The 72089-nt window shown below is 41.6% G+C and overlaps 2 protein-coding genes across 3 annotated transcripts; both read right to left on the minus strand.

Moving 5' to 3' along the window:
• Window positions 1-32311: 32311 nt before the first annotated feature.
• Window positions 32312-36022, minus strand: LOC118391139 (CCR4-NOT transcription complex subunit 8). The gene is made up of 7 exons (XM_035782194.2): window positions 35859-36022; window positions 34886-35081; window positions 34564-34757; window positions 34232-34393; window positions 33935-34079; window positions 33477-33587; window positions 32312-33238 (listed from the first exon to the last, which is right to left on the minus strand). Exons 2-7 carry the CDS (start codon window positions 35000-35002, stop codon window positions 33110-33112), a joined length of 858 nt encoding a protein of 285 aa, XP_035638087.1. The 5' UTR covers window positions 35003-35081; window positions 35859-36022; the 3' UTR covers window positions 32312-33109.
• Window positions 36023-36228: 206 nt separating this feature from the next.
• Window positions 36229-49830, minus strand: fam114a2 (family with sequence similarity 114 member A2). 2 transcript variants are annotated; one of them, XM_035782192.2, is made up of 14 exons: window positions 49691-49830; window positions 48919-49199; window positions 48659-48758; window positions 48412-48513; window positions 47088-47191; window positions 46851-46985; window positions 46589-46747; window positions 46190-46313; window positions 45897-45982; window positions 45508-45603; window positions 45262-45401; window positions 38657-38729; window positions 37175-37228; window positions 36229-37047 (listed from the first exon to the last, which is right to left on the minus strand). In XM_035782192.2, exons 2-14 carry the CDS (start codon window positions 49180-49182, stop codon window positions 36946-36948), a joined length of 1539 nt encoding a protein of 512 aa, XP_035638085.1. In that variant the 5' UTR covers window positions 49183-49199; window positions 49691-49830; the 3' UTR covers window positions 36229-36945. The 2 variants fall into 2 exon arrangements, with proteins under 2 accessions (XP_035638085.1, XP_035638086.1); XM_035782193.2 differs by having other exon boundaries at window positions 49674-49794.
• Window positions 49831-72089: the final 22259 nt, after the last annotated feature.

The raw sequence follows: 72089 nt of genomic DNA on the forward strand, positions 1-72089 counted from the left end.
GCATGGTCAAATAATAATAATCACAGACAGAACAGTTGAAACTGGAGCAGCAGCACGGCCAGGTGGACTGGGGACAGCAAGGAGTCATCATGTCAGATAGTCCTGAGGCATGGTCCTAGGGCTCAGGTCCTCCGAGAGAGAGAAAGAAAGAGAGAAAGAGAGAATTAGAGAGAGCATACTTAAATTCACACAGGACACCGGATAGGACAGGAGAAGTACTCCAGATATAACAAACTGACCCTAGCCCCCTGACACAGAAACTACTGCAGCATAAATACTGAAGGCTGAGACAGGAGGGGTCAGGAGAGACTGTGGCCCCATCCGATGACACCCCTGGACAGGGCCAAACAGGAAGGATATAACCCCACCCACTTTTCCAAAGCACAGCCCCCACACCACTAGAGGGATATCTTCAACCACCAACTTACCATCCTGAGACAAGGCCGAGTATAGCCCACAAAGATCTCCGCCACGGCACAACCCAAGGGGGGGGCGCCAACCCAGACAGGAAGATCACATCAGTGACTCAACCCACTCAAGTGACGCACCCCTCCTAGGGACAGTATGAAAGAGCCCTAGTAAGCCAGTGACTCAGCCCCTGTAATAGGGTTAGAGGCAGAGAATCCCAGTGGAAAGAGGGGAACCGGCCAGGCAGAGACAACAAGGGCGGTTCATTGCTCCAGAGCCTTTCCGTTCACCTTCACACTCCTCGGCCAGACTATACTCAATCATATGACCCACTGAAGAGATGAGTCTTCAGTAAAGACTTAAAGGTTGAGACAGAGTTTGTGTCTCTCACATGGGTAGGCAGACCATTCCATAAAAATGGAGCTATATATAAGAAAGCCCTGCCTCCAGCTGTTTGCTTAGAAATTCTAGGGACAATTAGGAGGCCTGCGTCTTGTGACCGATAGCGTACGTGTAGGTATGTACGGCAGGACCAAATCAGAGAGATAGGTAGGAGCAAGCCCATGTAATGCTTTGTAGGTTAGCAGTAAAACCTTGAAATCAGCCCTTGCCTTGACAGGAAGCCAGTGTAGGGAGGCCAGCCAGCCACGCGGACAGCTGATGAAACTGTTTTGCACAAACAAAAAGTTTCTGCACAAACTGTCAGAAACCGTCTCAGGGAAGCTCATCTGCATGCTAGTCATCCTCACCAGGACCTTGACCTGACTGCAGTTCAGAGTTGGAACCAACTTAAGTGGGCAAATGCTGACCTTCGATGGCCACTGGCATGCTGGAGAAGTGTGCTCTTCACAGATTAATCCCGGTTTCAACTTTACCGGACAGATGGAGGACAGCGTGTTTGGTATCGTGTGGGCGAGTGGTTTGCTGATGTCAACGTTGTGAACAGAGTGCCCCATGGTGGCGGTGGGGTTATGGTATGTGGTGCCATACACTACAGAAAAAGAAACCTAATTGCATTTTATCGATAGCAATTTGAATGCACAGAGATACCGTGACGAGATCCTAAGGCACACTGTCGTGCCATTCATCCGCCACCACCACCTCATGTTTCAGCATGATAATGCGCAGCCCCATGTCGCAAGGATCACAATTCCTGGAAGCTGAAAATGTCCCAGTTCTACCATGGCCTGCATACTCACCAGACATGTCGCCCATTGAGCATGTTTGGGATGCTCTGGATTGCCGTGCATGACAGAATGTTCCAGTTCCCGCCAATATCCAGCAACTTTGCACAGCCATTGTAGCTCAGTTGGTAGAGCATGGCGCTTGTAACGCCAGGGAAGTGGGTTCAATCCCCGGGACCACCCATACGTAGAATGTATGCACACATGACTGTAAGTCGCTTTGGATAAAAGCGTCTGCTAAATGGCATATATTATTATTATTATTATTATTATATTAAGAGTGGGACAACATTCCACAGGCCACAATCAACAGTGAAGGAGATGTGTTGCACTGCATGAGGCAAATGGTGGTCACACCATATACTGACGGGTTTTCTGATCCATGCCCTTAACTTTTCTTTAAGGCATCTGTGACCAACAGATGCATATCTGTATTCTGAGTTATGTGAAATCCATAGATTAGGGCCTAATGAATTTATTTCAATTGACTGATTTCCTTATATGAACTGTAACTTTAATTCAGTAAAATCTTTTAAATTGTTGCATGTTGCATTTATATATTTGTTCAGTGTAATTTAGATCCTATACAGAACCCAAATGAAACATTTATCATTGTATGATCATTTCCATTTGCACAAAACATTTATCTATTGTTTTAGAATGATATATTGTGAGGTAAAGGCAGAAAATAAGCCTGACGGTGCACTTTAGCGCTCTAAGAGTGGTTTGGATCACTCATAGATGTGCATCGGTTTCAAGAGCCATGTTACTAAGGAAGACTCTGGTAAATTCCTCTGCTGCTAAAGATACATCGTAAGATGGTTCAAACAATGATTTTAACACTAAAGGAAGGCTATGGGAAATGTGGCCCAAGGCCCAGTTTACCAAAAGCATCTTAAGGCTAAGTTCATTGTTAGAACCATAAAGATGAACCAAGATGATTTTGGGAAACAGGGCCCTGGTCTTTAAGCATTGTGCGTATCAAACCTATAGCATTTGACACTTTCTATGAAACTTCCCGTGACCTATAGCATATGATACGTTAATTTAAACTCTGCGATGCGCAACGTCCGCATTTCCGGACGTTGAAAATAAGAATTTGTTCTTAACTGACTTGCCTAGTTAAATAAAGGTAAAATAAAATATTAATTAATTAAATATTATACCTTATTATTGATGTAGCATATAGGCTCATCACAAATGGCCAGATCCTGACATAGGCAAAACTAAAAACTGTTATCCATGGGTCATGACCACTGTATAGATCATTGGTCATGACACGTGAATTTCACTAGACTGCGGCTGACTGCCCATGTGGTAATGTTATCTAAGCTCTTAGGCACTGAAGCGTATTGTGATCAGTGGCATATTATAGAGCTTGACCACTATTATGTAGGCTACTGGTTAGTTGTTAATGTAGTAAACGTTGTGGAAGTGACTGTCTCACTGATCTACGCCAATTTGGACTCAGTACTGGTCACATGATTAGATTAGATTCAACTTTATTGTCATTGAGCAAGTACAGTACAACAAAATGCAGTTGGCATCTGACCAGAAGTGCAAATAAAAGAGTACAACAAATTTACAAGTGAAACAATTAAGTACAAAGTATGTTATTAAGTATGATGTATAAATGTACAACGAAAGCAAATGGCAAGTCTAAATGTGCAATGAAGGCAAATTCAAAGTGCAAGGAAGCATGCAACTAAAATGCAGGGATAGCAGCAATGAGGTTACCGTGGTAGACATGTTCATGTACAACTGAATAATGTCCTTAATCAGACTTTGCAAAGCAATGTCAGAGTCCAGTAGTACCGTGAAGAGTGCGAAGACAGTAGTGCAATAAGGTCCCTGAGAGGCTGTACTAAGCAGTGGGCGGGTGGATATGGCTATTGCTGTGTCACAGAGTTCAGCAGGGTTACAGTAGCTGGAAAGAAACGGTTCTTGAGCCTGCTAGTGCAGGAACACATCCCTGAAGTATATACTGTACATCATCCACAACCTCTGGTCATCCTCCTCCATGTTCCTCTCTTTAGTAATGTTTTCCTTTATCCTTCTTCTATCTGGGTCTCTTCTCGTTTTATTGTTAAAATGCATAATATTCAGGGACACAACTTTGGTTTTAGAAATACAGTGTTTATCCAGTCAGATAAAAACTCCAAACAACCTACCCGACTGCTCAGATGTGTCTGCATGGTCCTAAAGCACACTGTTGCATCGTTTTGTATCACATTCCAATGATAAAACTGGGGTGAACAAAAATACAATTTCAGAATGGACATGTCTCCCCTGTCCCCAGTGAAAGTTATACCCCTGATCATATTTATATATAAATATTATCTGATAGGACATATAGAATTAGCTAACCATATGAACAAAAAACAATTATTAATCCAATTAATAAAAATAGTTTGTTAAACAAGCAATCTGATATAGTTTAACCCTTCTCAAGTTTCATACTTTTATCTAAAGAGACTTGGTCAGGTGTGCATACAATTTACAAATGGTTGGTCTGGGGAATCAAACCCACTACCTTGGCATTACAAGCACCATGCTCTACCAACTGAGCTACAATAACTGCTCATGCTGAGAAGTGTGCTTTACAGAATCCATTAAAATGCATCCATCACGCACTGCAAATACCAGGGACAAATTACTTCCCAGGAATGCTTTCCAGACGGCTATGTATCTCAATCTCTCTCTCTTGGGTACAAAAAAATGCATGATTGTGCTGATTGACATCAGTAAGAAGGGTGAGGTAGTGCATCATCTCCGTGGCCATGACGATGAGATCCACTCCCTGGCCTGGGCCCCACTGCCCAATAAAGAGGTGCTTTACAGCATGCCCAACAACAACACCAAGGTTAAAATGTACAGAACGTATTCAGTCAGTGACAAATGGCATGCTGAGAAGACTATCTACAGTATTTGTAGTCATCAGATCTGGTTAACAGAAGACATTTTACCCCTTTGATTGACAAAATTATATTTCAGAAACAACCAATGAGGTAACAGAGGGCACAGAGAAGGGGTGTTATCTTGCATCCTGGAGCAAGGACCGGACAAGGAGAATCTGGAGCACGCTGAAGGGCAAAGGTAAGACAACAACCTAACTGAGTAATCAACCTGCATGAAAGGTTGAAAACATAATTGAGGATAGTACCATTATTCATTATAAATATGATTAAGTCGGCAACTTGACAATACTTAGTATTTTGAGCAGTCATTTTGTACTAACTTCCCCCTGTGTGTGTAGGGGTGAGCTGATCATGTGCGACCTGCACCTTGTGTACCCCCTGATCTTCTCTCCTGTGGGGCTACCTGGCCCTGGGGGTGGGAGACTGCATGATCTGAGTGTGGAGCAGCCTCTCCATCCAGAACAAGTACGACACCAAGACCTTCTGGCAGGGCTTCAAGTACAAAGTTACAGCGGTAAGAGACTCTTAGGGCATATTGACATCAGTTATTGTCTACTGGTTTATGGTAAACGTGAAGATGGCTAGCGCATCTGTGTAAAATAGTAAATGTAAATCCAGGACAATGAAATTAGTATATGTTACATTTTGTATGGTATGTATTAATTTGTAGATGTCAATCATCTGTACAATATGTTAAGAATTGCAATTCATACAATATCTTATGAATTTTCTAAAAAAAAATCTAAATATGTTACAAATTCCAATTTGTTGTGGCTAATGTTAGTGAGGTGGCTAACGCTAACATTAGCTAGGTGGCTAATGCTAACGTTAGCTAGGTGGCTTACGTTAGCTAGGCTATGGGTTAGGCTTGAGATGTAAACCCTATATACCGTATACCGGGGTATTTAGAAATTGCTTCAGGGATGGTTCTTCAATACCGTTGAAACTATTTATTTAAAAAATGTTTATACATTTTAATACTTGTATTTACTTTTTAAGTAAATACCTGTCATAAACTTGCGCAATACGTTAGGAGATAAAGAAGATTGTCTTCTTCATTTCTCCTGTCACGTTTTTTTTTTTTTTTACAAGTACACAACGATGAGAGACCAGAACCTTGTGAGTCACTCACTGTTGTGCAGCACGCGCCACGTGATCTAGTTATGGTATGGAATTCACAACAAAATGTATACCAGCTAGATATTTAATAACTATTAAGTTAACTGTCTAAAATGTGCTAAATGCTCTGCAGTTGTGCATTTAGTTTGCTAATTTAGTAGCTAGTTAACTATCTAGACAAGTGCTTAGCTTCTTGCAAATTCAAGCTTTGCTTGGTAACAGCAGAGACTTCTGTCCTAGATCAAGAGCTTTGCTGTCTAATATTTTTTTTGTGCGTGCAGCATTTTTTAGTTACTTGCATAAGTTTATGAGCTGGCATTTCTGTCCTACAAATAGTTTAGGTCAGAGACTGTATAAAATGCTTGCAACGCTCGTTAGCATTTACTTAGCATTCGATATGGAATTTTACATGTACTTGTTAGCATTGGTAACCTTCGAATATCAGAGGCTCAGTGGGGTTTGAAAATTTCACCCCTTGTGTTCAGTGCCGGTATTAACAAATATCCTGGGATGTTACAAGGTTGGTATAAAAGTATTACAATCTGGATACCACCCAAGCCTACTAGGGGTTAGGGGTTAAGGTTAGGGTTAGGAATTATGTTAAAGGTGAAGGGTCAGCTAAGTAGCTAAAATGTATTAAGTAGTTGCAAAATGATTTTTGAACACTCAACCTTTGGGTTGCTAAACGATTGCGTTATGCGTTATAGGCCCAACCATCCATCCATCCTTCCCAACCAACCACCCAACTTTAGTTTTAGCCTTTTTTTCCTTAAGAAACCTTCTGTCTTATGTAACCATACCAAACGTAACCAATCATACAAATTTGAGAGGTCCGGATTTTCATTTACTTTACGTTTATTATGGTACGTCTAGTCTATGAGACCAGGCTGCTATATTTATACATCTATTTATACATCTATTTATATCTGAGATATTGTATAGTGGCGGTTTAATCAAATTCAAACTGTTAGTGATTATCGTAATTTCTCACCAAGATAATTACATTTCATATCTGTTATGACATTAATGAATGGTCTTTATTGTGTTGTTCCCAGGCCTCCTCAGGTATCCAGCACTTATCACAAAAAGGCTGTGTACACATTAGCCTGGGAACCCCCAGTCACCCCTCTGTCAATTGGTAAGCTCTTAAGTCTATCTAAGTGTGTGTACTGTATGCTGAGCACTCTCTGACCCAGAAACTTCTGCGAGTGGGCGTTGTGCCAAAGCCATGAGTCAGCAGAAAACATCTCTTGACGCTTTTGTAATATACTCCATAATTGAGTTGAGAAAACGCTTACCTCTCTCCCTGAGCCGTTCATTGGGAAATCAAGATGGTGGAAAGTTAATTTTACCAGCTTCCGGCAGATGACATTTTGATTACCATATCCGTCATTCAGCCTTTTGAAATAGTAAACATAATTGCTGCTGTGTGAAGGATCTGCTGATGGTTTCTAAACCAACAAAGACCATGTTAATTTGTTTAGATACTTTTTGCTGGCGTGGCTCCTCCTCCTGCTGGTGGCCCAGAGTGGCATGTGAACATTGAGATTGAGATGTGACCTCTTGAGGGTTATCGTTGACTGATTAGTGTTGTGTCAGACTTTACCATAATATACGCTGGATGAGTATGATGGTCTGTATGCCTTTGCAAGTGTGTGTGTGTGTGTGTGTGTGTGTGTGTGTGTGTGTGTGTGTGTGTGTGTGTGTGTGTGTGTGTGTGTGTGTGTGTGTGTGCGTGCGTGCGTGCGTGCGTGCGTGCGTGCGTGCGTGCGTGCGTGCGTGCATGAATAAGAGAGACAACAGGGTGCTAAAACAGTGTGTAACAGTCAGTGTGTAATCTCCTAGTGGAGCAGGAGACTGTCTGTCCTACAGCCTGTATAGCTGTGCTGGAGAGGGCCTCATCCTACAAGCATAACCCCTGGAAACTGACAGGAGTGGCGACAGACATTGACAGGGTCACCAACAGCATCATGGTACACCAACAGCATCATGGTGAGATGGAGAGGCTCTCTACATTTATGTATTTATCTATTACTTTTCAGCAGGACCCTCTACATAACTCCCTAAGTATTTTACCCAGTCACTGCATGTGGTGATGTGCAATTGAATATAATGGTGTTAATTTGAATACATTTTGAAGGTCATGTTCTATTTTCTGCAGCACAAGCTGCCACCCCACACAGATCTCAGCTGGAAACCAGATGGTAAAGTTGTGGCCATTCGCAATGAGGACGGGAGTGTCGTCTTCCCTTAAACTGTGTATAGGCCTGGAGAATTAACTGGAGGCAACTGTCATCTAAAATGATTGATGAGTGCCTGTCTAAAAGGAGACTGTAGCTGTACTGACGGTTTTACTGTAAAATGTATTACGAAGTTTAAATGCACTTTGGGAAAAAGTGATTTGAATGTGGTCATTTTATTTATGTATCCATTTAACTAGGTCTCAAAGTGCTTAAAATTATATTGGGGCAACTATAATTCCTGGTTTTGTCTCTCTCAGGTCCATAGAGGTGTACCAGGTCCGACTCTCAAGCTGCTGTGTACCATCCAGCAGCACCATAAGCTCATCAACGTGCTGCGCTGACACCATGACCACAGCTCCCTGCCCATGCTGTAGAACCTCCTGGCCTCTGGATCCAGCAATGCCGTGGTCTAGGTCCACGACCGCCGTCATAGGTGAGGGGAGTTCCCCTGGTGTGTATGCTGGTGCCGAATCATATTTTGAGATCTGAGTGTTTAAATCTCCTGTTGATATGTTGTATGATCTGTGTTAAAGACAAGAGTGCACATCTCAAGGTATGATGCAGAGGGTAAATGGGGTACAGAGGCAGCAGTGAACCGGCAGAGGGAGAGTGGGCAGTAGGGGTGGTAAACAGGAGACTGCCCTATTTGGTAAAAGACCAAGTCTATATTATCTCAAGAACAGCTCAAATAAGCAAAGAGAAACGACAGTCCATCATTACATTAAGACATGAAGGTCAGTCAATGCGGTCAATGAGGGCAATTTCAACAAGTTTCTTCAGTTGCAGTCGCAAAAACCATGAAGTGCTATGATGAAACTGGCTCTCATGAGGACCACCACAGGAAAGGAATACCCAATAAGTTCATTAGAGTTACCAAAGTAGAAATTTCAGCTCAAATCAATGCTTCACAGAGTTCAAGTAACAGACACATCTCAACATCAACTGTTCAGAGGAGACTGCGTGAATCAGGCCATGGTCAAATTACTGAAAAGTAACCACAACTAAAGGACATCAACAATAAGAACAGACCTGCTTGGGCCAAGAACCAAGAGCAATGGACATTAGACCGGTGAAAATCTATCCTATGTTCTGATGAGCCCAAATTTGCGATTTTTGGTTCCAACTGCTGTGTCTTTGTAAGAATTTGTAAGACTCAGAGTAGGTGAACGGAGGACCTCCGCATGTGCTTTGCTGCTGAGACTGTCTGTGATTTATTTAGAATTCAAGGCACACTTAACCAGCATGGCTATCACAGCACTCTGCAGCAATACACCATCCCATCTGGTTTTCCCTTAGTGGGACTATCATTTGTTTTTCAACAGGACAGTGACCCAACACACCTCCAGGCTGTGTAAGGAATATTTGACCAAGAAGGAGAGTGATGGAGTGCTGCATCAGATTACCAGGCCCCCAGAATCACACTACCTCAACCCATTTGAGATTATTTGGAATGAGATAGACTGCAGGGTGACGGAAAAGCAGCAAACAAGTTCTCAGTATATGTTGAAACTCCTTCAAGACTGTTGGAAAAGCATTCCAGGTGAAGCTGGTTGAAAGAATGCCAAGAGTGTCTACTGCTGTCATCAAGGCAAAAGGTAGCTACTTTGAAGAATCTCAAATATAAAATATATTTTGATTTATCACTTTTTAGTTACTTCATGACTCCATATTTGTTAATTCATTGTTTTGATCTCTTCATTATTATTCTACAATCAGAACAGTGTGCAGTAGGATGGTGATTGCGTCGTCTGTGGACATATTGGCGCGGTAAGCAAATTGGAGTGGGTCTAGGTTATCAGGTATGGTGGAGGTGATATGATCCTTGGCTAGTCTCTCAAAGGACTTCATGATGACAGGAGTGCTACGGGGCAATAGTAATTTAGTTCAGTTACCTTAGCTTTCTTGGGAACAGGAACATTGGTGGCCATCTTGAAGCATGTGGGCACGGCAGATGGGGATAGGGATTGATTGAATATGTCCGTAAACACACCAGCCAGCTGGTCTGCGCATGCTCTGAGGACGCAACTAGGGATGCCATCTGGGCCGGCAGCCTTGCGATGGTTAACAGGTTTAAATGTTTTACTCACGTTGGCCACGATGAGGGAGAGCCCACAGGCTTCGGTAGCGGGACATATCAGTGGCACTGTATTGTCCTCAAAGCGAGCAAAGCAGTTGTTTAATTTGTCTGGGATCAAGACGTTGATGTCCGCAACGGGGCTGGTTTTCTTTTTGTAATCCGTGATTGACTGTAGACCCTGCCACATACGTCTCGTGTTTGAGCCGTTGAATATGCGACTCTACTTTGTCTCTATACTGAAGCTTTTCTTGTTTGATTGCCTTGCGGAGGGAATAGCTACATTGTTTGTATTCGTTCATGTTTCCAGTCACCTTGCCATGATTAAAAGCAGTGGTTCGCTCTTTCAGTTTTGCTCGAATGCTGCCATCAATCCATGGTTTCTGGTTGGGGAAGGTTTTAATAGTCACAGTGGGTACAACATCACCGATGCACTTGCAAATAAACTAGCTCACAGAATCAACGCATACGTCAATGTTGTTGTTCTTAGACCTTTAGTTTTACATATCTACCATATACAGTGCATTCAGAAATTTTTCAGACCCCTTGACTTTTTCCACATTTTGTTATGTTACTGCCATATTCTATTGTAGATTCAATTGTTTTCCCCCCCATCAATCTACACACAATGACGAAGCAAAAACAGTATTTTAGACATTTTTGCACATTTCTAAAAATACAAACCTGAAATATCACATTTACATATGTATTCAGACCCTTTACTCAGTACTTTGTTGAAGCACCTTTGGCAGTGATTACAGTCTTGAGTTTTGGGGGTATTGTCACATTGTATACATGATTGGAGACAGGCACAGGAATACGTAATAGGGGGTTTTAATACTCTACCCAAAAATACAACATGCCATGAAAAGCACGAGGACGAAGCCCAAGACAAACACGTATACAAAACACAGGGATGTAAACCCAAACAAAAGAGCGAGGTTAAACCTCTAATAAATACCCATAGTAATAATGCACAGGACGAGACCTGTAAACAATGCACGGGACGAGACCCGTAATAGCGAGTACACAATACAAGCAGCATGAAAGCCGAAACAACAAAGCACAGATACTCACAAGACCAACGGACATGGGAACAATAACCGACCAAACAATGGTGAACAGAGGGCATGTATACATAGAATTACTAATCAAGGGGAACGGGACCATGTGTCCGTAATGAAACAGTTCAGTGACACCTAGATGCCGGTGACGTAGACTCTGGAGCTGGTGTCCAGAATGAGCAACATTACCGGAGGAATCCGTGACAGGTATGACCCTTAAAGCTTGGCACACCTGTATTTGGGGAGTTCCTTCCATTCTTCTCAGCAGATCCTCTCAAGTTCTGTCAGGTTCAATGGGGAGTGTTTCTGCACAGCTATTTTCAGGTCTCTCCAGAGACATTCGATCGGGTTTAAGTCCAGGCTCTGGCTGGGCCACTCAAGGACATTCAGAGACCTATCCCGAAGCCCCTCCTGCGTCCTCTTGGCTGTGTGCTTAGGGTCGTTGTTCTGTTGGAAGGTGAACCTTCACCCCGGTCTGAAGTCCTGAGCGCTCTGGTAAAGGTTTTCATCAAGGATCTCTCTGTACTTTGCTTCATTAATCTTTCCCTAGATCCTGACTAGTCTTCCAGTCCTTACCTCTGAAAAAAAGTCCCCACAGCATGATGCTGCCACCCCCATGCTTCACCATAGGGATGGTGCCAGGTTTCATCCAGACGTGACGCTTGGCATTCAGGCCAAAGGGTTCAATCTTGGTTTCATCAAACCAGAGGATCTGGTTTCTTATGGTCTGAGGCTCTTCAGGTGCCGTTTGTCAAACTCCAAGCGGGATTTCATCCTCCTTTTACTGAGGAGTGGCTTCTGTCTGGCCTCTCTACCACAAAGGCCATATTGGTGGAGTGCTGCAGAAATGGTTGTCCTTCTGGAACTTTCTACCATCTCCACAGAGGAACTCTAGAGATCTGTCAAAGTGATCATCGGGCTCTTGGTCACCTCCCTGACCAAGGCCCTTCTCCCCCTATTGCTAAGTTTGTCCAGGCGGCCAGCTCTAGAAAGAGTCTTGGTGGTTCGAAACTTCTCCCATTTAAGAATGATGGAGGCCACTGTGTTCTTGGGGACCTTCAATGCCCCAGAAATGTTTTAGTACGCTTCCCCAGATCTGTGCCTCGACACAATCCTGTCTCTGGGCTCTACGGACAATTCCTTTCAACCTCATGGCTTGGTTTCTGCTCTGACATCCATTGTCAACTGTGGGACCTTATATGGACAGGTGTGTGCCTTTCCAAATCATGTCCAATCAATTGAATTTACCACATTAAGTTGTAGAAACATCTCAAAAAACATCTCAAGGATGATCAATGGAAACAGGATGCACCTGAGCTCAATTTTGAGTCGCTAAGCAAAGGGTCTGAATATTTATGTAAATAAGGTATCTGTTAAAGTTTTAATACATCTGCACAAAAAAAACTGTTTTCGCTTTGTCCTTATGGGTATTGTGTGTAGATTGATGATGACAAGTTTTTATTTGATCAATTTTAGAACAAGGCTGTAATAAGACTGTATATACTGTAGAAGGCTGTAACATAACAAAATGTGGGAAAAGTCAAGAGGTCTGAATACTTTCTGAATGCACTGCATACACTGTGTATACCATTACTGTCCCATTTGTATATGATATGCAGTGAGAGAAAAAAGTATTTGATCCCCTGCTGATTTTGTACATTTGCCCACTGACAAAGAAATTATCAGTCTATCATTGTAATGGTAGGTTTATTTGAACAGTGAGAGACAGAATAACAACAACAAAATCCAGAAAAATACATGTCAAAAATGTTATAAATTGATTTGCATTTTAATGAGGGAAATAAGTATTTGACCCCTCTGCAAAACATGACTTAGTACTTGGTGGCAAAACCCTTGTTGGCAATCACAGAGGTCAGACGTTACTTGTAGTTGGCCACCAGATTTGTACACATCTCAGGAGGGATTTTGTCCCACTCGTCTTTGCAGATCTTCTCCAAGTCATTAAGGTTTCAAGGCTGACGTTTGGCAACTCGAACCTTCAGCTCCCTCCACAGATTTTCTATGGGATTAAGATCTGGAGACTGGCTAGGCCACTCCAGGACCTTAATGTGCTTCTTCTTGAGCCACTCCTTTGTTGCCATGGCCGTGTGTTTTGGGTCATTGTCATGCTGGAATACCCATCCACGACCCATTTTCAATGCCCTGGCTGAGGGAAGGAGGTTCTCACCCAAGATTTGACGGTACATGGCCCCGTCCATCGTCCCTTTGATGCGGTGAAGTTGTCCTGTCCCCTTAGCAGAAAAACACCCCCAAAGCATAATGTTTCCACCTCCATGTTTGACGGTGGGGATGGTGTTCTTGGGGTCATAGGCAGCATTCCTCCTCCTCCAAACACGGCGAGTTGAGTTGATGCCAAAGAGCTCTCATCTGACCACAACACTTTCACCCAGTTGTCCTCTGAACAATTCAGATGTTCATTGGCAAACTTCGGACGGGCATGTATATGTGCTTTCTTGAGCAGTGGGACCTTGTGGGTGCTGCAGAATTTCAGTCGTTCACGGCGTAGTGTGTTACCAATTGTTTCTTGGTGACTATAGTTCCAGCTGCCTTGAGATCATTGACAACATCCTCCCGTGTAGTTCTGGGCTGATTCCTCACCGTTCTCATGATCATTGCTCCACAAGGTGAGATCTTGCATGGAGCCCCAGGCAGAGGGAGATTGACAGTTCTTTTGTGTTTCTTCCATTTGCGAATAATCGCACCAACTGTTGTCACCTTCTCACCAAGCTGCTTGGCGATGGTCTTGTCGCCCATTCCAGCCTTGTGTAGATCTACAATCTTGTCCCTGACATCCTTCGAGAGCTCTTTGGTCTTGGCCATGGTGGAGAGTTTGGAATCTGATTGATTGATTGCTTCTGTGGACAGGTGTCCCTTTAAGAGTGTGCTCCTAATCTCAGCTCGTTACCTGTATAAAAGACAACTGGGAGCCAGAAATCTTTCTGATTGAGAGGGGGTCAAATACTTATTTCCCTCATTAAAATGCAAATCAATTTATAACATTTTTGACATGCGTTTTTCTGGATGTTTTTGTTGTTATTTTGTCTCTCACTGTTCAAATAGACCTACCATTAAAATTATAGACTGATCATTTCTTTGTCAGTGGGCAAACGTACAAAATCAGCAGGGGATCAAATACTTTTCCCCCCTCACTTTATATGCTGTTTTACATTTTTGGTACGAGTTAACAATTTCTGGTTAATTTCACAGTATTTTAATTTCTAAAATGCTCTTTTTTTCTTGTCTGTTTTCAGAGACTCCCAGAGAATCCCGTTGTGTTGACCGAGGTGTATTGAAGCCTGGCGGTCACACTGCCAAGATGACCGGCCTGGCTGGAGGCCCCATCACGACAGGCGACTGGTCAGGTCTGTCGTGATGGTACAGCACAAGTCAGTCCCAATGCATAAACATTATTGTATATACTGTAGATGGGAATAGGGTTTTGCTGCTACAAATTCCAATCAGCCGCTATTGAATTGCAATGTATTATATTATTATTCTATTCTATTAAAACTACTGTTCTATATGTGATCCTCAGTTGTGGGATGTGCAGAAGAAGGAGGGGATTTGTAACCACAGGGCTCACAGGGGCCGGCAGCTGTGTGTCCAGTGGTCTCCTGTGGACCCAGACCAGGTCTGGACGGGAGCAAATTACTTCACTGTGCAGGAGTGGGCCGTGTCCAAGCAGGAGTTCCCAAGCCCCCCAAAGGTAACAAACGCAGAGCATCCCTGTGGAGTTGACCACTAGTATCTCATCTGTGACAGGTAGCACTGTAGCCATGTCCAGTCCACCATTACATTCAGGCTGTCTCAATCCAGTCATCTTTAATTGCATCTTTAATTTCTTCCGTACAAGTTAAGAATTATCATGTCACACATACTACTCATTTCCTTTCAGTTTCTTCATCCAGTAATTCAATGGACAGACCAGTGGTGGAGAAAGTACACAATGGAGGGAAATCCTTATTAACTGTAAAGAAAGAAATGAAAAAAGTGGAGAAACCAACAAGAACATTATTGTTCATAGAGCCCTGAGTTTTTCCTGACCACTGACCTGACCAGGAAAACCACAGCACCCTATGTCAACTAACACACAGTTATAAGTCCTATTCATTTACTTATCATGACAAGTATAAGTCTGCATGATCAGTCTCCATCCACTGCAACCCCCTTTAGTGTTTGCTGTCTTTTCTTCATGAGGTGTCTCTAAAGAAGAGGAAGCCTCGCTCCTGGACCACCGGCCCAGGGAAGACCTCCAGCAGGACTGTCTCAACCTGGCCACAGTCAGGAACACAGACACACATACCCATTCAAGGGTTTTTCTTTATTTTTACTATTTTCTACATTGTAGAACAATAGTGAAGACATCAAAACCATGAATGACGGTAGGAACAGAAAATCTGTAATTTGGACTCGTTAGACTAAAGGACAGATTTCCACCGGTCTAATGTCCATTGTCCGGGTTTCTTGGCCCAAACAAGTCTCTTCTTATTATTGGTGTCCTTTGGTGGTGGTTTCTGTGCAACAAATCAAATTGTATTGGTCAGATACACATGGTTAGCAGATGTTAATGCGAGTGTAGCGAAATGCTTGCGCTTCTAGTTCTGACTATGCAGTAATATAAGTAATCTAACAAATTCACAAACTACTTAAGACACACAAATACACGCAAATGTAAAGGGATGAATACATATAAATTCAGCAGGCTGAAGAAATTTGCCTTGTCATCTAAAACATTTAAACTTTTACAGATGCACAATCGAGAGCATCCTGTCGGGCTGTATCACAAACTGGTACGGCAATTGCACCACCCTCAACCGCAAGGCCTTCCAGAGGATAGTGCGGTCTGCACAACACCGGGGGCAAAGCTGTCATCAAGGCCAAGGGTGGCTACTTTGAAGAATCTAAAATATAAAATATATTTTGATTTGTTCAACACTTTTTCGGTTACTATATGATTCTATATGTGTTATTTCCTCGTTTTGATGTATTCAATATTATTCTACAATGTAGAAAATAGTAAAAATAAAGAACAAAAAACTTGAATGAGTAGGTATTCTATAGGTGTGTGGAGGCAGGTCACTATGAGTCGGTGGTGTACCCGAGACTGTGGAAAGGTGACATCACAGGTGCTCTGCAGGAGGCCCCTGAGAAAGGAGAGCTGAGTGATCACCTACTCTCTGTTGCATGTATGGGTAAAGAGCACTAATTTAAAGTTGAAATGTTTTCCTATTTTTTCCAGTTTAGAATGCATATTTACAATATTAAGCTCTTCTGATTCAGCAACCAACTAGGCAATTAGTATAATTTGTTAACATTTACCCATCTTCATTAATAAAACTGCATGTCGGTGTAAAATTGCACTGTGTAACGCAGGTAGAGAAAAAGACGGTTCCTCTGAATAGCTGACTTGATGCTAATGGAACACGCTGTGTACTTATCAAATCAAATGTATCACCCTGTTATCTCGCCGTGGACTCCAGCTTCGACGCTGCCAAGGTAATCGCAAAGAAAAACGACCCAGTTTTACTGAAAGACGCCCGCCAGTCTGGCGAAGATCTCTGGTGAAAGTGACCTGTCCCATTCACTCTACCTTAGAGGTGCCAAAGACCTCTACCGTACAAATGGTTATCCGTACTATTTGCATTGTGTGCCACCCCCAACCCCTCTTTTTACGCTGCTGCAACTCTCTGTTTATCATATATGCATAGTCATTTATGTACATACTATCTCAATTGGGCCGACCAACCAGTGCTCCCTCACATTGGCTAACAGAACTATCTGCATTCTGTCCCTCCACCCACCACCCCCTCTTTTACGCTACTGCTACTCTCTGTTCATCATATATGCATAGTCACTTTAACCATATCTACATGTACATACTACCTAAATCAGCCTGACTAACCTGTGTCTGTATGTAGCCTCGCTACTTTTATAGCCTCGCTACTGTATATAGCCTGTCTTTTTACTGTTGTTTTATTTCTTTACTTACCTATTGTTCACCTAATACCTTTTTTGCACTATTGGTTTGAGCCTGTAAGTAAGCATTTCACTGTTTCAAGTTTTACACCTGTTGTATTCGGTGCACGTGACAAATAAACTTTGATTTGATTTGCATAATTATTCTGTTGATGGGATGGAGAGCGATATTGACTGATACTGACCATATAGTCAGCAAATGTACTTTTGTAGACTTTTTGGGAAATATCTACTCTGTTGAAGACAGTGGTGCCTCTTGTGTCTCATCTGAACCAACTGTAATGGCTCTTGTCCTCTTCCAGCTTCTGACACAACTGTCCCTGTACGTGACCCTGGGCATAGTGCGCTGGTTGTTAGGTGACTGGGGGGTGGCACTAGAAGAGCTGTTGCAAGGCGTGGCCAGATGAAGTGAGACGGGCAGCCTGCTATTTCCTCTAGGTCGGTGGTCACCAACCTTTTCTGAGTCAAGATCACATTCGCATTTCATAGACTGACCAGGTGAAAGCTATGATCCCTTATTGTCACTTGTTAAATCCACTTCAATCAGTGTAGATGAAGGGGAGGAAACAGGTTAAAGAATTAATTAAATACATAAAGAATTTTTAAGCCTTGAGATAATTGAGACATGGATTGTGTATGTATGCCATTCAGAGGGTGAATGAGCAAGACAATAGATTTAAAGTGCCTTTGAACTGGGTATGGTACTGTAGTAGGTGCCAGGCATATCTATTTGTGTCAAGAACAGTTTCCGGTGTGTATCAAGAATGGTCCACCACCCAAAGCACATCCAGCAAACTTGACACAACTGTGGAGTCAACACTGGCCAGCAACCCTGTAGAACGCTTTCGACACCTTGTAGAGTTCCTGCCCTGTTCTGACAACAAAAGTGGGTGGTGTAACTCAATATTTCCCAAATTATGTGCTGCCCAAACACCCACACCTGTTCTGTTTTTATTCCTTTAATGTCCTTGTTTTTTGAGGTGGGAGTTGAGCAGGGTCTGTGTTTTGTTTACCTCTGAATCAGAAGACTGACTATACCGGCACACTTTACAGTGACAAAACAAGGGTTATGACACATTTTTTCATCTAATGTTTCACCTCTGCTTATATTTGTAATTGTAATTGTAATTGTAATTGTATTTGTAGTGTACCTTCAATTTAGAAATTTGACTTTTATGATATCAGAGAGGTGCACGCACAGGGGCTGCCTTAAGCGAACTGGTGTTGTTGGGGTATTTACTGCTTTGCTCAAGGGCAGAACAGCAGATTTTTCCACCTTGCCTCCTCTGGGATTCAAACTGGCCCAACTCTCTTAACCACTAGGATACCTGCCACAAATTTTAAATGTTTTAATTTTATCCCTTTTTCATGGTATCCAATTGTTTAGTAGCTACTATCTTGTCTCATCGCTACAACTCCCGTACGGACTCGGGAGAGACGAAGGTTGAAAGTCATGCGTCCTCTGATACACAACCCATCCAACCCGGAAGCCAGCCGCACCAATGAGTCGGAGGAAACACCGTGCATCTGGCAACCTTGGTGCGCCCGGCCCGCCACAGGAGTCTCTGGTGCGCGATGAGACAAGGATTTCCCTACCTGCCAAACCCTCCCTAACCCGGACGACGCTAGGCCAATTGTCTATAGCCCCATGGACCTCCCGCTCGCGGCCGGTTACAACAGAGCCTGGGCGCGAACCCAGAGTCGCTGCAGTACAGCGCCCTTAACGACTGCGCCACCCAGGAGGCCCTACATATAATTTCAACAGACAACAACAAATCTTAATATACAATTGATGTTACAGAATGGTTAGTTATGTACTTATTTTCTTTACTGTAATATAATGCATTGACAACCTGTTTCACCTGTCTTTGTGATTGTCTCCACCCCCCTCCAGGTGTCGGCCACCTTCCCCATTATCCCCAGTGTATTTACACTGTGCCTGCCTGCCGTCTGGTACCGTTGCCCCACCTCTGGTATACTGACCCCTGCCTGCCTTGACCTGTCTATTGCCTGTCCCTGTTGAATTATTAAACCATTTTTTATTCGCCGTTGTATTCATCTGGGTCTTACCTTCATACCTGATAGTACGAACTAGCCATGACTGACCCAGCAGACCCTGGCCAGGTGTGCAACGCCATTTCCTCCCAAGGAGCCTCCATTTGTAGGCACAAGGAATTTGCTTCATGGCTTAGCACCATGACCGGGCGTTGGACATGCTGCTGGAGCAATTCCACTGGTTGCCTGGGGGGAAGCCTGCCACGGTGGTAACCCCACCACCTCTCAGTAACTCAGCGGTCAGCAGCGCCGCTCCGCCAGCCACTCCACCTTCCCGGGAGCCCGGTTTACCTCCCCGGAATGCTTTAATGGAGAGCCGAGCACCTGTCGGGCTTTCCTATCTCAGTGTGCCCTCATGTTCGAGCTTCAGCCCTCCTCCTTCCCGTCGAATCACTCCAAGATAGCCTATATCATCACGCTGATGTCTGGGAGGGCTCTCACCTGGGCTACCGCCGTATGGGAACAACAGCTGTCCATGTGAGTGAGTCTGGAGGGATTCGTGGGAGACGTGAGGAAGGTTTTTGATGCCCTGTTCTCCAGGAGAGAAACTGCCTGGAAGCTAATCCAGCTCCGGCAGGATGCCCCCAGAGTGGCCGACTATGAGGTGGATTTCCGCACGTTGGCAGCAGAGAGTGAATGGAACCAGGATGCACTGCTCGACATGTTCCTGCATGACATCTCGGAGGAGGTTAAGAACGGACTTGTTGCTCAGGAGTTACCCACGGATCTTGACTCCCTCATTGCTTTGAGCATCCGCCTCAATGGGCGATTGCGGGAACGACGGATGGAGAGGAAATTCGATTTAGCTCGCACGTCCAGGGATTCCACCTCACCTCCGAGTCATCCCGGAAGTCCACAACGTTGCCGAGAGCACCCAAAGTCTTCCGACCTTCCTCGAGAGTCACTGAATATGGCTGAGGCACTGTTTCCCGAACCTACCCAACTAGTCACAGCTAGTTTATCGCCAGCGGAACAGCAACACAGGATCAACACAAGGAGCAGTCTGTATTGCGGTACTTTTGGTCATTTTGTGTCCTCTTGCCCAGTAAAAGACCAGGCTCACCGGTAGGAGCGAGTACTCTGGTGGGTCTCATGGAGAACTTTTCTGCTTCCCTTACTCGCACCCCTTTCATGTCATTCTGTTGTGGGGAAGCCAGTCCAAATCTTTTCGGGTCCTCATTGACTCTGGGGCCGATGAGAGTGTTTTGGTTGCCACACTGGAAAAATGTGAGTTCCATCGCTCCACCATTCCCTTTCTGGGCAACATCATCTCTGCTGGGAGAGTCCAGATGGATCCCGAGAAGGTGAGAGCGATGGTGGATTGGCCTCAGCCTATGTCCAGGGTGCAGCTGCAAAGCTTCCTGGGGTTCGTCAACTTTTATCGCCGCTTTATCCGGGGTTACAGCACCCTGGCCTCCTCCCTGTCTGCACTCACCTCTACCAAGGTTCCATTCATGTGGTCCTCTGCATGCTGACAAGGCGTTCCAGGATCTTAAACACCGCTTCACCACTGCTCCTCTCCTGGTTCATCCTGACCCTTCTAGTCGGTTCGTGGTAGAGTCAGTTTGTGATGGATGTTCCACCCCTTCTAGCCAGTGCCTCCATTCCTCCAACGCCATCTTCACCGCGAGAAGCTCCTGATTCCAGTGAAGGAAGAAGGCATAGGGATGCAGCTTAAGGGGCAGAACGTTGGGACAGGACAGCCCCCACTTCGACATCCAAAGCATCAGCATCAGATGATCATCAGCATCAGATGTCGGAGTGGGGGCTGTCCTGTCCCAACATTTTGCCCTGGCCCTTAATAAGGTGCATCCCTGCGCCTTCTTCTCCCACCATCTCAATGACACAGAGAGGAACTACGATGTGGGGAATCAGGAGCTTCTCGCGGTGAAGATGGCGTTGGAGGAATGGAGGCACTGGCTAGAAGGGGCGGAACATCCATTCATTGTGTGGACCGACCACAAACACCTGGAGTATCTCTGCACAGTCAAACGCCTCAACTCCAGGCAAGCGAGATGGGCCCTGCTGTTTACCCGGTTAAACTTTTCCATCTCCTACCGGCCGGGGTACAAGAATGTCAAGCCGGATGCCCTGTCTCGCCGCTATAACCCCACGGTTACCACCCCGGAGCCCGAGACAATCCTTCCCACCTCGTGCCTGGCGACGTCACTCAGCTTGGGTATAGGGAAACAGGTCCGGGAGGCGCAGCAGTCCCAGCTGAACCCTGGGAGTGGCTCAGATAACTGGATGTTTGTGCCTGACGCTGTCCGCTCCGTAGTCCTGGAGTGGGCCCATTCCTCCAGGCTTGCCTGTCACCCGGGCTCTCCTCTGACACTGGCCTTCGTGCGACAATGCTTTTGGTGGCCTGCTATGGTTCCGGATGTTGCCATGTTTCTCGCTGCCTGCACGGTCTGAGCACAGAACAAGACTCCTCTGCAAACTCTGGCTGGTCTTCTCCAACCACTGCCTGTCTCTCACTGTCCCTGGTCCCATATATCCCTGGATTTTGTTACATGTCTCCCCCGTCTGAGGGCAACACTGCCATCCTGACTGCGGTCGCCCGGTTTTCCAAAGCCACCCAATTCATTCTTCTCCCGAAACTACCGTCGGACAAGGAGACAGCCCAGGTTATGGTGCAGCACATCTTCCGGATCCATGGACTCCCGGTGGACATGGTCTCCAAACGGGGACCAAAGTTCTCGTCACGGTTCTGAAAGGCATTTTGCACACTCATTGGGTCGTTGGCCAGCCTGTCCTCCGGATTCCACCCCCAGTCCACCAGCCAGTCGGGGCGAGCCAACCAGGACTTCGAGATGACTCTTCCCTGTCTAGTCTTCACCTTCCCCTGACCCTGCCTACCGACATGTACCTTTGCCCCACCTCTGGATTATTAACCTCTGCCCACCCTGACCCTGCCTGCCATCCGGTACCATTGACCCACCTCTGGTTTACTGACCCCTGCCTGCCTTGACCTGTCTATTGCCTGCCCCTGTTGGATTATTAAACCATTATTTATTTGACGTTGTCTGCATGTGGGTCTTAACTTCATACCCGATAGTCACCTTATACAAGTAATTGGGAGTATGGCTCGATGGTACACTGTCCATCTCTCCTCTCAGCACATATCAAAGCTGCAGGCTAAGGCTATATCTAGAATTGGTTTCCTCTATCGTAATCGCTCGTCTTTTACCCCAGCAGCCAAACTAACCCTGATTCAGATGACCATCCTACTGATGCTAGATTAGGGAGACGTAATTTATAGATTGTCAGGTAAGGGTGCCCTCGAGCAGCTCAATGTTCTTTACATTCGGCCATCAGATATGCGCTCTATACTCCTCTGTAAACTGGTCCTCTCTGTTTTCCCCTCGCAAGACCCACTGGTTAATGCTGATTTATAAAACCCTCTTAGGCCTCACTCCCCCCTATCTAAGATACCTACTGCAGCCCTCATCCTCCACACACACAACACCCATTCTGCCAGTCATATTCTGTTAAAGTTCCCCAAATGCCCACACATCCCTGGGTAGCTCCTTTTTTCAGTTCGCTGCAGCTAGTGACTGGAAGGAGCTGCAACAAACTCAAACTAGACAGTTATCTCAATCTCTTCATTCAAAGACTCAATCATGGACACTCTCTTACTGACAGTTGTGGCTGCTTTGTGTAAGGTATTATTGTCTCTACCTTCTTGCCCTTTGTGCTGTTGTCTGTGCCCAATAATGTTTGTACCATGTTTTGTCCTGCTACCATGCTGTGCTGCTGCCATGTTGTGTTTTTACCACGTTGTTGTCATGTTGTGTTGCTACCATACTGTGTTATCTGTTGCTGCCAATGTTGTTGTCTTAGGTCTCTCTTTGTGTAGTGATGTGTGTTTTGTCCTATATTTTAAATATACAGTTGAAGTTGGGAGTTTACATATACCTTAGGCAAATACATTTAAACTCAGTTTAAATTAATCCTCGTAAAAATTCCCTCTCTTAGGTCAATTAGGATCACCACTTTATTTTAAGAATGTGAAATGTAAGAATAATAGTAGAGAGAATCATTTATAATAATCATTCAGCTTTTATTTCTTTCATCACATTCCCAGTGGGTCAGAAGTTTACATACACTCAATTTGTATTTGGTAGCATTGACATTAAATTGTTTAACTTGGGTCAAACATTGCGGGTAGCCTTCCACAAGCTTCCCACAATAAATTGGGTGAATTTTGGCCCATTCCTCCTGACAGAGCTGGTGTAACTGAGTCAGGTTTGTAGGCCTTCTTGCTCGCACACGCTTTCAGTTCTGCCCACAATTTTTCTATAGGATTGAGGTCAGGGCTTTGTGATGGCCACTCCAATACCTTGACTTTGTTGTCCTTAAGCCATTTTGCCACAACTTTGGAAGTATGCTTGAGGTCATTGTCCATTTGAAAGACCCATTTGCGACCAAGCTTTAACTTCCTGACTGATGTCTTGAGATGTTGCTTCAATATATCCACGTAATTTTCCTTCCTCATGAAGCCATCTATTTTGTGAAGTGCAGTAGTCCCTCCTGCAGCAAAGCACCCCCACAATATGATGCTGCCACCCCCGTGCTTCACGGTTGGGATGGTGTTCTTCGGCTTGCAAACCTCCCTCCTTTTCCTCAAAACACAACGATGGTCATTATGGCCAAACAGTTTTATTTTTGTTTCATCAGACCAGAGGACATTTCTCCAAAAAGTATGATCTTTGTCCCCATGTGCAGATGCAAACCGTAGTCTGGCTTTTTTATGGTGGTTTTGGAGCAGTGGCTTCTTCCTTGCTGAGTGGCCTTTCAGGTTATGGACTCGTAGGACTCGTTTTACTGTGGATATAGATACTTTTGTACCTGTTTCCTCCAGCATCTTCACAAGTTCCTTTGCTGTTATTCACTTTTCACACCAAAGTACATTAATCTCTGGGAGACAGAATGCGTCTCCATGCTGAGCGGTAACGGCTGCGTGGTTCCATGGTGTTTATACTTGAATGCTTTTGTTTTTACAGATAAACATGGTACCTTCAGGCGTTTGGAATTGCTCCCAAGGATGAACCAGACTTGTGGACGTCTACAATTTTTTTACTGAGGTCTTGGCAGATTTCTTTTGATTTTCCCATGATGTCAAGCAAAGAGGCACTGAGTTTAAAGGTAGAACTTGAAATACATCCACAGGGACACCTCCAATTGATTTAAATTATGTCAATTAGCCTATCAGAAGCTTCTAAAGCCATGACATCATTTTCTGGAATGTTCCAAGATGTTTAAAGGCACAGTCAACTTAGTGTATGTAAACTTCTGACCCACTGGAATTGTGATACGGTTAATTATAAGTGAAATAATCTGTCTGTAAACAATTGTTGTAAAAATTACTTGTGTCATGCACAAATGTATTTTAACGGTAGAAGAGTAGCATGGCAGCTTCAGAGATCTCCTTAGATCAGTGGTCGCCAACCGGTCGATCTTCAAGACATTTCTAGTCGATCACCAAATTTTTCTGTGAAAAAGCCAACGAACGATAAAGGCTTGCACTCCTTTTTAAATCGTGTTGAACTGTTGCCGGCAGGTGCACTTGATTCAAAAGTCCTGCGCACCGGGAAAGCAAAGTCTTCCCATGACACAAACTCCGCCTACTCGGCGGACCGGAAAATCTGTGACTAATTCGAGTGCACCTATTGCGCTGCCCAATCAGGATACCTCAAATCGCCGTCGCTATAGAGCTTCCATGACCCTGGCCACAGCCAAGTTTAATAGGCTACTAGCCTACGTAAGATAAAATAACTTGTAAAACCATGACAACAGAAAGATTGTCAATGAATACAGCAAAGAGCTGCTGTTTTTATGAGTGAGTTCATGTTTAAGTTTTTATTCAACGGTATTACAAAACGTGCTTCTCCGTACTTCCGCTCGGGCTGCAGCTGCAATGAATGAGTAGCAAAGTATCAATAGCGCTGTGTTTTATTATTATTAGCAGCCTTTCGTGTCAATTTTAATTTGAAGGAATATTTAACTCCTCAAATTCATGCTGACAGTTTGCACTTTAATTTCAAATCCGAAGTGCTGGAGTACAGAGGCAAAACAGCAAAAAATGTGCCACTGTCCAAATACTTTTGTAGCTCACTGTAGTTGGTGTAAGTGAAAGCTTGAGTTCATGTACAATTTTGTTTTTCAGACCTGACACTGAATCCTTAATCCCTTAATCACCATGGTTTCTGGGCAACACAAAAAGCTGGCTGAAATTCCAGACTATGTCAAAGTAATACAGTCTCATACTTAAAACTAGGGTTGCAAAATTCCGGGAACATTCAATAAATTCCCTGGTTTTCCCAAAATCCCGGTTGGAGAATTGCCAACTGGTTATGCAAAAGATATTTCACAGAGGTTTAGATGGTACAATGATTCACTGCACTACACTGGCTTGTTTTGTCACAAACTGAAAATAGGCAAACTAATAGAATTTTTGCAACCAGGAAATGGCGGAGCGATTTCTGCATAGTTGTTAATGGGATTTATCTGTTAATTGAATGATTAGAATATTCCACCCTGAAACCATAAAATTGTATGGAATTGATTAGAATGTATACAATTATAATCAATAAATGTGTAGTTCTAGTCAGAATTAGGGTCTTTATGGTATTTTAAACACAGACTGTCTGATCAAAATTTGGCGCCGACCTGACTAGACATTTGGGAGAGAACAGGGAGTACGTCTCAAGGTCAAGGTCTCCCTGATCTCTGTAGGCTGGGTAGTGAGACAGTATGTGCATAGGATATCTTCTGTTTGTGTGTATGTATGTGCGTAGGATATCTACTGTTTGTGTGGAGTGTGGTATGTGCACAGCTACAAAATAGATGTCTTTGTATTCTTGACTTTAGAATGTTCTCTGAATAAACTTTACTAACCTTTTGCATAAGCTGAGTCTTTGACTAATTATTATTATACCCATGGTCTTAAAAACCTCAGGGATTGGTCAGTGCTATTGATTGTCAGTTATTATCATTGGGATAGAAAATTCACGTGACAATAGTGCATCTTTAAAAACCGTTCACTGAATACTTATTTTTTGTTAATATTCTTGCTCTCCCATTTCAGAAATATCCATACCCAAAGGTTCTGGAGTACTGCTTAGTTCTTCTGTATTTCCAATTCTGCTACAGTTCCTGATTTCCTCCAGCAAGAAGCAGTGGCTTTCTTCCGCAGTTATGGAACTACAGCCTCTCTCCGCAAAGCCTCGCAGCAATTCCAATCTTAATGGTTTAGATGTAGATGTTTATTTTATTCAGTCTATGACTTTGTTAATGTAAAAATGCATTCGGAAAGTATTCAGACCCCTTGACTTTTCCCACATTTTGTTAGGTTACAGACTGGTAAAATTACAACACTATGTTAATAACATTATTGGTTATGGTAAAATGCAAAAGATTTGACATTCCAAATTTGGGCCCTGTTATAAAGTTTTCCTGCAGGTTATACACATATTAAGTGCGTTTGGGAATATCATTGTGTGAATGTGATATGAGAGTTGTGTGAGTGTGGAAATAAGTCTTAATCTGTGGTTTGGATAATAAGGTATTGAATAGTGTGTATAATAATCTGATTTAGATATGGATAATAATTTTTGATATATAACGTTATCTTGGGATTCAGTCCACTACTGCCTATCATAGTAAATATAATTTCGTATTATCAAGTGTGGGATGTTATTTTAGACAGTAGCGGCACGTCTGTGGTTTCTGGGAGGTTAGAGGACCATTGAGAACACGGGAGGAGCATCATTCCCATGACCCACCAGGCAGTGTCCCGGAAACCAAAGTTTTTGGGGTTCTGTTGGGAGTTGGGTGATGGAGTCGTTGGAAATGCAAATGGGTGGTTAATGAATGAGTACCTAAGATTTTAACGCTATATATGGATTCTGTGAATATATGACAAATTGCATGTGTGTACAAAAGTAGACGTATATGAAGGGTGAAAAAAATATATGTTTTCTAAGGTTTAAGCATTATGACTGTCTACAAAGTCTGGGCAATAGTCGCAAAAAAACTGATTGGCGTATGTCCACTTTTGGTTAATTTACCCTAACCGATGGATTTTCTCAGTCGAGTTAATCATTTTTTGTGTTGCCCAATGGTTTGCTGGTAGAAACTACTGAAAATAGGGTCGTAATTTCATTCATTAAATTGAATATTAATACGAATTGACTATATGCTTGTCAACAACAGCAAGTGTTTGTTTTATTACCTGTAGTCTAATTAGAATGGACTGTTACCTATATCTAAAGGATTCTAATATTAGCGGATATGCAATTGCGATAGAGCTGTGACCATTATCTTAATTGATAACTTAAAATAGGCATTAATTATTCCACGATAAAACAAGGCTTCAACAGCAATGAATTGAAGTTGTGGGCAGGAAGAGGCTCATCTATTGTGAAATGTATATTTTTCTTTATGGGTTGACTGATGTATTTTATAAATTCGGGCAAATGACATGTTAATTTTTAAGTCATGGACATTTCAAGAGTGTGAAGGAGAAGAGAAAGTTGTCAAGTTTTGTTTTTTAACCTTACGATAGAGGTAAACACAGAACTTTGTTTGAGAATGGGTTATATTTCTTTCTACTGGTAAGAGTAGAGTTTCCATGTTTTAGTCTGTGGGTGTCAGCAACTGGTGCTCGCTGAACTTGAGCGGCCTGTAAGAAATGAAGTGGGTTAGTTTGGTGTAGAGATATGACTAAATTGAATGGGAGATGTTCTTTGTCTTTCTAATTATTATTACTCAATTCTATAGTTTAGGTAACACCAGTGAATTTGAGCAGGAAGGTAATGTCATTTCAAACGATAATCTGTTTCCGTTACGTGGAACAGTGTCAAGTCATTAAGTGGATTGCAGTTAGTTTTTACTATTACGCTGATGAGACAGCACCAACTTTTTGAATGTTCTAGATTTGTTAAACAACAGGTTTATATTTTTACTAAATCAATGCAAAAGGTTAAAGTTATAACATTACTGGAAAGGGAGACCAGTCATGTAAGGAAGTTAATTGTTAGACTCAGTGGTGAGATACATGTTGCCGTGTATAAGGGCAGCGCATGTTAAATTAAGGGCACATAAATGTTGGGGTAGATTAAAACAAACAATGTATGATTGGAGGGAGTACAGTGGAATTATCTTCATCATGTTTTGTTTGTAATTAAAACAGTTGGGTTGCTGATTAAGAGGTAGTATAGTGAATATTAACGATATATACACTTTCTCTTCCAGGAGAATGGGGGTAGTCACTTTCTCTCACTTTGAAATGTTTCCCGAAACTATTGTTTTGGGAGAGCGTTAGATAATTTTCTTGGGAGAGCGGTTAGTGAAATTAGCAGTTTTGTAAGTATAAAGGTATCTGGATTTGGCCGTCAAGGGTGCTACCAAATAAAATAAGGCTTGGCCATTTTTTTTTTTGCCATATAGTTTACAGGCACCCACACAACACACTTGTTATGAATATTTGTTGGTGTTTGTAATACTATGTCTGATTTATTGTGAGTGATCTATTTCATTTGGTTTTAGTGGGTGTTTCATGGGTTAGAGAAGAGGTATCTTAAAGGGGCACACACATGGAATTTTCTTCAGTTTTTATTTTCTGAGTTTTCATTAAACACATTAATTATTTTGATAAGAAATGTACTGAAGAAACTTACTGTAAACCTGGGATACGAAATGTATGAATGTTTCTCTAATTAGTCTAATAGAGAAAGAAACACTTATTTGAAGGGTTTGAATGACCTCTGTCCTGGCTTTCTAGTGTGGTTTGATCACCCTCACTGGGAAGCCGAGAGACATTGGGTGATTTAAAGTATATGTAATACTGATATTTATGAAGTGTATAGTTCATAGCCATATTTGTGATTCGGTCCACGGGGGAAAGAGAGGGCTATCCTGGATTTGTCCAACAAGATTAGTTTCTACAGATGGTACTATAGGAATGGAAATAATTGTTTCCACCATGCTGATCCATTGGAGTGTGCTAGATAACTAAAGCTTATTTTTATTAAACTCCATCGTTGCATGCACTGCATTATGGATTAAATATTTGCTTTTCACCGTCTATGAAGATATAGCCTTGAATTATATAAACTGTATGTATCTTTTGTTTTTCTTCATGGGTTCTTGTGTATCATGACCTCACCAAACAAATCTGCAGAACGCTCAGAATATGTTGGAGGTGAAGTTGGGAGACCATGCTCAGTTTCTTCAGAGGAAGCTGAGCCCGTGCTATAGCAGCCGGTCACATGCAGAGACCCATGCAATTCATTATTGCTTTAATGTTTCTTGTTCTATGAAGAATTTATGCACTAGGTTAAGTTTATACGCTCAGTGACCCAACGGATGGTAATATACTAGTGCAAGGGAGACAAAAAACCTATCCTATATGTTTGCGTCAGTTCTTTGATGTTTTATTTTTATTAATGTCTTTTTTAAAGTTGTAATCTTTAAAGTTGAGACTGAGTCTCAAAATGGGGGAATGTGGTAGAATTACATGTTAGTCACAATACTTTCATATTAGAATGTATTCCTGTATTAGTACATTCACACCGTTTTTCTGAGAGGCAACAGAATAGGGTTCTTAGAACGCTCATGTGTCTGTGTAAACTGAGAGAAGCCTCTGAGGCTTAATGCTGACAGTTGATTTACGGTGGTTTGGTGATAAGACAATATTCCATGGAATGAGTTGGTGTTTGTGTACTATGAGGTACCAGGGAGGAGATGGCTCGGGTAAGGATAATGAGAGGACCCTCATCTTGGGGGCCAAGCCCTGGTTTCCTTACAATGAGAACAGTCAACACAGGAGATACTGTGAATTATTCATTTATTTCATACAAATCCTAATCTTTTGACCCATTCCACACATCTGTTTGTCATGAACATCCAGGATGGACTTAGCTATAAAATGCTGTGGCTTCGTTCTACTCAGCTTCTCAAGTCTCTCCTTTGATTAGAATAATTACCACGAAAAGCCTTATTCTAAAATTGATTTAAAAATAATTGTCCTATCTACACACAATACCCCATAATGACAAAGCAACAATAGGGTTACACTTTCACTAATTTATTCAAAATAAAATCATTGATTGTCAAATCTACGTAAGTATTCAGACCCGATTACAGCCTTGAGTCTTCTTGGGTATGATGCTACAGTATAAGCTTGGTACACCTGCATTTCAAATCAAATCAAATGCATTTGTCACATACACATGGTTAGCACATGTTAATGTGAGTGTAGCGAAATGCTTGTGCTTCTAGTTCCGACACTGCAGTAATAACGAGTAATCTAACCTAACAATCCCAAAACTACTACCTTATACACCCAAGTGTAAAGGGATAAAGAATATGTACATAAAGATATATGAATGAGTGATGGTACAGAACAGCATAGGCAAGATGCAGTAGATATACATATGAGATGAGTAATGTATGTAAACAAAAGTGGCATAGTTTAAAGTGGCTAGTGATACATGTATTAGATAAAGATGCAGTAGATGATAGAGTACAGTATATACATATGAGATGAGTAATGTAGGGTATGTAAACATTATATTAAGTAGCATTGTTTAAAGTGGCCAGTGATATATTTTACATCAATTTCCATCAATTCCCATTATTAAAGTGGCTGGAGTCAGTGTGTTGGCAGCTGCCACTCAATGTTAGTGGTGGCTGTTTAACAGTCTGATGGCCTTGAGATAGAAGCTGTTTTTCAGTCTCTCGGTCCCTGCTTTAAAGCGCCTGTACTGACCTCGCCTTCTGGATGATTTGGGGAGTGTCTCCCATTCTTGTCTGCAGATCCTCTCAAACTCTGTCAGGTTGGATGGGCAGGGTTGCTGCTCAGCTATTTTTAGGTCTCTCCAAAGATGTTAAATCAGGTTCAAGTCCAGGCTCAAGGAGTTCAGACTTTTCCCGAAGCCACTCCTGCATTGTCTTGGCTGTGTGCTTAGGGTCATTGTCCTGTTGGAAGGTGAACCTTTGCCTTAGTCTGTGGTCCTGAGCAGGTTTTCGCTGTACTTTGCTCTGTTCATCTTTGCCTCGATCCTGACTAGTGACCAAGGCCCTTCTCCCAATTGCTCAGTTTGGCTGGGTGGCCAGCTCTAGGAAGTCTTGGTGGTTCCAAACTTCTTCTATTTAAGATTGATGGAGGCCACTGTGGTCTTGGGACCATCTATGGTGCAGAAATGTTTTGGTAACCTTCCCCAGATCTGTGGTTGGACAATTCCATCAAGCTCATGGTTTGGTTTTTGCTCTGACATGCACTGTCAACTATGGGACCTTATATAGACAGGTGTGTGCCTTTCCATATCATGTCCAATCAATTGAATTTACCACAGGTGAAATCCAATCAAGTTGTAGAAACATCAAGGATGATCAATGGAAACAGGGTGAAACAGAGCTCAATTGCAAGTCTCACAGCAAAGGGTCTGAATACTTATTTTTTTCTAAATTGGCTAACTTTTCTAAAATTCTGTTTTCACTTTGACATTATTGGTTAGTGTGTGTTGATTGCAGATTTAAAAAAATATATATTTTAGGATAAGGGTTGTAACTTAACAAAAAGTTGAAAAAGTGAAGGGGTCTGAATACTTTCCGAAGGCACTGTATATCAGTAAACCTTTTCACTAAAATACATCTGACTTACATGAGATTTGGGTATATGAACACCAGCCTAAAAATATTAAATAAATTGATGTACTGATTCATCAGGTGTAGCATTATAGTCTGGAATGAAATGATTGAAGTAATGCGGTTTGATACTTATTGCACTTATGTGCAATAGACTAGAACCCTATATTTACAAAACAGCGGCACCCAATTGTGTACATTACCTCACTCCGAGTATCCCTCATGTTTAGGAGGAATACCTGGAAAAGCCTTAATTATGCAGAGGATCCAACTACCTCAGGGTGGAAATGAACCTGTCCAAGACAACTTAGAACCTTTACCCTTTTTAAATCAGATGCAGGTCTTGCGCTGTCAGTTGACAGCTCAAGCTTGGTCTGGGAAAGATAAATTTATGCTAGCCTAGGCACAATAATGAAGAGGATACAATATGGATGAAAAGTAAAGTAGCTATGTTACGTGACAGAATGCAGCCCAACTACGTAACCCAATTCAACCTTAAAACAGCGACACAATTGGTTCAGTAAGGCATATAGGAATATAGGAAATACATTTTTGGGCATGCATTAAAACAAGACATGACAAAATACTAAAAATGTCACATTGAAAATAGAAAATGTTTTAATATACAACTGTTTCAAACAATGTATGTTGTAAAAACAATAGCAACCAAAAACATCTGTTTAAACTGAGCGGTGAACAAATTAAAAGCAAATGTTACACAGAACTGCAGGGTGTCCCTGTAAACAAGTTCATACTCAGACCAACCTGGTACCCACCTAAAAATCTCCTTCCTGAAAGGAAAAACGCTAAAACAGGTTGGCTGCAGTGAAATTTTACATTATAGTTTACATACCTGTCCAGCATAATAGTTTTTTTTTTTTTTTTAAGTGTACAATCCCTACAAGCATGTATCCAACACAGAAATTATTTGGGAACGATACCTACTGATGCTTGAGTTACAGTTGGGTCTAAATAAAGTTTATGAAAAGCAGGAGTGCAGGGAATTGCTGTTGAGCACTTAAATGCTACACTTATCATTTGTAGTACAATACACGAGCTGGTCCCATGCTTCTAAAAGAATGGTAGTTACTGCAATGCTGTAACACACAGATAAAAGGTTTTCGAATACTGGACCTGTGAGATGGGTGCTAGAAAGGCTCAATGGTGGTACAATAGGGAATTTGAATGGTGGCAATACGCAGTAAAAATCAACTATGACAGAACAAAATGGTTTCAAGAGGAGAGTCTGTGGTAACCAATGCCCTTTTTGCAGCTGGTGAAGTTCAATACAGAAATGAATCTCATGTTTTCTTCTGGGAGTGAGAGGAGAAGAGAAACATCTACCGGATGGGATAAAACAAGTGAGTCTTCCACTTGATGGCCTCGTGGTCAGTCAGTGCTTGTTGTTAGTTTCCTCTTGGGAAGAGCTTGAGATGCCATTCTGATTTTGAGTGGACCCAGAGCCCAATCCATACAATCGCCCACAATACTTTGCATCATCAATGTTGTCTTCAAAGAAAAGCTGCAAAAGACAAATGACTTCAGAGGTTTCAAGTAACAGAAACATTGTCAGACTCAGGTTCTCTCAAGATGCACATCCCCATCATCAAGGCTAGTCTCTACATCTTGAACTGGGACCGTCAACCTTAAAAAGGTTATTTTCCTTCCTGAACACTGATTTGAAAGGACATGACAGGTGTAAGCACAATGCTGAAAATGTCATGGAAGATAGGAGACATCAGGAATAGAATAGTAGGTACCTCTTTCATCCTAAAGAAAGCCATCCCTGTGAGCAGTGAATCAGAACCGGCCTGGTGCTGTCTCCCAATCCTTTTCAGTTCTAGCTGGTCAGCCACCTCCTGGAGTCCTCCCTGAACAAACACACAGGTAACAGTCAGCCAACTGCAGCCATATGCTCTACCTCAGCCTTTGGGGAAGTCAAAGGACATTTCATGTCAGTCACATTTCTTTACCAATAGACCACCATTGCTTGTGTAGCTGGGGCAGTTCAATGAGCCACGCTTGTGTGATGAGTAACCTTGTCTGAGACCTGAAGACTTGCATTAGCTAATCAAGCTAAGCATGCCAAAAAAGTTGAGGCATGCATGAGACTCAGATTCAAACTGTCAGACATGCTTTACAGCCAACAGTGCTTTCATTGGCTTTGCTAATACCATAACATAAATGAATAAGCAGGTTACCAGGAATGTGTCTTTACCTTTAAGTTCTTACAGCTTTTCATCAGATATTTCACATCATAGATTGCAGGGAAGAAGAGATTGAGGATCTGGAAGAACTCATGTTCCTCCTCAGGTAGGCGAGTGTCCGTTAAGAGCTTCACCAGGTAGCCAAAATCATACCCGCTGCAAATGAGAACAGCAGGTAGATCATTATAATATTTCTCAAATGACAATTGAGGCACTGTTGTGAGTTAATGACTTGGGCCCAGAGCTGAACCTGGTCACCAGGAAAAACTAGGGCCTAGGCCCACTGATATTTCTCCACACATCCCTACCTGTGAAAGGAGAGCCACTTGACATTTTCACACAGCACTAAACCAGATGTCATCAAGAGCTCAGCAAAGTAAAGTGTGTCGATCCCCTCTTCCTCGTGCTTTTTGAATTGGAGGCCGGAGTTCTGGAGTAGGTCTATTGAGTCCTGGGAGTACATATCCTCTCTGTTTACAAAAGAACATCAGTCTTTTTTTCCAGAAAGGAACAAAACAAACTATTACTCAAGTACTCTAATGAGGCAACAAATCCTACCCAAATAAGCATAAGTATGCTAGTTTTAATTTCATCACTGGCTATGCTGTATTGTAAAAAGGATGTAAGGAATAACACCCACGTTAAATTAAATTTGAAATTGAACTGCCATGTTGTTGTTCCAGGAGGATAGTCTCCGTCCTCGTTCATAAACGACAGTCCCAATTGGATGATTTTCAGAAGGTCCACGTTGCACCTCAAGAGCTGGTACTGGTAATCTACTGTGCTGCGAAACTCGCCAATTGGTCGAACTACTACTCCGGGGAATTCTGTGTCCTGGTGGAACAAGGAGGACATCATTAAATTAATTAAATAACATGTTTTAATGCAATATCAAAACCTTCCCAGACCTACTAAGCATAAATTAAAAATAGGGTATTGGCATATTTGACACGATAGATTACCATGGCAATGGAGTTGTAGCTTTGAATTATCTGTCGGATTTTCCTCATTTCCTCCTCCACATTGCTTGCCCAGACCTCACAGATAATCTGACTGGTATCTGCAAGTGCGGCTGGCATTTTTGCAGGTTTAGGAAAGGACTGAAAACACCGATAATTCTGCAGCACCTTCAGGGAGCAGTGTGGCGAAGAAAACTTTCTGGGAACAAGAGGTTTAAATTCATATAGGCCATTCAGCTAATCAACCATTACATTTTAAATGCAAAATGATAGCTAGTTAAAAACTGTGTGCAGTAGCTGGATTCAACATCAAACACATGTAGCTAACTACATGGCTGGGCGCTTAAATCAAAACCTGACTGGCCTGGATATAATCACTACGGTATGAGGGATGCTAACTAACGTTAGCTGGTAGTTCAATAGCAAGCGAGCTTGGCTGGATAAACGACTCCACTTTGTTTTTCTGCAAATTATGAACGTCTCTTGTACAAACACTTGGTTAACTAGCTAGCAACAATGGAATGACGAACAAGCTATGTAGCTAACACAATGATAATAGCTAACTCAATTATAGGGGGAAACATAGTATGTTCACGGTAGATAACATTAACCTCCAGTGTGGCTAGCGAACACAAATGTTAACTACCTCTTCCGTAACACATTGTTTTTATTTTTGGTATTTAACCCCCCCCCCGATTTGGTGATATCCAAATTACGAACTTGTCACATCACTGCAATCTTCCATAACATTCAACGGTCGCTAGCCGAATCAGTTTAGACTAGTTAGCGAAATGGCTAACTAACGTTCTCAGTTTGCTAGCGTTGGTTCGTTTGATTAGTATGAAGATGACAAGCTAACGTTAGCTGGAAAACGGCATGACAGCTAGCCAACTCACTTAGGTAATTTGCTGGACTCGCATATTATGGTATTGGCTAGCTACTATGAACCGTATAAACCACAAATAACAATGTTTACCTGATCCGTCGTATGATCTTGTACTTCTGCTGGGGCTACTGCTAGTACTTGATAGCTAACGTTACTGGTTAACGTTGGCTTACTTGCTGCTATCGGAAGTCAGATAAACATTTACGCAGGCGCAGTGAAGGGGGAAAAAAAAAAAAGCGCACCTTCACTCTCTCTTGAAGCTCTGACCCAAATAGTCTGATTGTAGTTGCTGAAGAGCACGGAGCATATACAGCCGTTTCCCCAAAGAAAAATGAATTACAATATTATAGCAAGCTACATATGTATAGTTTTGAACTTTATAGTTGCCAATGTGGTTTGTTGTCATGACCCCCCATGTACAGTAAGTTTTCAGCACAATAAAGACTCAATTATCCAGGAGTTCATTGGCTTGCAAAGGTTTTTACAAAACAAAATGCTTTACAAAGTATCACATTTAAGCAAATCTTCATTTGGGCTTTGGTATTCCACAATCAATACAAAGCTGTAATAGGATTTTGTTTAAGAAATTACTTTGATTTGGAAAGCATAAAATACCTGACGGTTATGTAGCTCCAACTGTCTAAGGAAAACCTGATATAGTTCCAAGACGCAAGTTACCACTTTTCACATTAAAACAATTAAAATAGTTGTTCATTCATTCAATTACTAATATTCTGTTCATACATTACATTTGCAGATAAATAGGGAGGTATGGCAAAGCGATATCACACTCATCCGTAATACAGATACCTGTATACTTGGTTAAGAACTTGAGGTTATCCTGAATCCTGGTGTTATGAATAATGAATTGAATCATAGTAATTGTTAAATAGAGACGTGAGAAATGCAGACGTCAGTGTCATTCAAACACATCAGCTCGACTCATCAAATAGTGTGCATTGGTCTATCTACTGTGCTACACAACAGCAAAAGCATTACAATTCCCCACGAGTAAACACTATCAAACGGTACATTTGTTATGAGGCATGACAATTTAGTTTAGGCTTCAAACTAAATATGAATAAGAGCTGAGGAAATAAATGTTTTAAAACCGCAATGACACGTCAATGCTTTTGTTTGTCAGTCCCTTGCTAGCACAGCAGAGAGAGTGATACGATCACTGTTGGGTAGAGTCAGCACTCCTTTGAATGTGGGACACCTCCAATACAGGCATGAGGAGCTGGAAGGCATCCTGGATGTACGATGCACTGTTGGAAGCCTAAAGAAGAGGAGATACATACATACATACTGTAGATACTTAATGCACCACATTTGTAAATCACACACACAATAGTCAGGTTTCAGACAGAATTATGTGATATGCAGTGATGCACAATAATACAAACCTCCAAAAATACTCCTGTTATGAGTGGATTGAGGACATCTCCCTTTTTATTTGACTGCAAAACAAAATGTTTAGCTCTCGTTAGTCTCTGGACTCAGTGAACCAGGAATCTTATACACATATTCAGACTGATTTACACTACTAAAGTAATCTCCATTAGAATTATTAATGTCAGCATTGCAGCATGGAAAGATTGCATCATCTTGTTACCGACCACCCTGCAACAATTTTTTTTAACGGATTGAAGCTCTTTAAAGCAGTGGTTTTTAAACTTTTTCAGCAGGGACCCAATTTCTTATGCCATAATTTCAGGGACCACACCCCTACCCAAGTCTGATCACAACCTTAAAATCTGTATATTTTACTTGATTTTTTACATCAACACGTAACCTTCAATTAATAAAATTCTCATCTCTTAACTTATCGTTCTCAAAAAAGTACAACAATCTGTACTCTTACTTTACATTATTTTATACTAATACAATTGCTCAGAGAAATAGATTTTGTTTTACAAGTTGTCAAATAGTTAATGGTCAAAATTGACACTTATTTTCAATACCGCACCTTGCGAGGATAACAGCACTGAGCCTTTTTCTAAAATGTTTTATGAGTTGGAGAACACATTGGGAGGGATCTTAGACCATTTCTCCATACATAATTCTTCCAGATCCTTGATATCCTTCGTCTGTGCTTATGCTCTGACCTCTTCAATTTAACCAACAGGTTTTCAACGAGTTTCAAATCCAGAGAATGAGATGGCCATTGCAAAATGTTGATTTTGTGGCCAATTAACCATTTCTTTGTGGATTTTGATGTGTGCTTGGGGTTACTGTCTTGGATAAAATGTCCTGGTACTGGGTCAAGTTCATGATGCCATTGACCTTAAGGGCCCCAAGACCAGTGGAAGCAAAATAGCCCCATAAAATCAAGATCCACCACCATATTTTTTGTTTAAGATCACTCTATTGGCCAATTGCTCACAAGGTTCAGCTGAAATTTCCACTTTTTACCCAGCCCCTCCGAAAGACACATACACCCCTCCCCAAATCCAAGGACAACCTTAAAAACAGTTATATCTTTTTTTTTTATCAACCAGCAACCTTCAAATAATTACATTTTCATCTCATTAATCAACTTCTTTCCCAAACACATTTGTATATTGTCCGCTACAAACCTTTTCTCTTAATTTATTTTTGTTTTGGGGACCACACTCCAATTCCCCCGAGACGCAATAGGGGTCATGACCACAACTTTGAATACCACTGCTTTAAAGTAAGGATGATTACTTTGTGAAACACAAAATACCATTTATTAGTTGTCATAGTGATGAAGTACACAAGTTCCATGATGAAAAGTTGTTGTGCAAGGCCTTGAATATTAACATCTGAAGCAGAGTTCTGTGAATGTAGCTTCGAAGAGTGTTAGCTAAGTGATAGGCTAAATATACTTTGTGATATAGGTTCGTAAAGAATTACCATCTTACCCCTATTGTAGTTAAACAGGAGGTGAACTTCTTGGAAAGTAATGATATCTCTTTACACAGAAGAATTGTTATTCTGTAAGGGGAGAACAACATGTTGAGTTAGAGAACAATCAAATACTATGATATTTATATTTTGAAAATCTTTATTTAACTAGACAAGTCAGTTAAGAACAAATTATTATTTACAATAACAGCCCACCAAAAGGCCTCCTGTGGGGACGGGGGCTTGGGATAAAACAACATATATATATATATATTGTTTACATACACCTTAACCAAATATATTTGAACTCAGTTTTTCCACAATTCCTGACATTAAATCCTAATAAAAATTCCCTGTCTTAGGTTAGTTAGGATCACCACTTTATTTTAAGAATGTGAAATGTCAGAATAAAGAGAATGATTTATTTCAGCTTTTATTTCTTTCAACACACTCCCAGTGGGCCAGAAGTTTACACTCAATTAGTATTTGGTAGCATTGCCTTCAAATGGTTTAACTTGGGTCAAACATTTCAGGTAGCCTTCCACAAGCTTCCCACAATAAGTTAGGTGAATTTTGGCCCATTCCTCCTGACAGAGCTGGTGTAACTGAGTTAGGTTTCTAGGCCTCCTTGCTCACACACACTTTCAGTTCTGCCCACAAATTTTCCATAGGATTGAAGTCAGGGCTTTGTGATGGCCACTCCAATACCTTATCTTTGTTGTCCTTAAGCCATTTTGCCACAACTTTGGAAGTATGCTTGGGGTATTGTCCATTTGGAAGACTCATTTGCGACCAAGCTTTAACTTCCTGACTGATGTTTTTAGATGTTGCTTCAATATGTTCACATAATTTTCCTTCCTCGTGATGCCATCTATTTTGTGAAGTGCACCAGTCCCTCCTGCAGCAAAGCACCCCCACAACATGCTGCCAACGCCGTGCTTCACGGTTGGGATGGTTTTCTTCGGCTTGCAAGCTTCCCCCTTTCTCCTCCAAACATAACGATGGTCATTATGGCCAAACAGTTCTATTTTTGATTCATCAGACCAGAGGACATTTCTCCAAAAAGTATGATCTTTGTCCCCATGTGCAGTTGCAAACCATAGTCTGGCTTTTTTTATGGCGGTTTTGGAGCAGTGGCTTCTTCCTTGCTGAGCGACCTTTCAAGTTATGTCGAGATAGGACTCGTTTTACTGTGGATATAGATACTTTTGTACCCATTTCCTCCAGCATCTTCACAAGGTCATTTTGCTGTTGTTCTGGGATTGATTTGCACTTTTCCCACCTAAGTACGTTCATCTCTAGAAGACAGAACGCGTCTCCTTCCTGAGCTGTATAACGGCAGGGTGCTTGGTACCATGGTTTTATACTTGCATACTATTGTTTGTATAGATTAACATGGTACCTGCGAGCGTTTGGAAATTGCTCCCAAGGATGAACCAGATTGTGGAGGTCTACAATTCTTTTCTGAGGTCTTGGCTGATTTCTTTTGAGGAACTGAGTTTGAAGGTAGGCCTTGAAATACAGCCACAGGTACACCTCCAATTGACTCAAATGAAGTCAATTAGCCTATCAGAAGCTTCTAAAGCCATGACATAATTTTCTGGAATTTTCCAAGCTGTTTAAAGGCACAGTCAACTTAGTGTATGTAAACTTCTGACCCACTGGAATTGTGATACAGTGAATTATAAGTGAAATAATATGTCTGTAAGCAATTGTTAGAAAAATGACTTGTGTCATGCACAAAATAGATGTCCTAACAGACTTGCCAAAACTATAGTTTGTTAACAAAAAATGTGTGGAGTGGTTGAAAAACGAGTTGTTTTAATGACTCCAACCTTAGTGTATGTAAACTTCCGACTTCAACTGTGTGTGTGTGTGTATATTATATAAACACACACACAACCTTTCAAAAGTTTGGGGTCACTTAGAAATGTCCTTGTTTTTGGAAGAAAAGCTAAATTCTTTCCATTAAAATAACCAAATTGATCAGAAATACAGTGTAGACATTGTTAATCCTGTAAATGACTATCATAGCTGGAAACGGCTGATTATTTATGGAATATCTACATAGCCCCATTATCAGCAACCATCACTCCTGTGTTTCAATGGCACATTGTGTTAGCTAATCCAAGTTTATAATTTTAAAAAGGCTAATTGATCATTAGAAAACAAAGTACTGTCTTCTGAAACTCGTCAGTCCATTCTTGTTCTGAGAAATGAAGGCTATTCCATGCGAGAAATTGCCAAGAAACTCAAGATCTCGTACAACGCTGTGTACTACTCCCTTCACAGAACAGCGCAAACGGGCTGTAACCAGAATAGAAAGATAAGTGGGAGGCCGCGATGCACAACTAAACAAGAGGACAAGTACATTAGAGTGTCTAGTTTGAGAAACAGATGCCTCAGAAGTCCTCAACTGGAAGCTTCAGTAAATAGTACCCGCAAAACACCAGTCTCAATGTCAACGGTGAAGAGGCGACTCCGGGATACTGGCATTCTAGGCAGAGTTGCAAAGAAAAAGCCATACCACAAACTGGACAATTAAAAAGAAAAGATTAAGATGGACAGAAGAACTCTACCCAGAAGGCCAGCATCCCGGAGTCGCCTCTTCACTGTTGATGTTGAGACTGGTGTTTTGCAGGTACTATTAAATGAAGCTGCTAGTTGAGGACTGGTGAGGCATCTGTTTCTCAAACTTGACACACTAATGTACTTGTCCTCTTGCTCAGTTGGGCATCGGGGCCTCTCACTCTTCTATTCTGGTTAGAGCTATTCTGTGAAGGGAGTAGTACACAGCGTTGTACAAGATCGTCAGTTTCTTGGCAATTTCTCGCATGGAATAGCCTTAATTTCTCAGAGCAAGAACAGACTGACGAGTTTCAGAAGAAAGTACTTTGTTTCTGGCCATTTTGAGCCTGTAATCAAACCCACAAATGCTGATGCTCCAGATACTCAATTAGTCTAAAGGCCAGTTTTATTGCTTCTTTAACCAGAACAACAGTTTTCAGCTGTGCTAACATAATTGCAAAAGGGTTTTCTAATGATCAATTAGCAAATTATAAAAATGATAAACTTGGATTAGCTAACACAACGTGCCATTGGAACACAGGAGTGATGGTTGCTGATGGGCCTCTGTACACCTATGTAGATATTCCATAAAAAATATATCTGCAGTTTCCAGCCACAATAGTAATTTACAACATTAACATCTACAGTGCATTTCTGATAAATGTACTGTTATTTTAACGGCCCAAAAAATGGTCTTATCTTTCAAAAACAAGGACATTTCTAAGTGATCCCAAACTTTTGAACAGTAGGACAAAACACACATCATGACAAGATACAACACAACCTAAAGAGAGACCTAAGACAACATAGCAAGACAGCAACACATGACACCATGGTAGCAACACAACATAGTAGCAGAACAAAACATGGTACAAACCTTATTGGGCACAGACAACAGCACAAAGGGAAGAAGGTAGAGACAACATTGACTGATACCCTCATTGTTACCAATGAATGTTATCAATACACATTATGTCTGCAGATTAGGGAGGTGTGAACCAGAGTTATACAGTGCCTTCAGAAAGTCTTCATACCCTTTGACTTATTCCACATTTTGATGTGTTAAAGCCTGAATTCAAAATTGATTAAACATGATTTTTTTCCTCACCCATCTCCTTACAATACCTCATAATAACAAAGTGAAAACATGTTTTTAGAAAATTGTGCAAATGTATTGAAAAAGAAATACAGACATCTCTGTTAGAATCATGTTAGAATCCCCTGTGGCAGTGATTACAGCTGTAAATCTTTCTGGGTAAGACTAAGAGCCTTGCACACATGAATTGTACAACATTTGCACATTATTCTTAATATATATATATATATATATATATATACATACATACATACAGTGGGGCAAAAAAAGTATTTAGTCAGCCACCAATTGTGCAAGTTCTCCCACTTAAAAAGATGAGGCCTGCAATTTTCATCATAGGTAGACTTCAACTATGACAGACAAAATGAGAAAAAAAATCCAGAAAATCACATTGTAGAAATTTTAATTAATTTATTTGCAAATTATGGTGGAAAATAAGTATTTGGTCACCTACAAACAAGCAAGATTTCTGGCTCTCACAAACCTGTAACTTCTTCTTTAAGAGGCTCCTCTGTCCTCCACTCGTTACCTGTATTAATGTCACCTGTTTTAACTTGTTATCAGTATAAAAGACACTCCAAACTCCACTATGGCCAAGACCAAAGAGTTGTCAAAGGACACCAGAAACAAAATTGTAGACCTGCACCAGGCTGGGAAGACTGAATCTGCAATAGGTAGGCAGCTTGGTTTGAAGAAATCAACTGTGGGAGCAATTATTAAGAAATGGAAGACGTACAAGACCACTGATAATATCCCTCGATCTGGGGCTCCACGCAAGATCTCACCCCGTGGGGTCAAAATGATCACAAGAACGGTGAGCAAAAATCCCAGAACCACACGGGGGGACCTAGTGAAAGACCTGCAGAGAGCTGGGACCAAAGTAACAAAGCCTACCATCAGTAACACACTACGCCGCCAGGGACTCAAATCCTGCAGTGCCAGACGTGTCCCCCTACTTAAGCCAGTAAATGTCCAGGCTCGTCTGAAGTTTGCTAGAGAGCATTTGGATGATCCAGAAGAAGATTGGGAGAATGTCATATGGTCAGATGAAACCAAAATATAACTTTTTGGTAAACCCAACTCGTCGTGTTTGGCGGACAAAGAATGCTGAGTTGCATCCAAAGAACACCATACCTACTGTGAAGCATGGGGGTGGAAACATCATGCTTTGGAGCTGTTTTTCTGCAAAGGGACCAGCACGACTGATCCGTGTAAAGGAAAGAATGAATGGGGCCATGTATCGTGAGATTTTGAGTGAAAACCTCCTTCCATCAGCAAGGGCATTGAAGATGAAACGTGGCTGGGTCTTTCAGCATGACAATGATCCCAAACACACTGCCCGGGCAACGAAGGAGTGGCTTCGTAAGAAGCATTTCAAGATCCTGGAGTGGCCTAGCCAGTCTCCAGATCTCAACCCCATAGAAAATCTTTGGAGGGAGTTGAAAGTCTGTGTTGCCCAGCAACATCCCCAAAACATCACTGCTCTAGAGGAGATCTGCATGGAGGAATGAGCCAAAATACCAGCAACAATGTGTGAAAACCTTGTGAAGACTGAGAAAACGTTTGACCTCTCATTGCCAACGAAGGGTATATAACAAAGTATTGAGAAACTTTTGTTATTGAACAAATACTTATTTTCCACCATAATTTGCAAATAAATTCATTAAAAATCCTACAATGTGATTTTCTGGATTGTTTTTTCTCATTTTGTCTGTCATAGCTGAAGTGTACCTATGATGAAAATTACACGCCTCATCTTTTAAAGTGGGAGAACTTGCACAATTGGTGGCTGACTAAAAACTTTTTTGCCCCACTGTATTATATTATTCATTTCTGTCAAGTTGGTTGTTGAACATTGCTAGACAGCAAGTCTTGCCATAGATTTAAGCAGATGTAAGTCAAATCTAGGCAACTCTGGAACATTCAATGTCATCTTGATAAGCAACTAAAGTGTATTTTTGGCCATTGTCCTGTTGAAGGGTGAATTTGTCTTCCATTGTCTGTTGGAAAGCAGACTGAACAAGGTTTTCGATTAGGATTTTGCCTGTGTTGAGTTCTATTCTTTCATTCAAAAATAAATAAACTCCAAATAAGCCCCAAACATAAGGTGGTGTATTCAGGGACAAAGTTACTTTCTTTGCCACGTTTGTTTCCCAGTATTACTTTAGTGCCTCATTGCAAACGGGATGCTTTTATTGTAATATTTTTATTCTGTACAAGCTTCCTTCTTTTCACTCGGTCATTTAGGTTAGTATTGTGGAGTAACTTTCTCCCATCATAGCCATTATTTCCTTAACTGTTTTAAAGTTACCATTGGCCTCATGGTGAAATCCCTGAGCGGTTTCCTTCCTCTCCGGCAACTGAGTTAGGAAGGATGCCTTTATCTTTGTAGTGACTGGGTGTATTGATACACCATCTAAAGTGTAATTAATACTCAAAGGGATATTCAATGTCTGCTTTGTTTTATTTTTACCCATCTACCAATAGGTGCCCTTCTTTGCGAGGCAATGGAAAACCGCTCTGTCTTTGTGGTTGAATCTGTTTGAAATTCACTGCTCAACTGAGTGACCTGACAAATAATTGTATGTGTGGGGTAAAGAGATAAGGTAGTCATTTAAAAATCATGTTAAACACTATTATTGTACACCGAGTGAGTCCATGCAACTTATTATGTGACTGGACATTTTAACTCCTGAACTTATTTAGGCTTTCCATAAAAAAAAGGGTTGAATCCTTATTGACACAAGACATTTCAGATGATAATGTTTAATTAATTTGTAAACATTTCTAAAACATAATTTCACATTATGGGATACTGTGTGTAGGCCAGTGACAACATCTCAATTTAATCCATTTTAAATTCAGTCTGAAAAAGTCTAGGCGTGTGAATACTTTGAAGGCTGGATCTATGACTCGTAATATAACACTGTAGATGGCTGATGGTGTGTAGGAACTTACTGCGAGAGGATTTTGGCCTGCTCCAGAGTGGTGACCTCCTGGCTGGTACAGAACAGAATCGTCTCGGCCACTTTGTGAAACTGCTCTATGGATCTGGCTGTGAGCTCAGCCAGGTTTCTGATGGCCAACGAGTGGACATCCTGAGAGGAATCAACAACTCTCACATCAGTAGTTACAACAGAAAGGAGTAAAGCTCCATTTCAATAGTCACAGTCAGATAATGACCTTGATCCTTTTTTTTCATACCTCAACAGTATAGGTTTTTGCCACTTCCTCTTCATTCCCTTCTTCCTTTATGAGTTTGGTCATTTGGGCAATCTGGTCACATGCATTCTTACTCACCTGATAAGGGGTATGCAGAGAGAAAATAGGTTAGAGATCAGTGATCTATCAACTGGAGAAGAGGTTCTGCCTGAATTGCAATGAATGGAGAATACAGAACCATATAGAATCTAAAAATTGCTGCAGGCACAAATACGCAAAGACGAGTAGTGAACTCAGTCCATTTAAAACTCAGTTCTACCAAAACTCTTCAGAAGATAGCAACAAGCACTGCTACAATATTGGACCACTAGCATGAGACAGAAAGATATCTGGCTTTAAATGAAATCAAGAGAGAAATGTATTGTGCCAACCTTGCGAAGTTTGTCAGATGTTGTGGATATGTGTAGTCCATCCAGGGCCCCTGTTAATTCCCTCAGAAACTCAGCACCATCTTCATCTGAAAATAAATATGAATAAATAAAATGTATTGATTTTGTTCATTGTATTATCACAGAAACAAGATAAGCCAACTGAAAAACATCCGATGTGTTATCACCCACAGAAGAAAAGCATACACCAAATCTATTTTGTTTACTAGTAGTACTAAAAGAATGTAAATGTAACATTGTGATAGTAGACTTGCAGTTCTGTGACGATAGGCTACCTTTCTTTTCGTTCACCTCCTCCTCCTCAAACTCCACCAGAGAGAAGGGTTCCTTTATGAGCTCCAGGTCCTCTTTAAGTTGGTCCAGCTCCTCTCCAGACAGAGTGGTCAGAACAGACTTTACCTACACCACACAACACAACAGACAACTGATTCAGTCATAGATAACATCTACTAAAAGGAGCCAGGAGGATTTTAAAGTGGCATGGATCCATTTTTATATCTCAAGAGGTTGCAATGGTTGTAGGTGCTCTCTTTACAAGTGTGCAAAGTATTGATAGCAAAAGGTTGTACTGATTTCAATGGTAGGCTGTGCACAGTGTACAATCAATCATATTTTGAGAGGCTGTTTACTTGTTTCTTTGTACAAAGTCAAATGTGGAACTTGCTCATTATCACCTTTGACTCACTCTCCCTGGAGAGAATCTCCAGAGCTTCCAGGTGGGATAGGCCCTGGAATTCATCGAACAGCATTCCGTAATGGGCCTTATTTTCTGTGTCGGAGGACATCTCCTTGGCTGTTTCCTGCTCCTCTCTCTCCTTGGCCTCCCGTAAGACCTTCAGCCAAAACAAAAACCTTGAATTCAATTTTTCCAACACCAATAAGGTGTAAGCCCAACACTGGGGGTGGCTTCTCTGACATCCATTCAACAATATTCACCCGAGAAAGAGTGTTAGTCCTGTTCATCAGACCCTTTGTTTTCTTGTACCCTGGATCTCCCTCTGCTATGACATCCATGGTCTTCTTGCCTATGAACTCCAAGGCATCTAAACCCCCTGTTAGGACCGTTTTCCCCTGAAATATAGATATACATTTAGTCAGTAACCAAGTCACTTTTGCCCATAAACAACATATGATGGTAATCGCCAAAAAAAGCAAAGAAGCATTGTTTCTTACGGTGCTTTGAACAACACTGCTGAGGGATGAGAACATTCCAATGGCGCTTCCCATAGCCAATGCGCCATCTCCTTCCCCTTTATCAGTCTCATTACTGGGTTCCCCTAGAAGTAAAATACAGTAGGTCCAAAATAATTGACACCCTTAATAAAGATGAGCAAAAAGTCTGTATAATGTAAATAATTCAAATACTCAGCTATACTCTTTGCAATTTTTTTGTTGCTTAAAATATATTATTTGATACTAATACAATTGCTCAGAGGAAGAGATTATGTTTAAGAAGTAATGCTTTTTTTTTCTTCTCAAAAAGTTATGGGTCAAAATGATTGACACTCCTGTTTTCAATACCTCATCTTTCGAGGGTAACGGCACTGAGCCTTTTTCTGAAATGAGTTAGAGAACACATTGGAAGGGATCTTAGACCATTCCTACATACAGAATCCTTCCAGATCCCTGATATCTTTCGTCTGTGCTTATGGACTACATTCTTCAGTTCAAACCACAGGTTCTCAATGGGTTTCAAGTCCAGAGACAGAGACGGACAGTGCAAATGTTGATTTTCTGGCCAAATAATCATTTCTTTTTGGATTTTGATGTGTGCTTGGGGTTATTGTCTTGGCTAAAATGTCCTGGTTGCCTCTGCAATGAGGCTGAAACTTGGGTCGCAAGTGGATCTTCCAGCAAGACAATAACCCTAAGTATACCAAAATCCACAAAGACATTGTTAATTGGCCACAAAAATCTAAGTTTTGCAACGGCCATCTCAGTCTCCAGACTTGAAACCCATTGAAAACCTGTGGATTGAATTGAAGAGGGCCGAGCATAAGCGCAGTCAAAGGATATCAAGGGTCTAAAAGGATTCTATATGGAGGAATGGTCAAAGATCCCTCCCAATGCGTTCTCCAATTCATGAAACATTTTTTTAAAAAGGCTCAGTGCCGTTATCCTCGCAAGGTGAGCTGTGAGCTGGGTATTGAAAACAGGGATGTCAATTTTGACCTCTAACTTTGTTAGAGGTCAAAATCTCTTTGAGAAATTGTATTAGTAGACAAATTTATATTTACAAAAAAAATTTAGCATACATAATAGCTATAAAATATTTTATAGTAATATTTGCTTATCTTAAATCAAGGGTGTCAATTATTTCAGACCGCACTGTAGATCTCAGACATCAACCTAACGTGCATAGCTACAACAGTGAAGCAGTTTACATCTCCACAACAAACGCATCCTAAATATACTAAGGCTTATCACGGCTGATGTTAAATCTAGAGTGATGACTCATGTGTTGATCGTGTTGATGACCAGTGTATGCCATCATTACCCTCTTGTTTGTCCTCCTCTCCAATCTGTGCAGACAGCTCTGTGGGGCTGGGGATTCCCAGAGAAGTCTCTGCCTTCTCAATAGCCTGGGTGATTCCTTGACCTTAGAGTGAAACAAACATAATAAAGTGTATTTTTAGATATTTTAAAGTTTGCATATGCTCACTGAAAGGGCAAACATTGTTTAACACCATAATGAGAACACAAAATGGCCACAAGCAGAAAACACAATTTTTGGTTCTCCTCACCTACAGTGGCCACAGTGGCCGAGGCCGTTGACATGATGGACTTTCCCCAGCTCCCCCAGTAGCCCCATCCTCCCTGGACTACTGTTGACTCACTAGATGTCTGGATGAGAGAGAGAGAGATGGAGGGAGAAAACATTTGTACCTGGCTATCGTTTGTACCCTATACAGCTCTAAAAAAAAAACGAAACCATATCCAGGCCCCAAGGTTAGAATCTAAGCTTGTTGAATCTTTCATTCTGCTGTATCCATGCATGTCTTACCTTGGCTGGCTCTCCATCTACTTTAGGTTTCTCCTCCTGAGTCTTGTGGACTTCAACTGGAGGTTTTGGATCTGGTCTCTTCCTGGTTTTCCTTCCGTTCCTGGTTGGGGGGACATCTGTGGATTCGTGTGTGGTGCTCTCTCCAGGTAGTGTCTGTGGAGCACTGTCTGGTGGCGTCACAGTGGAGGTCTGCAGTGGTGGGGCCTCTGTCTCTGCGACCTCTGAACTCCCAGCAGGGTCACCAGGGGCTTCGCTGTCTGACATCTTAACTTAACACATACCTGTTGTTATTGGATGAAAAGACAATAAGAATTTGTGTAATGTTTCATTGAAACCATAGTTTTTAAAATAATTTATATCCAATCAATAAGTCAAAACAAGTGGGATGTACAGTAGAAGTTCACATTACCCCAGGCGTTACTCAAATTGAGTCCAGTCACAACCTGGGGCAAGAGAAGTCTAGTGACAGGCTATTCTTGCAGATTAAATCTAGCTACATAGATAAACTAAATTACAGAGAATAAAGACTGATACTCAGACTTTTATAGTTATTGTTTAGCTAAGATAACAGTTGTCTGAGCCAAGCGTAACTGTGTCCAAAATACATCAGTAATAGCACATCAATGGCTAGACATTGTTGCACTTTCCCTTAACTAGCTGTTAGCTTTCTATGCTAAAGTCATTGCTCCCAAGTCTTCTAGGTGATAGACACATGTCTAAGAAAGAAGCCACATGGTTTTGATCAAGAATGCCACCTATTTATGTTACTAACACATTTTATCCCAGATTTCGTGTGATGGTCTTGATTTTCTTCGTTATCTTGCAAGGTCTAGCTACAAAACCCCCTATTAGCCACGTCACACGATAATTTGTTATGGTGAGGGATCTCTTCTTCTACTGCATAAACACGTACTTATAGTGTTCAAAACAGTACACAACGCCAACTGCTGACCTGGAGGGAACATTACACAAGCATTAGCTCCCAGTTGCTTTTAGGTCCAAAACCATTGTTGGGGAGTAGTTCTACTACTCACACATACTGTTCATCTAGTACAGGGGTCCCCAAACTTTTTCCTGTGAGGGCCACATAACTTTTCCCTTCTCTGATGGGGGGCCGGTGTCAGTTTGTAACAGAAAAAGTGTGACGATCGTAGGGGAGCTTAAAAAATGTATTGTTTTCCAGAAAGCCACACATAACCAAATAACCCTTTCCAGGTTCTTTACAGAAAAAAAGTCAGGAAACAAATAATAACACTATTAATGAAATAAATAATAACTAAATAACCCTCTCTGAGTTCTTCACAGAAAAAACAGGAAATAAATAATAACTAAATAACTCTCTCTGGGTTCTTCATAGAAAAAAAAGCCATGGAACATTAACTTTCTGTCGTGCCATGCACAATCTTAACAGATAAAAGTTCAGCTCAGTTGTCAGAGCAGAATCTCTCTGACACATATGAGCAGTCTCTTAAAGTTTGTGTTCCTTCCTTATAATCCTTTTGTAGGTTCCAGTAGGCTTGTAGACACCGCTGTTTGCAGCTCTCTCTCATCAACTTCCCTGTGAAAACCACAAAAGAAGCAGGTTGAGAAACTGAACTAAGTGATACAGCACCTACACAGCACAATACATTTCACTACCAGTATGGTTGTAAAGATGGATTTTATCCCAGTAGATTTTATTATGATTATATTTGTTTATGCTCAGAATGACTCATTCAAGTCAGAAAAGTGAGCTTACCTATCTATGTATGTTCATCAGTGTGAACTGTGGGCCTGCATCTGGCTGGTGAGAAGTTGAATAGGCAGGCAGCCGAGCGGAAATGGAGGAGAACTCGCCTCCCTGCGGACCTGGCATCCTTTCACTCCCTCCTCTCTACATTTTCCTCCTCTGTCTCTGCTGCTAAAGCCACTTTCTACCACTATAAATTCCAAGCATCTGCCTCTAACCCGAGGAAGCTCTTTGCCACCTTCTCCTCCCTCCTGAATCCTCCTCCCCCTCCCCCCTCCTCCCTCTCTGCAGATGACTTCGTCAACCATTTTGAAAAGAAGGTCGACGACATCCGATCCTTGTTTGCTAAGTCAAACGACACCGCTGGTTCTGCTCACACTGCCCTACCCTGTGCTCTGACCTCTTTCTCCCCTCTCTCTCAGATGAAATCTCGCGTCTTGTGACGGCCGGCCCCCCAACAACCTGCCCGCTCGACCCTATCCCCTCCTCTCTTCTCCAGACCATTTCCGGAGACCTTCTCCCTTACCTCACCTCGCTCATCAACTCATCCCTGACCGCTGGCTACGTCCCTTCCGTCTTCAAGAGAGCGAGAGTTGCACCCCTTCTGAAAAAACCTACACTCGATCCCTCCGATGTCAACAACTACAGACCAGTATCCCTTCTTTCTTTTCTCTCCAAAACTCTTGAACGTGCCGTCCTTGGCCAGCTCTCCCACTATCTCTCTCAGAATGACCTTCTTGATCCAAATCAGTCAGGTTTCAAGACTAGTCATTCAACTGAGACTGCTCTTCTCTGTATCACGGAGGCGCTCCGTACTGCTAAAGCTAACTCTCTCTCCTCTGCTCTCATCCTTCTAGACCTATCGGCTGCCTTCGATACTGTGAACCATCAGATCCTCCTCTCCACCCTCTCCGAGTTGGGCATCTCCGGCGCGGCCCACGCTTGGATTGCGTCCTACCTGACAGGTCGCTCCTACCAGGTGGCGTGGCGAGAATCTGTCTCCTCACCACGCGCTCTCACCACTGGTGTCCCCCAGGGCTCTGTTCTAGGCCCTCTCCTATTCTCGCTATACACCAAGTCACTTGGCTCTGTCATAACCTCACATGGTCTCTCCTATCATTGCTATGCAGACGACACACAATTAATCTTCTCCTTTCCCCTTCTGATGACCAGGTGGCGAATCGCATCTCTGCATGTCTGGCAGACATATCAGTGTGGATGACGGATCACCACCTCAAGCTGAACCTCGGCAAGACGGAGCTCCTCTTCCTCCCGGGGAAGGACTGCCCGTTCCATGATCTCGCCATCACGGTTGACAACTCCATTGTGTCCTCCTCCCAGAGCGCTAAGAACCTTGGCGTGATCCTGGACAACACCCTGTCGTTCTCAACTAACATCAAGGTGGTGTCCCGTTCCTGTAGGTTCATGCTCTACAACATCCGCAGAGTACGACCCTGCCTCACACAGGAAGCGGCGCAGGTCCTAATCCAGGCACTTGTCATCTCCCGTCTGGATTACTGCAACTCGCTGTTGGCTGGGCTCCCTGCCTGTGCCATTAAACCCCTACAACTCATCCAGAATGCCGCAGCCCGTCTGGTGTTCAACCTTCCCAAGTTCTCTCACGTCACCCCGCTCCTCCGCTCTCTCCACTGGCTTCCAGTGGAAGCTCGCATCCGCTACAAGACCATGGTGCTTGCCTACGGAGCTGTGAGGGGAACGGCACCTCAGTACCTCCAGGCTCTGATCAGGCCCTACACCCAAACAAGGGCACTGCGTTCATCCACCTCTGGCCTGCTCGCCTCCCTACCACTGAGGAAGTACAGTTCCCGCTCAGCCCAGTCAAAACTGTTCGCTGCTCTGGCTCCCCAATGGTGGAACACACTCCCTCACGACGCCAGGACAGCGGAGTCAATCACCACCTTCCAGAGACACCTGAAACCCCACCTCTTTAAGGAATACCTAGGATAGGATAAAGTAATCCTTCTCACCCCCCCCCTTAAAAGATTTAGATGCACTATTGTAAAGTGGCTGTTCCACTGGATGTCATAAGGTGAATGCACCAATTTGTAAGTCGCTCTGGATAAGAGCGTCTGCTAAATGACTTAAATGTAAATGTAAATGTAATATCAGGTTCCATTCTAGTTACAGCCAGTCTCAAGCACTGATGCAAATGTTCATCTGTCAATCTTGATCTCATCGGGGTTTTCAGCAGTTTCATGCGAGAAAAGGTTTTCTCGCAGATATACGTGCTGCCAAAAACTGTGGACATTTTCATTGCGTGTTTTTTGATGTTTGGATATGTGTCGTTTGGGAGGGCGGCATAGAAGTCAATGAGACTGTTGGGCTTGAATGCGTCTTTCAGAACATCACAGTTCTGTAACTCAGCCAACTCAAACTGATATGAAGGCAAGCAGCACCATGAAGACCAAGGAGATCTCCAAACAGGTCAGGGACAAAAATTCGATAGCGTCTCTGGTATTGTTCAGAGGGCCGGGCCAAATGTGCTGACGGGCCGTATCCGGCCCGCGGGCCGTAGTTTGGTGACCACTGATCTAGTAGATCGTGTTCCATATAGAACGTAAGCGGGAATGCGCAGTTTTTCCAACTAATTTTCTGCGGAAGTTGCTAGAGGCAGGTCTTTTTATTTTATATTTTATTTTTACTAACAACAAATACAATACATATACATAAAGCACATGAGGGTCAATACATAAAGCACATGAGGGTTGCTGGAGGCAGTTTTTTTTTTTGTTTTCATATTTTTTTTATTAACAACAAATCAATACATAAAGCACATGAGGGAACACAAGCATACATAGATTACAAACAATGGACAATCGAGCTAGGGGGTACAATATCACATTACAATTACACAAGGACCTTAAGGGACATGCATATACTTACAATTCTAACATCTTTTTTGTTAGTAGAGCATTTAACCGTCTTAAAATACAGTTCAATTTCTTTTTGTAGGATACGAAAATGTGGTTTTCTGTTTGTAAATTTACATTTGTGTATATGAAATTTGGCCAAAAGAATAATGAAATTAATTACATAAAAATGATTCCGCTTTTGTATGTAAAGAATCCAAACAGTACATCTCTCCACAATAGTGTAAAATCTTCATAAATGTGTTCAATTATAAACCTACTGATGTCTTGCCACAGTTTTCTTACATGCATACAATGCCAAAAAAGATGCACAACTGTTTCTGGGTGGTCATTACAAAAGGAGCAATTTGAGTTGATGTTTTCCTTAAACTTCTTCATATAGTGGTTGGCAGGATAATATTTATGAATCATTTTAAAGGAAACTTCCTTAATTTTGTTAACAAGTAGGTATGTTTGTGGCAACATCCAAACTTTTTTCCAACAGATATTATCAATAAATCCATTCCAATAAGGCATGACATAAGATACAACATCCTGCTGAAACAAGGATCGTATCGCTCTGTTGTTGAATGGACCAAAAGAGAAACAAATCTTTCCTACTGATGAGTCAACAGGGTCAACAGAAGGTAGGCTCTGAGGGTCAGGTCTTGACATGTTCCTGAATAACATAGCAACACCTGAGGGAATGGCATCTAAAACAATTGCAAAATCTTCAGGTGTTACAGGGACCTTGTAAAGTGATAAGAATTCTTTATAACTGAGTAAAAGACCCTCTGCATTTACCAGTTGGCTCACCAATAGGATATTATTTCTGAACCAATATTCTAAAAACAGAGAGGTATTTTTATACAATATATCCCGATTATTCCATATATAATATCTGTGTGGAGAAAAATTGTGTTTATAAATTAAGGACCATGACAAGAAAACCTGCCGATGAAAAGCAGAAAGTTTCACTGCAACTTTGTCAATATTATAATTGTAAAACAACATGACGTTAAGGCCACCAAAAGTAGAGAAGACATGATGAGGAATAAAATTCCAGATAGAAGTGGGTCTTCTTAGGAATTGTTTTATCCAATTGATCTTGAAAGTATTATTTAAAGTAGTAAAATCCAGAAAATTCAGTCCACCATTCTCATAAGTGTTCATTACAACAGTTTTCCTAATGTAATGGGTACGGTTTCTCCAAAGAAAGTTGAAAAGCATCTGGTCTATCTCCTTGCTTATTTTACGGTCAAGATATAAAGATAGAGCACCATATGTTAGTCTAGAGATACCTTCAGCCTTGGTTATTAGGACTCTACCTTTTAACGATAAGTCCCTCTGTAGCCATTGATTTAGTTTCTTCTGGGTTTTTTTAATAAGAGGGTTAAAGTTTAGTAAGCCTCTAGACTTCTGATCCTTTGCAATGGTTATGCCTAAGTATGTAAGTTCTTCTTTTACTGGAATACCATAATATGAAGGTGTCACACAATCTTTGACAGCCACGAGTTCACATTTCTTAATGTTATGAAATAGACCAGATGCTTTGGAAAAGGATTGTATCACATTGATCGATATGGGAATTTGGTTAGTGTCTTTCAGAAAAAGTGTAGTATCGTCAGCCAGCTGGCTTATAATAATTTCTTTACCAGCTATGGAAATACCTTGTACAGGACTATTATTTAAAGAATTTGCAAGAAGTTGGGTGATTAATAAAAACAGGTACGGAGAGATAGGACAACCTTGCCTAATTCCTCTATTTAACTCAAATCTAGGTGAGGTGCCATATTTCAATTTGATAGAGCTGTTACCATTTGCATAGAGTCTTAATAGCCTTACAGAAAAAATCCCCAAAGCCAAGTCTCTCAAGAGAGTGGAAGAGAAACTGATGCTCTACTGTGTCAAATGCTTTATAAAAATCTAAAAATAATATGAAGCTATCCTCAGTTATTAGGTCTGAGTAGTCAAGTACGTCTAATACTAGTCTGACATTGTTAGAAATATGTCTGTTCCTCATGAAGCCAGACTGTGTTTCATCAATGATTGCATCCAGAACTTCTTTAATTATTTTTGCAAGTAGTGAGGCTAATATCTTATAGTCATTATTAAGAAGACAAATTGGACGCCAGTTATCGATGAGCAGCACTTCTTTTTTAGGCTTAGGTATCAGTGTTATTAACCCCTGACTCATTGTAGGAGGGAGAACATTGTTTTTAATACTCTCTAAAAAGACTTAAAATAGGAAGGGAGCTACTTGTTCAGAAAATAATTTGTAAAATTCTGATGTGATTCCATCAACACCTGGGGATTTATTGTTCTTTAGATGTTTGATAGACTCTATAATCTCTTCAACTTTAATGGGTTCATCACACTGTTTAGATTCTATATCACTGATAGAGTGAACATTATTCAGTGAGTTAAAAAACATATCTGTGGATTCCTGACAGTACGTAGAGCTATACAATTTTCTGTAAAAATTGCTGCAGTATTTAGCGATTAAGTTTTGGTCATCTGTAATAACACCATCAATGTTTAACTTATGGATAGTGTTATTTTTAGAGTGAAATTTCTCAAGTCTAAAGAAATAGGATGAATTCTGTTCTCCCTCCTCAATCCATTTTTTCCTAGATCTAATAAAGGCTCCTTCTGCTTTTAATTTATATATATTATCCAGTTTATTTTGTAACTCAATTAGTTCCATCTTCTCCTCCCCCAAGAGGTCAGTTGGGGACCTCTGAGAAAGGGAAGTTATCTTAATGATCACCTTTTCCTCCTCAGCTCTTCTGGTCTTAGCAAGATTACTACCATATTTTCGAAGATATTTGGACACCTCAAATTTAAAGAGCTCCCAGTTCTTGCAATAAGATTTTTCTTCACAAGCCCTTTCCCAAAAGTGTGAGAGCAGATCTTTAACCTCAAATGTAACTATATAATTATTTAATAATGAGCTATTTAGCTTCCAGTAGGATGCTCTACCAAGGTTCGGATCAGGGGTAAATATTTTGATATCAATGTAAATAGCCTTATGGTCTGTGAGGGGAGTAGTACAAATATTTGTAGTAACACACTCACTATCAATACATTTGGATATAAGCCAAAAATCTATTCTGGATTGTCTGGAGCCTGTTTTGTTACTCCAAGTGAATGATCTGTCGGCCGGAAACCTCTCTCTCCATACGTAAGATCAAACTTTTCCATAAAAAGTATTAAACCCAAATTCTGATTGGTTGGCCTACCTGGGGGCCATCTATCAGTTGAATTATCTATTGTAATGTTAAAGTCCCCTCCTATCAATAATAACGAATTGGGAAATTTAGATAACCAATGAAGTATATGTTTCTCTATAGATTCAAGCAACTCATCATTCTCATGTTTGGTGTTGTACCCGTAGAAGTTTACAGTAATGAGTGTAATGTCATTGTAACTGATCACAAGACAAATAAAGTGACCAAAGGGGTCACATTCCGAGTGTAGAATATTACCACCAAAGGTATTTTTCATTGTAGTGACACCAGCAGAGCGTTCAGATCCATGGGAAAGCCAAATATCGTTGCCCCACTGTGACCTCCAGAAGTTGGCATCAGCAGAAATTGAGTGAGACTCTTGAAAAAAGCAAAAATCTGTTCGAAATTGTTTAGCAAATAAAAATAAGGCCTTGCGCTTCACACTGTTTCGTAACCCCCTAGCATTAAGAGATAATATAGACAAAGACAAAACAACAAAGATTATATAAAAGTATAAACTGTAGTAGGATGAGTCAAAGACGTAGGAGCAGTGAACGTAAACGATAAGGAACCGAGATCTGCACCATTTAAGTCAATTTAAAGTGAAAATAGCTTATTATTTAACCTTTGAAATTCAACTCAACTGGAAATTATGTTCAAGATCAAACTAAGGGTTCTTGTAGTAAGAGAGACTAAAAACCCTCTTTAGTGTAATCAGGAACTATTTTGAGAAATAAAACAAATAATAATTTAAATAAAAGGGTACCTACTATTTTAAGTACATATGAAAACTGATCATAAAATAATTGAATAACAAAATGTTTTACATATAAACGTTCCTAAGAACTTTTTTGGAAATAAGTATTAATAACTAAATAGAACAATAACCGTGTAAAGTCAGAGCAGACCTGTATGCCATTTAAAACAGTATCTTAGTTACTGTATACATAAAACATAAATTCAGCTTTCAATCTTCTTCGTAAGTTTATAAACAAAATAGGACTTCTGGTCATACAAGAACAAACTAATACATTGAAACCTGATGCTTGTGTAACGGATGTGAAACGGCTAGCTTCGTTAGCGGTGCGCGCTAAATAGCGTTTCAATCGGTTACGTCACTTGCTCTGAGACCTTGAAGTAGTAGTTCCCCTTGCTGTGCAAGGGCCGCGGCTTTTGTGGAGCGATGGGTAACGATGCGTCGAGGGTGACTGTTGTCGATGTGTGCAGAGGGTCCCTGGTTCGCGCCCGGGTGTGGGCGAGGGGGACGGACGTAAAGTAATTCTGTTACATTGATGCTGTTGACCCGGATTACTGGTTGCTGCGGAAAAAGGAGGAAGGTCAAAAGGGGGGTGAGTGTAACGGATGTGAAACGGCTAGCTTAGTTAGCGGTGCGCGCTAAATAGTGTTTCAATCGGTTACGTCACTTGCTCTGAGACCTTGAAGTAGTAGTTCCCCTTGCTCTGCAAGGGCCGCGGCTTTTGTGGAGCGATGGGTAACGATGCTTCGTGGGTGACTGTTGTTGATGTGTGCAGAAGGTCCCTGGTTCGCGCCCGGGTATGGGCGAGGGGACGGTTTAAAATTATACTGTTACACTTGTTAGGTAAACAACATAAGGCTGAAACCATCAACCTGTTCCTTCTGGTGAGATTTTAGGGAGGAATATGGATTTCTGAACCGTTGATGAAACCTCATCCTCCGACGAAGTAAGCAGCCTTCCCCTCACTTCGTGCTATCTTGATCGTTGGCCACAACTTGTTCCTTCTTTCTATGTCTTCCGGGCTGAGATGCTCGGCGAAACGCATACCATGGCTCTGAAGGAAGGCGTTCTTCCTAGCAGCTTTCCAGACAGCATCCCTGTAGAATCTGGTAGTGAATAGGATGAGGATACCCCTGGGTCTTGAATCGCTTTGCTGTTGCTTCTTGCCGAGGCGATGTACAACGTTATTGACTTCACTCCAAAACTCGACTGTATTTTCAGTTGAGTCCCACCTAAACAGATGGATGTTTCTCCATTGGGAAACAATTTTATCAATTGTTTGAGGCTGGTATACCAGTAGCTCAGCTACTTTAATAATTTTGCTGGTGCCTTTATTGTTCTTTAGCGTTTCCTTAACACTGAACAAGGCCATGTTTCACAAGGCTTCAAGGTTCTCTGGGAGCCTTGCTTGCAGCTCCTTGCTTAAAGCAACAATGTAGTTGATGCACCATCTCCGAATGACCTTTTTGTCCTCTGGCGCAAGACTGAGTTGGTACACCATGCTCTCGAAAAGGTACACAAGGTATGGTGATGGACTGAGATGTCCATCAATGGCATCCTTCAGGACATCAATTTTTGCCATAGGGTTGACTACTCTGCTGCAAATTGATATTAAGAGGTGTACCAGATTGTCCAAAAGCTTGACAGGATCTGTTTGCTCTCCTCAAATGACTTTACTGCAACTTGTACGTCGGACAGGATTGATTTCAAGAATGTCAAGTAGACATAGTTGGTCTTGTCCATGTACATGGAGTGGAGCACATCCGCCATGTAGCAACGCTCACTGGCCTTGGTCACCTCAAAGTGGAGTTTCAGTTCTTCCCACTGGCTCAATATATGAGTTACCGGAGGCTCAATCGAAAGCCAATGTGTGGCACACACTTTGGTGATCTGCAGGGGTTTCTGGCCACAATTAATGGTGGCATACACTGCTTTGTACGCCTCGCGACGTTTTGGGGAAATTGAAAACCAGTTGTAGGTTTCCCTGATTAAGTACTCAACACTCCTAGGGATGGTTTCTTTGGATGCTGCACTGACAGCCAATTGTAAAGACTGGCACACACAGCGGATGAGTACCAAATTGGGCAATGCACAAACCTTCTTTAAAATCTTGTGCACCCCGTTGTGCACCCCAGTCATCACGGACGCATTATCAGTGCCAATACCCTGAAGATTCTCTTTTTTAAGGTTACACTTCTCAAGAAACTCAAATACAGCCTTTGCTATTGATCTGGCATCACCCTCCTCCAATTCAACCAGCCCGAGCAATGTGGACACAACGGTTATTTTTTTAGCACTGAAATACCGAATCACCACACCCAAGTATTTCTAGACACTTACATCAGTGGACTCATCCAAAAGGAGACTGAACTTCTCATCCCCCACATCTGATGTTACCCTTTTGAGAAAATAAGGAGCCAGTACTCCCCTAATCATTTCTGTGCACTTGGAAGTGTGTTGCTGCGACAGAATCTGAAAAGGAAGCTTTGCAAGCCATACCTAAATGGTCGCATGCTAGCAGCGAACAATGCTCTGCAATGGCTATTGCCACAGTAGCTTCTGCGCTTTTGCAGTTATCAACTTTCTTAACCAACTGTGGTAATGTAGACTGCGTTGTGGGGTAGTACGGTTTTGATTTATTTATATGCTTTGCTGTAGCACAATGTTTTTTGATGTGTGAAGATTGAAAATATGCTTGGGTGTCTGTGTATGTTAAAAGCAACATTTTGCAACATATGGTGTGACTAGCGGAAAGGCTGTGGCTGGCCTTGGGTGTAGGCAGCTATCATGAATTGTTGGTGGCACATACAGAACGTAGGGTAGGGAACAAACGGTCTTTTGTTAAATAACAGGAGCCAGGTGTGTGATAACTATATTCTACACAACTACAACGACTGACCGCTGAAGCACCTAGGGGGCTGGGACCAGCTCGGGCGCCAACAATCAACGATAGGCTGAGTGAGTGTAAACCACGCCCAGTCCCTACTCTGACAGGCCGGCTCGGAAGCAGGAACTACTTCTGTCAAGAGTATATTATAATAACTTTGTCAGGAACAAGTCAGTTCTCTGTTTGCCCTGCGAGGTGTGACAGAGAGCCCGTATATACGAAATCCGCATTTACCACTTATTGCTTAGCTAATAAAAAGTACATAGTATACAATCGTTGACTCAGTGTCATACTTATCCTGATACCAGATTCGATTGACGCAACCCTTAACAGATGTCATACATTTTTGCAAGCATATCTGATTTGCAGTACACACAGTATGCACGACAATCATCCCCAATTACTGGCTTAAGCCACCCTTTAAATTCAGGTACAGACTCACACTCTTTTCTGTACTTCTGGCTTTACACTTTTGATTGAGACATGTTGATTGATGTTGTAAGTTCTGTTCAAGATCAAGCATTTGTGACCAACTTTATTCATTGAGTTTGTCTCCTCGAACACATACTACTGCTGCTGCAGTCAGCCAACAATGACTTGCAATTTGCTGAAATTGCTGCTGGCCTGCTGCTGCCTGTGCATGAGCTGAGCGCCTGCTGCTGACTTCACTCACAATGCACTTTTGCAGCCAGGCACCTGTGTTGTGACTGAGTGTGTGGCAGAGAAAATCGGTTTGTGTCATATAGAGGGAAAATGCATTTTTGCGTTTGAGTCACTTTTCAAAAGTTGCTAAAAGTTCCAAATACATGTTTAAAAGTAGCTAAATATGTTGCTAGGTGCTGTTTCAAAAAATGTTGCCAGGGTACTCTGAAAAGTTGCTAAATCTAGCAACTAAATTGCTAAATTGGCATCACTGGGAAGGTGGCTGTGAGTGTGATAGGTCGAAATGCATGCGCGCTGCATGGTCACATGCCAGCTCAGCATCACTGTCGGCTGTAGATCGTGTAGTATGGGAGGAGATTCGTTCCAGAATTAAGCTACTGATACCTAGCACCAAGTCACCTAATGTGTTCCTAGTGCCATAAAATACAGCCATGAATCAACGTGGACTGTCTTCTTCTTATATGAGGTTTACCGGCCGTTGGCATCCAATTTGTTGCATTACTGCCACCTACTAGACTGGAGTACAACTCCCTTATACTTTGCTTGACAAATAAAAATGTACTAAATAAATACCCTACCATCTAACACTACACTCACTAATTTCAAAATTATATAAAATTAACACCACCCTACTCCACTAATTAAATATATGTATTCCTACCTCGTGCCATCATCCTGAAAGGATGGGACATCACCATTTAACACACCCTGTAACTCTTCTGATGTCAAGTCTTGCACACCCAAATACCTCTCTACAGCTGCCACCACAATTTTCAATCTTACTAAAATGTATATCACTTTTTCGCCTAGCCCTCTGTACTGATATATCTCTAGTACTCTCACTACTCATCCCCCTCAACCCATCTTCCTCTACTTTCTTCACTGCCTCAACTTTTGACAACTTCTGCACTATTCTAACCCTGGGAAATTCAACCTGTCTCTCTCTCATGGGGCATTTCTGATCCCCAGCTCCATTGGCACCCCTACAATTAACACATTCCACTACTTTCTCCAATACTACACATTCCTTTTTCTTTTGCCCTTATGCACATTTCTCACACCTTGGACCCTCCCTCCTACAGACTGCTGCCACACGCCCATAAGCTTGACACCTGTAACGTAGTAATGTTTTCGGCACATAAGCTCGTACAGGATAACTTATATATTCTTTTTATTTTATTATTTTTTTATTTGAATTTTGACCCCCCTTTTTCTCCCCAATTATTAGTAGTTACTATCTTGTCTCATCACTACAACTCCCGTACGGGCTCGGAGAGACGAAGGTCGAAAGTCATGCGTCCTCCGAAACACAACCCAACCAAGCCGCACTGCTTCTTAACACAGCGCTCATCCAACCCGGAAGCCAATGTGTCGGAGGAAACACCGTGCACCTGGCGACCTGGGTTAGCGCGCACTGCGCCTGACCCGCCACAGGAGTCACTGGTGCGCGATAAGACAAGGACATCCCTACCGGCCAAACCCTCCCTAACCCGGATGACACTAGGCCAATTGTGCGTCGCCCCATGGACCTCCCAATCGCGGCCGGCTGTGACAGAGCCTGGGCGCGAACCCAGAGTCTCTGGTGGCACAGCTAGCGCTGCGATGCAGTGCCTTAGACCACTGCGTCACCTGGGAGGCCCAATTTATATATTCTAACTTCACTTTGTCTGGCAGACTCAACATCAAAACTCCCCACTCGCATCAAACGATGAGCATCACATACACCGCAAATCTTTCACCTCAGCTGGTCAACTTTTATATTTACTGCTACCCCAGTAATCACTCCTTTCATTGGTGCACTTTTCTTGAGTGCGAAACAATTCACTTTTCTTGCCCCCATTCGTTTTACTTCCCCTAGCGCATTCTGCCTCTGACCAACAGAAACACAAACAATTATCACTAGACCACTTCTGGTTACCCTCACCGATTCCACATTACCCAACTCTTTTTACACCCACGTGAAACCACAAATGGATCAGACAAAAGGCAAGAGTCCACTTTTTCCATAAACTTCACTCCTACTGTCACAAAATCATCTTCTTTCTGATTCTCACAGTGCATACCTCAGTCTCCGAAAACTTCACCATATCTACCACCTCAGATACTTCACCCTCATTCACTTAAATTTCTCCTCCTGTCTTCAGCTCCCTCTCCTTACACTTTCACATGTAAAGTGTTTCTTTAGTTTATTATTAAAGATTTCACCATGAATGCCTTACAAACGTCTACATGTAAATGATTTTGTAAAAAAAAATGTATTTGCCAGAATAATCATTTGTCGATTTAGCTAAAACAGTCATGTCACCTCAAACAAAAATTATTAGGCTTGTTCATTTGCAGCCATCCACCATTACTGTGTATATATATGCCTCTTTTTCAAATCAATGAGAATTATTTGTTGGAGGTAGCCCTATTCAGTAATAAGAGGTAGCCTAGGTCTCGGAGTGGCACATTCAAAACAACTCGGACCTCTGCAATCTCTGACTTCTGACTTCAGTCTTCCTCTGTGTTTGATTCGTCCTCGGTTTTTCGCCAGAGTTCCCAGTTTACCACAGGTTTGCCGGTTTAACAAACACATTCAATGTCACCATGCAATCCTTATGCTATACATTTCCATGGAGATGTCTTATCAGGGCTTGCATTGAGGGGGTATGTGAGGATATAGGCCTAACCCTTGATATAGAGATTGGCAAAAAGCAAATGCCACCCTTGTTTGCTTAGACTTAGAAAAAAATAATGATATACTCTAGGCTATAACAATGACTAACTCCACGATTATATAGTCTACTAGCCTATCGAAACTCTTGCTCAGCCTCAACATCACAGGGAAATGTGTTTGCTTTATTAAATGCTCCACAATTTAGAATATTTGTGGAAGGCTAAGTCTACCACAAACTACCAAAAAGATAGAGTCGGTATTGGTCTATCCATAAAACGAACACTTTTTTTATTCAGGATAATCGCATTGAGACAGGCTATTCATTTCAGTGTAGCTGCATTCTTACGCATAACCTTAGCCTAAACAGAACCGAAAACAGCCTGTTTTGATCACAGATCATGAAGCCTGAACATTTCAGCTGTTTGTCATTGATTTAACCCACAATCGCCTACAGATTTGATACACATGAAGACCTATATTTATTCTGGATTTGACAAACAATAGCCTGACTATGTAGCGGCTCTTGTCGAAAGGAGTGGACCAACGTGCAGCGTGGAAAGTGTTAATGATTTATTTTATTAAACACTCAAACAAAAATAACCAAAGTAACCAAAGTGAAAACGAAAGCGCACAGTTCTGTCAGGTACAGACACTAAACAGAAAACAAGATCCCACAAAACCCAAAAGGAAAATTACAACTTATATGTGATCCCCAATCAGAGACAACGATAGATAGATGCCTCTGATTGGGAACCACACACGGCCAAAAACAAAGAAATAGAAAACAATGACTTTCCCACCTGAGTCACACCCTGACCTAACCAAACATAGAGAATAATAGGGATCTCTAAGGTCAGGTCGTGACAGTACACCCCCCCCCCCAAAAAAAGGTGCGGACACCGCAAACCTGAACCTATAGGGGAGGGTTCGGGTGGGCATCTACTCTCGGTGGGGGCTCCGGTGCAGGACGCAGACCCCACTCCACTTGAGGCTCCCCCCACTTCGGTGGCGCCTCTGGTGCAGGGATCGTCGCAGGGACATCCGGACCGTAGATCGTCGCCAGAGGCTCTGGACTGGGAACCCTCGCTGAAGGCTCCGGACTGTCGCTGGAGGCTCCGGACTGGGGACCGTCGCTGGAGGCTCCGGACTGGGGACCGTCGCTGCAGGCTCAGTGCCATGGATCATCATTGGAGGCTTCGTGCCCTGGATTTTCACTGCAGGCTCCGGACCATGGATCATCACTGGAGGCTTCGTGACATGGATTATCCCCGGAGGCTTTGTGCCATGGATCATCACCGGAGGCTCCGGGCCATGGATCATCACTGGAGGCTTCGGTGCCATGGATCATCACTGGAGGCTTCGGTGCCATGGATCATCACTGGAGGCTTCGTACATGGAGCCGGAACAGGTCTCACCGGACTGGGGAGATGCACTGGAAGCCTGGTGCGTGGAGCAGGCACCGGATACACTGGACCGTGGAGGCGCACTGGAGGTCTCAAGTGTAGAGCTGGCACAACCTGTCCTGGCTGGATGCTTACTTTCGCCTGGCAAATGCGGGGCGCAGACACAGGACGCACTGGGCTGTGAAGGCACAACGGAGACACAGTGCGCAGAGCCAGCGCAGGATATCCTGGGCCGAAGAGACGCACTGGAGACCAGGAGTGCTGAGCCAGCACAATCAGTCCTGGCTGAATGCCCACTATAGCACAGCAAATGCAAGGAGCCGGCAACGAGCGCACCGGGCTGTGCCTGACCGGTCACACGCTCTCTACAGTAAGCATGGGGAGTTGGCTCAGGTCTAAACCCTGACTCCGTCAATCTCCCATTGTGCCGGCCCTAAAAAAAAATTGGAGCTGCCTCTCAGGCTTCCGTTGTTGTTCTAATTCCTCGTTCCTCTCTTGCTGCCTCCATCTGCTCCCTTGAACGGCGATACTCTCCAACCCATGTCCAGGGTCCTTCTCCATTCAGGATTTCCTCCCATGTCCATTCATCCTGGCCACGCTGCTTGGTCCAATTTTGGTGGGATCTTCTGTAACGGCTCTAGTCGAAAGTAGTGGACCAAAGCGCAGCGTGGAAAGTGTTCATGATTTATTTATTTTTTAACCACTCAAACAAAAATTACTAAAGTGAAAGCGCACAGTTCTGTCAGGTACAGACACTAAACAGAAAATAAGATCCCACAAAACCCAAAAGGAAATTGACAACTTATATGTGACCCCCAATCAGAGACAATGATAGACATCTGCCTCTGATTGGGAACCAAAGAAAGAAATAGAAAACATAGACTTTCCCACCCAAGTCACACCCTGACCTAACCAAACAGAGAATAATAGGGATCTCTAAGGTCAGGGCATGACAGACTAGGATCCTGACTTTCCCCCACGTTATATTTGTTGCCAGTTAGGCTAAATGTTGTCCGATTAACAATGTTTTAATGTTTTCCTACTCATTTGCATAGGCTAACCATTGCGATTAATGTTATTTACCATCTTCTGCTTTTAATGAATAAACAGGCATCGGGGTAAAATATAATAGAATAATTTCGATGCCCCCACACACACACACTCAACAATATTACTTACCTTACAGATCACAAAGTCAGCTAATTTCCACTCCATTCACATGCAAATACATTTCATTCATACACTGGCTTGTCTGGCTGGCATGTTTTCATTAAACTGGCCATTCCTTAGTAGCTCCCTATTATGATAAAAACAATTAACATAGCTCATTAGTACACCCTTGTGGTTGAATATATATATCTATCATAGGTCAGAGGATACAACAATGAATAATGTTGAACTAACAAATACCATCAAGGGATACGTTACAATTTACAGTAATATAAGTTTAGAATGTATAAACTTTGATCTCTTTTTGGTACATGTGTGTCAATTTACTTTCATAGATTTTTTTGTACACTCACATGGTAATCATAGACAAATACTGAATTCTAGCATGTGGAGTAGAGAGGAGGTGCGTGCAGTGTGGATGGGAGGTTCTGCCTGTCACTTGTTCTCAACAGGCAGTCAGTCTCGGGAAAGGGGACTCGAAGAGGGTGACTGCAAAGTCCAGGCACTGCTGTTCTCTTTGTTCTGAGTGTTTGCAGTGCTAGTGTTTTTAGCTAATCTGTGTATCTCACATTATGTGCCCATTATGTGTCACGTTAGTTGTACAGAGGAGACCAAGGCGCAGCATAATGTGAATACATGACACTTTTAATAAAGATAGACACAAAACAAACGTGCCGCTACGCTCCACCAGTGCAAACACAGGCAACTAGACATAGACAATAACCCACGACATACCCAAAGAAGATGGCTGCCTAAATATGGTTCCCAATTAGAGACAACGATAAACAGCTGCCTCTAATTGAGAACCAATCTAGGCAACCATAGACATACATAAACATCTAGATAGTAAACGACCCCCTAAACCTACAAAACCCATAGACAGTACAAAAACACATACATCACCCATGTCACACCCTGACCTAACCAAAACAATAAAGAAAACAAAGAATATTAAGGTCAGGGCGTGACATTATGATAGTTTTCTTGCTCTTTCTTAGCAGATAATGACAACATGACAATAACAGTAGCTGTAGATAATGTCATGAAAAATTGTAGGGTGGTTGGTAATGGAGTACATCAGGTGGCTCCATGTCTGAGTGTTAGGCAGAATCCTGGAGAACAGGAGCAGAGTAAAGGGAACAGGGTAGGAGACAGATGTAAACAAGCAAACACACAGGTTACAGGTTGATCAGGTACGTAAAAATACAGTTATTGAATTATTGAATTTAAATGTTTGATTAGACATGCAATAATGTTAATTGCAGACAGAAAATAAAGAATACCTGTAATTTGTTATGTCAGTGGTGTTGATGGGGGAGGTAAGGGATGGTCCCTGGAAAAGATAAGAGATAGATGAGTTGTGAGAGAAATTCCAGGGTGGTGTCATGACCACTGGAGTAGTACACCTTAACAGTACCTACGTGGAAGCGGAGGTTACTTAATGTCAAGCCCTGCATGTTTTTTTTCAAAAGTCCCATGGAATGTAGGCCTACATTGAACACCACACATTGGCTGCTACTGTAGGCTGAATGATAGAACTGCTACACTATTTCCATGCTAAAATGTTATGGAATGTATTTTCTCCAATAGTTTTTTTTATATTGACTTTCAATGGGGTTTTTTATATTGACTTTCAATGTTTCAATGTTTCACCGCACATTGGCTGCTACTGTCGGCTGAATGATAAAACTGCTACAGTATTTTCATGCTAAAATTTTATTGAATGCATTTTCTCCATAGGTTTTTTAAAATATATTGACTTTCAATGTTTTTTTTATATTGACTTTCAATGTTTTTTTTATTTTGACTTTCAATATTATTAACTTTCATTTTTTTTATATTGACTTTCAATGTTTTTTTTAATATTGACTTTCAATGTTTTTTTATATTAACTTTCAATGTATATTGACTTTCAATTTAAAAAAATATATATATTAACTTTCAATGTTTTTTTTATATTGACTTTCAATGTTTTTTTTATTTTGACTTTCAATATTATTAACTTTCATTTTTTTTATATTGACTTTCAATGTTTTTCTTAATATTGACTTTCAATGTTTTTTTATATTGACTTTCAATGTATATTGACTTTCGATTTTTGTAAAAATATATATTAACTTTCAATGTTAGGCCTACATTAGCCACAGTAGCTTACTTGACCACTGTCTGGAACTGGAACTTAAAGAGGGCACAGTCTCAGTGTTCACAGTAAATGCTCAATTTGGTTCAAGTTTGCGCTCAGCAGACCTGAAATATTCTCAGTGTAGAAAATAATTAGAGGGAACATTGCCTGTAAGTCAAGTTGCTCTGGATAAGAGTGTCTCCTAAATGACTCAAATGTAAATGTAAAACCTGAAAATGTGGCTACCATTATGTCAGATATTGACATGAAAGTTCAATTACATTTTACTTGACAGAATTATTAGATATCCTGCAAAAAAATGAAAATAATTTAATAATTCAAGTGAAACTTGGTCAAATAAAACGTTTGATTTCACCTAATTCTAACAGTCTGTCATAAAGAGCAATGTTCAAACATGTTTCCCATCTCAAGATTACTATAGTAAGTGCCTATTAAGTGGCAAATAAAGTAGCAGGGTTGACCATGACAGGGTTGATAATTTCATCTTAAATCAGCCATAAATCCTCTTGTGACGCGGGGAACGGAAGCTTTTTGTGTCCAACAGGGAATGGCAATAGAATACAAGCTTAACAAAAAATGGTCAATTGTTAAAACATTTCTTGCCTGTCAATGGGTAACAGAGTTTTGCTACACCCGCAATAACATCTGCTAAACATGTGTATGTGATGTGTTATGCTTGAACCTCTCAGTTTTCCACCACATAACACCAAAAAAATGTAAAAAAGAGTAGAACCAACTCACCTGTGTTTACACTATGATTTGACTATTAGATGTTCATTGTTTCTTTTGCAAATTTATTTTTCAAAGGGAATAGTGAATTCATATTAAAACAAGAGTTCAGTTAATGTAACAGGGTTTGCCTTAAAATAAGGGACAGATGTAAATTAATCACTAATCACATTAAATAAATAATGATCTTCAGAAATGACTTTGTCAAAGCAACAACATAACTAGGGCTTTACAATGATGGTGAAAACCTGAAGAAATGTCGGGGTGGGTTAAAATCTTCCTATAATTCACAGAGTGTGCACTGAGGGACATGTCAAAATGCTGAATTTTGGCACTTTAGCAAGTCTTTTTTCATATAAAAAAAATATTTATTGAATTCCCATTATGGCCTATATTAAAGGGCACTACATTTAATATAGAAGGCTTTTAAAATGCAATATTCGTGCACAATTTCTACTCAAAAGGCATGCACTCTTTTCATGGAATGACCCTAAATGAATGGCTCTTTCTCAGATGTGAGTTGGTTCCCGATGTTCACCAAAAGGATCTGTTCGAAATGAGCTGTTCGCGAACAACGCATCACTACATCTGTTAACATCTGACTCCAGAGTGACCTGTTCTTGCAGGCATGTTTCTTAGTTTTGTCGTGTATCTATGACATTTCAGCAGAGGAGACTGGTGGGAGGAACTATAGGAGGAAGGGCTCATTGTAAATGTTCATGTTAATGTTATAATTAATGGAACTGAGTCAAACATGTGGTTTATATATGTTTGATACCATTCCATTTATTAGATTCCTGCCATTACAATGAGCCCGTCCTCATATAGCTCCTCCCACCAGCCTCATCTGCTGAAATGTCATAGATACACAACAAAACTAAGAAACATGCACTCGTCATGTCACGTTCTGACCTTTATTTCCTTTGTTTTGTCATTATTTAGTATGGTCAGGGCGTGAGTTGGGGTGGGCAGTCTATGTTTGTTTTTCTATGATTTGGGGATTTCTATGTTTCGGCCTAGTATGGTTCTCAATCAGAGGCAGGTGTCATTAGTTGTCTCTGATTGAGAATCATACTTAGGTAGCCTGGGTTTCACTGTGTGTTTGTGGGTGTTTGTTTCCGTGTCTGTGTTTTTCACCACACGGTACTGTTTTGGGTTTCGTTTATTGTTTTTGTATTCAGTTGTTCATGTGTACTATTGCTTATTAAAAGAACCATGGACACTTACCACTCCGCACATTGGTCCTCCGATCCTTTCCTCCTCTTCGGAAGAAGAGGAGGTAATCCCTTACACGTCAACACTGACTGTTAATTACAAGGAGATTACATTGCATATCAAACACTAATCTAGAAGCTAGCTAAATAGTTTGTTTCTAGCAAACTTGCCAATATGACAACCAAAGAAAAAAATACCCGTTGCTGAAAACATCTGGACAAACTAGAAACGTGGGAGGATTTGACAGCATAGCGCCACCCGCGTCTTTAATACAATAGTAGGGCCAAGAGAAATGAATGTTCATCAATCACCACAATATATCTCTGCAAAAACAAATCATTGCTAGCTAGACCTCTGTTTACAATGTATCTAATTTCAGTTTGTGTAGTTGTCGGTTTAGCTTTCCGTAACTTTATAGCAAGTATGGTCTGCATGTGTAGGTGCATATTGTGTCATGATTGCAAGGTACAACATGATTGCAAAACAACAGGTTTTCAATTAAATTAATCATATAAAAATGAACCCATTAGGATCTGGGGCATCACGAAAGCGGTTCTTTAAAGAGTTACCATCTCCTGAATTAAACTCTAAAAGGTTTTTACCTATCACATCTATAAACAGTCAATTTATTAATCATAACCTCGCATCGTATAATTCGGAACATTTGCGGTAGCAGCTAGTAGCAGCTAGTAGGCCGGCAAACATTTTTTTTTTATGACATCACAAAATAACAAACAAAATTACATTTGTGTTCTATAGATCGCCTCTGATCATTCCGCATGTTCTACATTCGAAATACTGTTCCAGTATTTGCTTTTGAATGTGTTAGAGTTTCAGCGGGAAAAGGTCTGTTGAGACAAAACACATTCCTTTGGTGAATTCTGAGCACAGGCTTGGATCTTCTCCCTTGATTTACAACAGGACGTAAGTATCAATCCCAACTAGTTCTTTCCTCCCCCCTCAACTGGTGAAAGGGGGTCTGATTTAAGTTATTCATTGCAAACTGGATCTGACCTATTTGGAATTCTCGTGGTCAGTCATGACACTGCTAATCATAGACCTATTGCACTTACATCAAATCTTTGTAAATTAATATAGAAGTTGATTGTAGGAAGATTTACGTATTATCTGGAACATAGGGGTCTAATTAAGTCCATACCAGAGTGGATTCAGAAAAGGAAGACCTACCCTTGATGCATTAGTTAAAATCAGTACTGAGGTGACCAAAGCTTTATCAATGAAGGAAGTGATTTCATTAGTATATATTGATATTGGGAAAGCATAAAATGTGGCGGGAAGGTCTACTAATTAAATTGAATGGGTAATAGTGGGAGAATGTATAACTGGATTATGGATTTCTTGTTTGACCGAATCTTCCAGGTCAGGGTGGGATTGGAGTCATTAAGAGAACATGAGGCGGAAAATGGAACTCCACAAGTTAGTGCTATCTTATTCACTATGATGATTGATGATATCTTTGGGGATATCGGAAAGGTTATACGGGGGGGTTTCATATATGCAGGTGATGGTGCCATTTGGAAAAGGGGAAGGAATATGTAATGCAAGGTGCTGTTGTAGCAGATAGGCAGTCTTTACTGACTATTTATCGTACTTTGAAGAGCTTGTCTATAGATTATGGGTGCTTTTATATTTTTCTGTGGCTTTTACATCAAATCAAATAATTTTTCTCACATGCAGCAGGTCAATGCAAATAGA

Source organism: Oncorhynchus keta, chromosome 12 (genome assembly GCF_023373465.1).
Source record: "Oncorhynchus keta strain PuntledgeMale-10-30-2019 chromosome 12, Oket_V2, whole genome shotgun sequence".
Classification (NCBI taxonomy): Eukaryota; Metazoa; Chordata; class Actinopteri; order Salmoniformes; family Salmonidae; genus Oncorhynchus; species Oncorhynchus keta.

Bases quoted from the DNA above. Each gene is read 5' to 3' on its own strand.
- LOC118391139 (XM_035782194.2), bottom strand. From the start codon at position 35,002: ATGCCAGCCGCACTTGCAGATACCAGTCAGATTATCTGTGAGGTCTGG. The intron at 34,758-34,885 runs GTAATCTATCGT...TTGTTCCACCAG, and splicing joins GCTACAACTCCATTGCCATG to GACACAGAATTCCCCGGAGT. The intron at 33,239-33,476 runs GTACCTACTATT...TGTCTTTTGCAG, and splicing joins CTTTCTTTAGGATGAAAGAG to CTTTTCTTTGAAGACAACAT.
- fam114a2 (XM_035782192.2), bottom strand. From the start codon at position 49,182: ATGTCAGACAGCGAAGCCCCTGGTGACCCTGCTGGGAGTTCAGAGGTC. The intron at 45,983-46,189 runs GTAGCCTATCGT...ATTTATTTTCAG, and splicing joins GGAGGTGAACGAAAAGAAAG to ATGAAGATGGTGCTGAGTTT. The intron at 38,730-45,261 runs GTAAGTTCCTAC...CTCCCCTTACAG, and splicing joins CAGGCCAAAATCCTCTCGCA to AATAACAATTCTTCTGTGTA.